This window comes from Coregonus clupeaformis, unplaced genomic scaffold (genome assembly GCF_020615455.1).
Source record: "Coregonus clupeaformis isolate EN_2021a unplaced genomic scaffold, ASM2061545v1 scaf0342, whole genome shotgun sequence".
Taxonomy (NCBI): domain Eukaryota; kingdom Metazoa; phylum Chordata; class Actinopteri; order Salmoniformes; family Salmonidae; genus Coregonus; species Coregonus clupeaformis.
In genome coordinates this window covers 349522-421610 of record NW_025533797.1, presented here as the reverse complement: position 1 = coordinate 421610, position 72089 = coordinate 349522, and the positions used below count along the sequence as shown (strand labels likewise).

General features: G+C 42.7%; 1 protein-coding gene across 6 annotated transcripts; it reads right to left on the bottom strand.

Annotated features, from left to right (window-relative positions):
- Positions 1-41365: 41365 nt before the first annotated feature.
- LOC121555913 (endoplasmic reticulum junction formation protein lunapark-B-like) lies at positions 41366-71874 on the bottom strand. Of its 6 annotated transcripts, none has more exons than XM_045214942.1 (14): positions 71768-71874; positions 71086-71180; positions 70184-70225; positions 69381-69568; positions 68587-68645; positions 64931-64971; positions 60983-61066; positions 60826-60880; positions 58383-58619; positions 52735-52840; positions 52386-52456; positions 48919-49086; positions 42861-43001; positions 41366-42156 (listed from the first exon to the last, which is right to left on the bottom strand). In XM_045214942.1, exons 2-14 carry the CDS (start codon positions 71110-71112, stop codon positions 41975-41977), a joined length of 1401 nt encoding a protein of 466 aa, XP_045070877.1. In that variant the 5' UTR covers positions 71113-71180; positions 71768-71874; the 3' UTR covers positions 41366-41974. The 6 variants fall into 6 exon arrangements, with proteins under 6 accessions (XP_045070877.1, XP_045070880.1, XP_045070879.1 ...); XM_045214945.1 differs by having other exon boundaries at positions 42882-43001; XM_045214944.1 differs by having other exon boundaries at positions 52735-52825.
- Positions 71875-72089: the final 215 nt, after the last annotated feature.

The following is a 72089-nucleotide window of genomic DNA, read 5'->3' as shown; positions in this document are numbered from 1 at the left end:
GTTTTCCATTTGTTTTGTCTTGTTTGTACACACCTGGTTCCATTGTATGATGATTATTTCCCTATTTAACCCTCTGGTTCCCACATGGTTTTGTGCGTGTTTGTTCATTGTGTTGTGTCATACGCTTTTGTTAGCTGGTGTGTTTTCCCTGCGTGGAAATTAGTGTTTGTTTTTTCAGAGTAAAGTACGTTGTGTACTCAGTTCTGTGTCCTGCGCCTGACTCTGTCCTACCGCTGCACATTTGACACTATGATGATTTTAGGTTTTGATAAATCACTAATTTCATTTTGTACATTAATGGAAATGAGGTTGCATGGTTTTGACACCTGTATTATACAGTGGGGGAAAAAAAGTATTTAGTCAGCCACCAATTGTGCAGGTTCTCCCACTTAAAAAGATGAGAGAGGCCTGTAATTTTCATCATAGGTACAAGTCAACTATGACAGACAAAATGAGAAAAAAAATTCCTGAAAATCACATTGTAGGATTTTTAATGAATTTATTTGCAAATTATGGTGGAAAATAAGTATTTGGTCAATAACAAAAGTTTCTCAATACTTTGTTATATACCCTTTGTTGGCAATGACACAGGTCAAACGTTTTCTGTAAGTCTTCACAAGCTTTTCACACACTGTTGCTGGTATTTTGGCCCATTCCTCCATGCAGATCTCCTCTAGAGCAGTGATGTTTTGGGGCTGTCGCTGGGCAACACGGACTTTCAACTCCCTCCAAAGATTTTCTATGGGGTTGAGATCTGGAGACTGGCTAGGCCACTCCAGGACCTTGAAATGCTTCTTATGAAGCCACTCCTTCATTGCCCTGGCGGTGTGTTTGGGATCATTGTCATGCTGAAAATAGGTAATAGGTAATTGTAGGTTAGTATCGAAGCACGAGGCTAGCTAGCTAGCGGGTAGCTACTGGTAACGATTAGCAACGCTGGAGAGCTGGTTCCAATGTTAATGTAGTGCTAGCCAACGTTAAATTTTTTTGCTTAACCATGTATTAGATCGTAGGTAGGTAGTTAGCCGTAGTTAGGTATTGTATTTATTATAGGTTAGCAATGTTGTTATTGTAGGTTTCCGTAGGTAATTGTAGGTTAGTATCGAAGCACGAGGCTAGCTAGCTAGCTAGCGGGTAGCTACTGGTAACGATTAGCAACGCTGGAGAGCTGGTTCCAATGTTAATGTGCTGCTAGCCAACGTTTAATTTTTTGCTGCGTTATGCGTTATGAAAGGAACTAGACACGGACTTGAATTATCTGTTTAGTGTGCTAACACACTCTTGGCAGTTTGTTGTAACCAAGTATTGATGCTAAATTGTGTGTTAATGGATGCTAGCTTGCAAGTTAGCTACGGCGTCATAGCTAGGCATCGTGGGTTGTTGTGTGTAGTTACTGTGTCTTGGCAGTGCCGGCTGTAGCACGAAGCGAGCTACCTAGCCGTTTTTTCGAACAGAGTCAGAGTCAACACAATAGCCATTGTGTGCCGGGTGTAGCACGAAGCTAGCTAGCTAGCCGTTCTTCAAACAAAGTCAACACAGTGGCCATTGCTAGCTACCCAACACGACCAGCTAACTGTACGGTAGTAGCTAAATACAATATACTTGTCCTAGCTAGCCAACGTCTAATCATTGCTGCGTCATGAAAGGAACTTGACACAGACACGAATGATCTGTTTAGTGTGTTATCACACTATTGGTGGTTTGTTGTGACCAAGTGTTGGTGCTAAACGGTGTGTTATTGTTATTGGATGCTAGCTTGCTAGTTAGCTATGGTGTCATAGTTGGCTAGCTGAATAAAGTGGGTTGAGTCTATTCCTTTAAACATTGAACCGCTGTGGTTCACAACAATTCTGATTTCTAAAGGCGGAAGTTGGGAGAGTTTTTGTTCGGGTGGTTCAGTGAAACAATTTTAGTTTCTGAGGTAGAAGTTTTTGGTGAGGGAGGCCCTGCTCTCTCCGCTCCCAGATGCTTAGCTCATTTCATTCCGATCTCCTCTGCATTTTTGTAGCCATTTGCTACAGCCTGTCAACTATGCCTCTGCCTATCCCTGTTCTCTCCTCTCTGCACAGGCTACACAAACGCACCACACCGCGTGGCTGCTGCCTCTCTAACCTGGTGGTCCCTGCACGCACCACCCACGTGGAGTTCCAGGTCGCAGGCAGCCTCTGGAACTGCCGTTCTGCTGCCAACAAAGCTGACTTCATCCCAGCCTATGCCAACCTCCAGTCCCTCGACTTCCTGGCGCTGACGGAAACATGGATCACCACTGAAAACACTGCTACTCCTACTGCTCTCTCCTCGTCTGACCATGTGTTCTCGCATACCCCGAGAGCATCTGGTCAGAGGGGTGGTGGTACAGGAATCCTCATCTCTCCCAAGTGGACATTCTCAATTTTTCCCCTAACCCATCTGTCTATCTCCTCATTTGAATTCCATGCTGTCACAGTCACTAGCCCATTTAAGCTTAATATCCTTGTCATCTATCGCCCTCCAGGTTCCCTTGGAGAGTTCATCAATGAGCTTGACGCCTTGATAAGTTCCTTCCCTGAGGATGGCTCACCCCTCACAGTTTTGGGGGATTTCAACCTCCCTATGTCCACATTTGACTCATTTCTCTCTGCCTCCTTCTTTCCACTCCTCTCCTCTTTTGACCTCACCCTCTCACCGTCCCCCCTACTCACAAGGCAGGCAATACGCTTGACCTCATCTTCACTAGATGCTGCTCCTCTACTAATCTCACTGCAACTCCCCTCCATGTCTCCGACCACTACTTTGTTTCCTTTTCTCTCTCGCTCTCCTCCCACACTACTCACTCTGCCCCTACACAGATGGTAATGCGCCGCCGCAACCTTCGCTCTCTCTCTCCCACTACTCTCTCCTCTTCCATCCTATCATCTCTTCCCTCTGCTCAATCCTTCTCCCTCCAATCTCCTGATTCTGCCTCCTCAACCCTCCTCTCCTCCCTTTCTGCATCCTTTGACTCTCTGTGTCCCCTATCCTCCCGGCCGGCTCGGTCCTCCCCTCCAGCTCCGTGGCTTGATGACTCATTGCGAGCTCACAGAACAGAGCTCCGGGCAGCGGAGCGAAATGGAAGAAAACTAAACTCCCTGCCGACCTGGCATCTTTTCACTCCCTCCTCTCTACATTTTCTTCATCTGTTTCTGCTGCTAAGGCCACCTTCTACCACTCTAAATTCCAAGCATCTGCCTCTAACCCTAGGAAGCTCTTTGCCACATTTTCCTCCCTCCTGAATCCCCCCCCTCCTCTCTCTGTGGATGACTTCGTCAACCACTTTGAAAAGAAGGTTGACGACATCCGATCCTCGTTTGTTAAGTCTAATGACACTGCTGGTCCTGCTCACACTGCCCTACCCTATGCTTTGACTTCTTTCTCCCCTCTCTCTCCAGATAAAATCCTGCGACTTGTGACTGCAGGCCGCCCAACAACCTGCCCGCTTGACCCCATCCCCTCCTCCCTTCTCCAGACCATCTCCGGTGACCTTCTCCCCTACCTCACCTCGCTGATCAACTCATCCTTGACCGCTGGCCATGTCCCTTCCGTCTTCAAGAGAGCGAGAGTTGCTCCCCTTCTCAAAAAACCAACACTCGACCCCACTGATGTCAACAACTACAGACCAGTATCCCTTCTTTCTTTTCTTTCCAAAACTATTGAGCGTGCCGTCTTTAGCCAACTCTCTTGCTATCTCTCTCAGAATGACCTTCTTGATCCAAACCAATCAGGTTTCAGGACTGGTCATTCAACTGAGACTGCTCTTCTCTGTGTCACGGAGACTCTCCGCACTGCTAAAGCTAACTCTCTCTCTTCTGCTCTTGTCCTTCTAGACCTGTCTGCTGCCTTTGATACTGTGAACCATCAGATCCTCCTCTCCACCCTCTCCGAGCTGGGCATCTCCGGCGCGGCTCACTCCTGGATTGCGTCCTACCTGACCGGTCGCTCCTACCAAGTGGCGTGGCGAGAAGCTGTCTCCGCACCACGTGCTCTCACCACTGGTGTCCCCCAGGGCTCAGTTCTAGGCCCTCTCCTTTTCTCCCTATACACCAAGTCACTTGGCTCTGTCATATCCTCACATGGCCTTTCCTATCATTGGTACGCTGACGATACACAACTAATCTTCTCCTTTCCCCCCTTCTGATAACCAGGTGGCGAATCGCATCTCTGCATGTCTGGCAGACATATCAGTATGGATGACGGATCACCACCTCAAGCTGAACCCTGGCAAGACGGAGCTGCTCTTCCTCCCGGGAAGGACTGCCCGTTCCATGATCTCGCCATCACGGTTGACAACTCCGCTGTGTCCTCCTCCCAGAGTGCGAAGAGCCTAGGCGTGACCCTGGACAACACCCTGTCGTTCTCCGCCAACATCAAGGCGGTGACCCGCTCCTGCAGGTTCATGCTCTACAACATTCGGAGAGTACGACCCTGCCTTACACAGGAAGCGGCACAGGTCCTAATCCAGGCACTTGTCATCTCCCGTCTGGACTACTGCAACTCGCTGTTGGCTGGCCTCCCCTGCCTGTGCCATTAAACCCCTACAACTCATCCAGAATGCCGCAGCCCGTCTGGTGTTCAACCTTCCCAAGTTCTCTCACGTCACCCCCCTCCTCCGCACACTCCACTGGCTTCCAGTTGAAGCTCGCATCCGCTACAAGACCATGGTGCTTGCCTATGGAGCAGTGAGGGGAACGGCACCTCTGTACCTTCAGGCTCTGATCAGTCCCTACACCCAAACGAGGGCATTGCGTTCATCCACCTCTGGCCTGCTGGCTCCCCTTCCTCTGCGGAAGCATAGCTCCCGCTCAGCCCAGTCAAAACTGTTCGCTGCTCTGGCACCCCAATGGTGGAACAAGCTCCCTCACGACGCCAGGACAGCGGAGTCACTCACCACCTTCCGGAGACATTTGAAACCCCACCTCTTTAAGGAATACCTGGGATAGGATAAAGTATTCCTTCTAACCCCCCCCCCCCCAAATTGTAAAGTGGTTATCCCACTGGCTATAGGGTGAACGCACCAATTTGTGAGTCGCTCTGGCTAAGAGCGTCTGCTAAATGACGTTAATGTGCCCTTGAGCAAGGCACTTAACCCTAATTGCTCCTGTAAGTCGCTCTGGATAAGAGCGTCTGCTAAATGACTAAAATGTAAAATGTAAATGAAAGACCCAGCCACGTTTCATCTTCAATGCCCTTGCTGATGGAAGGAGGTTTTCACTCAAAATCTCACGATACATGGCCCCATTCATTCTTTCCTTTACACGGATCAGTCATCCTGGTCCCTTTGCAGAAAGACAGCCCCAAAGCATGATGTTTCCACCCCCATGCTTCACAGTAGGTATGGTGTTCTTTGGATGCAACTCAGCATTCTTTGTCCTCCAAACACGACGAGTTGAGTTTTTACCAAAAAGTTATATTTTGGTTTCATCTGACCATATGACATTCTCCCAATCCTCTTCTGGATCATCCAAATGCACTCTAGCAAACTTCAGACTGCCTGGACATGTACTGGCTTAAGCAGGGGGACACGTCTTGCACTGCAGGATTTGAGTCCCTGGCGGCGTAGTGTGTTACTGATGGTAGGCTTTGTTACTTTGGTCCCAGCTCTCTGCAGGTCATTCACTAGGTCCCCCCGTGTGGTTCTGGGATTTTTGCTCACTGTTCTTTTGATCATTTTGACCCCACGGGGTGAGATCTTGCGTGGAGCCCCAGATCGAGGGAGATTATCAGTGGTCTTGTATGTCTTCCATTTCCTAATAATTGCTCCCACAGTTGATTTCTTCAAACCAAGCTGCTTACCTATTGCAGATTCAGTCTTCCCAGCCTGGTGCAGGTCTACAATTTTGTTTCTGGTGTCCTTTGACAGCTCTTTGGTCTTGGCCATAGTGGAGTTTGGAGTGTGACTGTTTGAGGTTGTGGACAGGTGTCTTTTATACTGATAACAAGTTCAAACAGGTGCCATTAATACAGGTAATGAGTGGAGGACAGAGGAGCCTCTTAAAGCAGAAGTTACAGGTCTGTGAGAGCCAGAAATCTTGCTTGTTTGTAGGTGACCAAATACTTATTTTCCACCATAATTTGCAAATAAATTCATTAAAAAAATTTCTGGAGAAAAAAAATCTCAATTTGTCTGTCATAGTTGACGTGTACCTATGATGAAAATTACAGGCCTCTCATCTTTTTAAGTGGGAGAACTTGCACAATTGGTGGCTGACTAAATACTTTTTTCCCCTACTGTACGCATGTGTATTTCCCACCGTAAAGCATGGAGGAGGAGGTGTTATGGTGTGGGGTGCTTTGCTGGTGACACTGTCTGATTTATTTAGAATTCAAGGCACACTTAACCAGCATGGCTATCACAGTATTCTGCAGTGATATGCCATCCCATCTGGTTTGGGCTTAGTGGGACTATCAATGACCCAACACACCTCCAGGCTGCGTAAGGGCTATTTTACCAAGAAAGAGAGTGATGGAGTGCTGCATCAGATGACCTGGCCTCCACAATCCCCCGACCTCAACCAAATTGAGATGTTTTGGGATGAGTCGGACTGCAGAGTGAAGGAAATGCAGCCAACAAGTAGATTGGATAGTGATAATTTAGGCTATTAATAAGTGCGTAGTGGCTTAGATTTATAGGCTATATCAGATACGTTTCTTTCCTTTGCACTGGAAAAATGTGGCCTTTGATAAACATTTAATGCAATTATACTACATTTTATATGACTGGAGACATTAGCAGAATCTTCTTTAATACGATGGTAGCCTACTGACACTGACAACAAATCAATAAAAAAACAACCTTGTCTTGAATGTAACCATGTAATCTAGGCCTATGAAAAGGGGTCCTGGCTAAAAGGGATCCAGCTTTTATCAAATTAATATAAAACGTTATTTTCTTGCATTTTAGCTGACACTTACCCTTTTCCTAACCTTAACCTAATTATCCTAACCTGCTGTTTAAATTCTCCTAATCTGCTACAAAATGTCAATATGACGTTAATTTTACAAAAGCTGGATCTGTGACCATGAAAAGGGAAGATGCAACTTGTACAATATGATGTCCATATAGCCTGGAGGACATTATTGTCCAAAACAACATATATTCATATGATAACACAATGATAGTTTGTTGAGAACTTTATTCATAAGAGGAGGGAAAATCACCAACAAACTCACCAAAACAGTTGTGAAGAGGGCACGACAAAGCCTATTACCCCTCAGGAGACCGAAAAGATTTGGCATGGGTCCCCAGATCCTCAAAAAGTTATACAGCTGCACCATCGAGAGCGTCCTGACTGGTTGCATCACCGCCTGGAATGGCAACTGCTCGGCCTCCGACCACATGACACTAGAGGGTAACGCGTACGGGCCCAGTACATCACTGGGGCCACGCTTCCGCCATCCAGGACCTCTATACCAGGCTGTGTTAGAGACTCCAGCCACCCTCATCATAGACTGTTCTCTCTGCTACCGCATGGCAAGTGGTACCGGAGTGCCAAGTCTAGGTCCAAAAGACTTCTCAACAGCTTCTACCCCCAAGCCATAAGACTTCTGAACAGCTAATCATGGCTACCCAGACTATTTGCACTGCCCCCCACCCCCACCCCATCTTTTTACGCTGCTGCTACTCTGTTAATTATTAATGCATAGTCACTTTAACTCTACCCACATGTACATATTACTTCAACTACCTCAACTAGCCGGTGCCCCGGCACATTGACTCTGCACCGGTACCCCCCCCTGTATATATAGCATCCCTACTATTATTTATTTTACCTCTGCTCTTTTTTTTCTCAACACTTTTTTTTCCTCATTTTGTCTGTCATAGTCATAGTTGACGTGTACCTATGATGAAAATTACAGGCCTCTCTCATCTTTTTAAGTGGGAGAACTTGCACAATTGGTGGCTGACTAAATACTTTTTTTCCCCACTGTATATGTATATACTTAACTGTATTCTTGATAAACTATGTTGGGAATTAATGTTGAGCATCCAACATTTCGTTTACAGCTTTCAGATCTGCTGTCATGAAATGGTTAAGGGGAATGGAATGAATTGGAACTTATCTGACATAATGTGTGTGTGTGTGTTAGCAGTACACTCTTTTTAAGGATACAGATTGATGACCATACCTCCATGTCTGTGTGGCATTAACCCCGGTACCCATTTTACACTTACCTGAGTTCTCTTCATGTTTCTAGTGCTGCCACATTCCATCAACCCGGCGGGAAGTATTCTCCTCACTAAAGAGCTCAACACTGGGAATCGACACAATGTTACAATTGCAACATCAACTATGTAGTGACCTGACTAACTCACTTTTTTTATGTAGCTGTCATTAGTACTGTAGCCAGCACATCTTCCTTTTTTTCACAGCTGTCACTAATCCTGTTTTGTCCCAGAAACATTGATTTTGTTAAATTCTATTTGCTTCCATTTAGTTTGAAAATGTGTGTTTTTTGTTTTGTTATTATTATTATAACGTATATTTTTTATATCTGGACATGGTCCAATTTGTACAACTCAGAGCAGTTTATCTTGCTGCCAAAATAAATAAAAATCATTAGTACTGTACATCCCCTTTGCCCATGTTTCTTGGAGATCCTTTGAATGGTTAAGTGTTGTGATACTATCAACTCATCCTGTGATATAAGCACATTCATAACTGTTTTATAACATCTCAAATGAATGTCACTTTATTTAAGGTGTCTGTGCACACTAGAAGGGCATATGACATGGTTATGACGCCCATCATCCCATTCAATGTAATAATGTGCAAGTTTGGTAAATTAAATAATACCCTGTTATAACATCTTGCATGTAGACTTATGTAGCATGTAATAACATTACAAAAGTACTCATACAGACTTTGTAATAGCAGTTGTTATTAACAGCTGACATTAGAGCATATGACAACAGTATGAACAGTCATCTAGAAGACCAATTATAACTAGTTTTATAACATCGTATGGGGTTACTAAGTCATGACAACTTATACCAAATGTGATAGTGTTATATAGCTATTACAAAGGCATTATGAATGCATGCATAAGGACACCTACAGTAAAGTATTACTGTAGGTGTGGTCCTCTGTAGCTCAATTGGTAGAGCACGGCGCTTGTAACGCCAGGGTAGTGGGTTCGATCCCCACGACCACCCATACGTTAAAAAAATGCCACTTAGCAGACGCTTTTATCCAAAGCGACTTACAGTCATGCGTGCATAAATGTTTTGTGTGTGGGTGGTCCCGGGGATCGAACCCACTACCCTGGCGTTACAAGCGCCGTGCTCTACCAGCTGAGCTACAGAGGACCACACTGGAAACGGTTGAGCGTGAAAAACCCAGCAACATTGCAGTTCATGACACAAACCGATGCGCCTGGCACCTACAACCATACCATAATCCGTTCAAAGGCACTTCAAACTTTTGTCTTGCCCATTCACCCCCTGAATGGCACACAGACACAATCCATGTCTCAAGGCTTAAAAATCAGTCTTTAACCTGTCTCCTCCCCTTCATCTACACTGATTGAAGTGGATTTAATAAGTGACATCAATACGGGATCATAGCTTTCACCTGGATTCACCTGGTCAGTCTATGTAATGTTTTGTACACTCAGTGTATATGGTTCAGCTAGTAACTAGCTAAAGTTAGCATTCCGCTAACTAGTGGATAATGATCTACCCTTACAAAAATGTAGCATGGTACTACTATGGTACTTTCATTCATACCATGGCACTACTATGGTACTTTCACTTATACCATGGTATAGTCTGAATCATGGTATTTTTCAACAGTTGACTGATCATTTTCCAAGTTGACTTTATATTATTTAAGGATTCTTGGAATTTGTTAGTAAAATCTATTTTGAGATTGTCACGCCCTGGCTCTGGGGACACTGTTAAGTTGAGCCAGGGTGTGTAGATCTATGTATTCCATTTCTATGTTGGCCAGTGTGGTTCTCAATCAGAGGCAACGAGTGTCAGCTGTGGCTGGTTGTCTCTGATTGGGAACCACATTTAAACAGGCTGTTTGCCCACAGTGGTTGTGGGATCTTGTTCGTGTTTGACCATTGACTGTCATGTTATCGTTTTTTGATCGTGTATCATAAATAAAGAGTATGTTTGTCTGCAACGCTGCGCCTTGGTCCTCATCTCTTACCGGCGATCGTGACAGAGATATTCAAAGTAGGTGAGTAAATTGTTTATTGTACTTTTTGTAATTTGCAGAATTCAGGGGAGAGGAATTTGTGAGAAACTTTTTATACAACTTTTCTTTTTTAAACTGAGGATTTTTGGAGACTGGTTGTAAACCAAGGTTTCCAGAAGCCATCTGCTGCTCTCTTATGTGGTTTAACTAAGGGAAAGCAGTGGTGAAATACAGAATTCACCACTGCTTTCTGGACAGCAGACTCCACATCGGCCTGATTATCTAAATTTTCCCATTAAATATCATCAATCAACATTTTAAAGCGCTCACAATGACTTTGCTACTAATCATTCCCATCTGTTCATTTCCAGCTGCCAAAGAGAAGTGGAAAATTGGAAAGTGGTCAGAAATGTCAGTATACCTGTATTAGCCACATTATTCAAAGAATTTGTACAAATATTATCAATAAGGGTGGCAGATGAACTGGTCACTCTTGTGGGCTTATAGATGAGGGGATACAGATAGCTGGAGTATAAAGTATTCAAAAAGTCTGATGTCAGTGAATGGTTCTCACTTTATATAAGTTTGTTGTAATCACCCAATAGAAAACACATTTTATATTCATTATTAATCAAATCCAAGGTTGATACAAGGATATCAATGGCCGATAGATGCATCCAATTACCACTTTTTAACCAATAAAAAAATGAACAAAAAATATCCTCTCACAAAGAATTGAAAAATGTTTATGAACAAAAATGGACACTCATCCTCCCACTCTTGAGGTTCTACAGTGGTGAATAGTGTTATAAAGAGACAATGAAAGGGAAACAATGGAAGGGAAACAATGGAAAATTCATGATTGAGAGAAGACAGATAATGAACAAGGTGGTCATGATTTTTAGGAACACTGCAAACGTTCAAATGAAATGTTGAAAATGATCTTGTCTTGGAATTAGAAACTGCTATACAGGTTGTTAAATGGCTTAACATTCTAGTAATCACAAGTGGTAGACTCATCTCTTGTAAATCTCAGGAAATTTGAATCAACAGTCATATTTATTGTTCGCTTCATTAATATCTAATGGGTTAAAAACCATGTTATCAGGGTTGATATCCTGCCCAACTAAGAGAGATACGCAGTCGTAATCATCCAGAGAATGGAACGGAAACACAGAAGTGCATGCCTCACATGTCCAATACAACCATACATGTGTGTTAGTTTTATCAATAGGGGTGCACTTCCTATGGAATGCACACTGACACTGTCCACATAACACCACTGAAGACTTCAGCGGGTTATGACATTTATGCAATGTTGCCTTTCTTTCATTATTTACTTAGTTCCTTTCTTTTGAGGCATACCTTTTTGGAGAAGTCTTCATTGATGAAGATTTTGGTTGCCTTCAGGCACTTGGCTCTCCTGATAATCTCCTCCCTTGTCTTTGAACCTGAGCAGTTTCACCACTATAGATCTGGGCCGTCCATCGGGGAACAAAGTGCCATTCCTGTGCGCCCTCTCCATCTCGAGGAGTTTAGTGTCCAGTTTGAGTTGATCTGCCAGGAGTTTCTTGCCTTGACTTCTGTGTTATGCCAAGATTCAGTTTTTACGTCTTCAATACCATCGATTAAAATGTTATTGCGCCTCGAATGGTTTTCGAGGTAGTCTCCTTTGGAAGAGTGCTTGTCAAGTATTGTTTGGAAAATGTATAAATCCTCAGACATGGTTTTGAATGTAGTCTGGCTTTTGACATTCACACCCCTTAGCTCCTCCACCTCCGACTGCGTAAATTCCAAACTGTGTTTAAATTCCATTACATCCTTAAACAGATCAACCCTTTTGTTGGTAGAATCCCTAAAGAGTTGCAGGAAGGAGTTTAAGTTATTTTCCTGCAGATATATTAGATCTTTATATAACTTTTTGTTGATCGAGTAGTTCATGGAGTGTAATGCTTGATATGCATTCCTCTTCCGCATTGAGCTTTGCAGCGTTTTTCTTTCTAGTATTCGCCATGCTACAAGGTTGTTGTGAGCTAAAATGAGTCTGCAAACACAACCCACACCCCGCCTCCCAAAAACAAGCTCCGCCAGTGAAATGGCAAACACACACAAGCAACACACACTTCATCACACATGCACCAGTACGATGAAAGCAGAAAACTTGTTCACTGTATGGATCCTGGCTGCACTTTACTAAACGAGCGGGAGATTACCAACTAGCAAGTTAGTGCTATGGATACAAGCAATATGCGGGGCAGTAAGCCAAAACACCGGTCAAAGATGCTTGGGCAAGACAGTGGTAGGAGCATTCGCTTAACCACGGAACGGGCAGCGTGAACGAGCAGCCAATGAGGCCCTTTATCTACTTCCCCAGTCAGATGAACTCGTGGATAACATTTTTATGTCTCTGTGTCCCATATGAAGGAAGTTAGAGGTAGTTTCGCGAGCCAATGCTAACTACATTTAGTGCAATGACTGGAAGTCTATGCCAACAGATACCCATAGACTTCCAGTCATTGTGCTAATGCTTGTTAGCAATTACGCTAGCGCTAGTTACCATAAAAATGGTATCCATGACTTCATCTGATTCTGGGGAAGTAGATATTTCCAAAACACCGAAGTATCCCTTTACATTTCTATCGGGAATCATGGAAGCTTTACAGATTAAATAGAGCCCTAAAGCTAGACCTTACCTAGCAGGCCTCTGGTGGCACTCATAAATATTCACTGCACATGCATGGGTGACCAGAAGGAGCTGGAACCTTTTAGATGCTTCCAGAATATATATATATACTGACATGCAAATCACTATACAGTATTGAGGCTATAAACATTGCAGCGATAGCATGCAAAAATACACATTGGTAATACAATCAGGAGTAGGCCTAGTGGTATTCTATAAACACATGTAGCAATGGTAACCACACTGATAGAAAATAGCATGTAAGAGGTACATACAAACTTTCCTCTCTAATCCAAACAAGTAGTAGAGCTGTAGGCTAGCAAACAACACTGTAACTTATCTTAACCCTACATACCTAACGCAGGACAGCCATAAACACACCGAATATCAACCCGATAATATTCCCACACTTACATGCCAAATAGAAGCACAATATCTCAAGTAGAAAGGCAGCATGTACAAAGTCCGTCAGCACAACATTAATTCTCCCAAATGCTTCTTCTTCAGTGAGGTTTATCGGAGGTTGGCATCCAACGTTATGGTGCATTACCGCCACCTACTGTACTGGAGTGTGGGCCAGAGACAGGGAGAAACTAAATCCTACCTGCCAGCTCCGTTACAAAATATCTAATGACGTTCTACTCAATATACTCTTTAAACTAATTTCCTGTATCTCCTTCTCCCGCATACTAGATCTCATCCTCTCTCTTTCCCTCTGATACTGCCCACACTGTCGCAATACACGCTCTACGGTCTCTGTTTCTTGACAATAATCACACTTTCCTGTTGGATGCTTTCCTATCACATTTCATGTCTTATTCAACTGGCTGTGTCCCACCCTTAATCTTGTAAAAATAGCCTCCTCTCTTCTGCCCCTTCCTGCCGTCCTCCCCTCCCTGACTTTCCTCTGTACTTGAAATAAATGCCTTCCCTTATCTCTTTTCCGCTGCTTCTGCCATCTCTGCACCATCACTGTATATATCAGTCTTTTTGCCTCTGCCTTGCTCATTGACACATCAACATCCCCACTACTAAAAGCTTGTTTAGCCTCGTTCCCCTCCACCCCCACATGGACGGGGACCCAAGTAAATCTTATCTGTATACCCATCTGTTTAATCCTGCCATGGGTTTGTAGCACCTTGTCTGCCAGGGTCTTGTCTGCCACATGCGCTAAAGGACTGGAGACTCATTAACACTGCACATGAATCAGAGCAAATAACTACTCTGTCTTGTTTGACTTCCTCCACCCACTGCAAGGCCAACAGTATGGCCATCAGCTCCACCGTATATACAGCCAGATGATCTGTAATACGTTTCCTGACTTCCACCCCACATTCCTGCTGACCCAGTACGTCCTGTCCTTGGATCTTATGAACCATCTGTGTAAATGGCCACAAAATCCTGATACGCAGTATCCAGACGTCTCTTAAACAAATCAGATGGATCAACACCATCCCTATCTTTCTGTAGTCTCTTCAACACTTTCTAGATCAACTACTGGAGGCGGGAGTAGCCATGATGGATTTACAGGAATAACTACCGTTGGACTAAACTCCCTTCCATACAGTCCCATCTCCTTTGCCTGGTTATTACCCACCCACCCAAAGCTTGTGTTCTGTCTTCGGTCATATTCCCAGCATGCCTGTAAAATCCCTTTCGCAGGATGAGACACCCCATGTCCTTGTAGGTTGACCCAATAAGTAATTGCCAGCTGCTGTCTCCTAATCTGCAATGGCATTTCCCTATCTCCACCTGTTATGCAGCCACTGGGGACGTCCGAAACGCCCCACTACATATTCTGAGTCCTTGCCCCTGTATGACATCTAGCCTTTCCAGTGAGGTCCGGGCTGCCGAACCATATGCTATACTGCCATAGTCTCACAGATCGGATCAATGCAACATACAGTGGGGAGAACAAGTATTTGATACACTGCCGATTTTGCAGGTTTTCCTACTTACAAAGCATGTAGAGGTCTGTAATTTTTATCATGGGTACACTTCAACTGTGAGCGACGGAATCTAAAACAAAAATCGAGAATCACATTGTATGATTTTTAAGTAATTAATTTGCATTTTATTGCATGACATAAGTATTTGATACATCAGAAAAGCAGAACTTAATATTTGGTACAGAAACCTTTGTTTGCAATTACAGAGATCATACGTTTCCTGTAGGTCTTGACCAGGTTTACACACTGCAGCAGGGATTTTGGCCCACTCCTCCATACAGACCTTCTCCAGATCCTTCAGGTTTCGGGGCTGTCGCTGGGCAATACGGACTTTCAGCTCCCTCCAAAGATTTTCTATTGGGTTCAGTTCTGGAGACTGGCTAGGCCACTCCAGGACCTTGAGATGCTTCTTACGGACCCACTCCTTAGTTGCCCTGGCTGTGTGTTTCGGGTCGTTGTCATGCTGGAAGACCCAGCCACGACCCATTTTCAATGCTCTTACTGAGGGAAGGAGGTTGTTGGCCAAGATCTCGCGATACATGGCCCCATCCATCCTCCCCTCAATACGGTGCAGTCGTCCTGTCCCCTTTGCAGAAAAGCATCCCCAAAGAATGATGTTTCCACCTCCATGCTTCACGGTTGGGATGGTGTTCTTGGGGTTGTACTCATCCTTCTTCCTCCAAACACGGCGAGTGGAGTTTAGACCAAAAAGCTCTATTTTTGTCTCATCAAACCACATGACGTTCTCCCATTCCTCCTCTGGATCATCCAGATGGTCATTGGCAAACTTCAGATGGGCCTGGACATGCGCTGGCTTGAGCAGGGGGACCTTGCGTGTGCTGCAGGATTTTAATCCATGACGGCGTAGTGTGTTACTAATGGTTTTCTTTGAGACTGTGGTCCCAGCTCTCTTCAGGTCATTGACCAGGTCCTGCCGTGTAGTTCTGGGCTGATCCCTCACCTTCCTCATGATCATTGATGCCCCACGAGGTGAGATCTTGCATGGAGCCCCAGACCGAGGGTGATTGACCGTCATCTTGAACTTCTTCCATTTTCTAATAATTGTGCCAACAGTTGTTGCCTTCTCACCAAGCTGCTTGCCTATTGTCCTGTAGCCCATCCCAGCCTAGTGCAGGTCTACAATTTTATCCCTGATGTCTTTACACAGCTCTCTGGTCTTGGCCATTGTGGAGAGGTTGGAGTCTGTTTGAGTGTGTGGACAGGTGTCTTTTATACAGGTAATGAGTTCAAAAAGGTGCAGTTAATACAGGTAATGAGTGGAGAACAGGAGGGCTTCTTAAAGAAAAACTAACAGGTCTGTGAGAGACAGAATTCTTACTGGTTGGAAGATGATCAAATACTTATGTCATGCAATAAAATGCAAAATAATTACTTAATCATACACTGTGATTTTCTGGATTTTTGTTTTAGATTCCGTCTCTCACAGTTGAAGTGTACCTATGATAAACATTACAGACCTCTACATGCTTGGTAAGTAGGAAAACCTGCAAATTCGGCAGTGTATCAAATACTTGTTCTCCCCACTGTACATGGTCTTTAGTGAGGATAACCCGGCCCCCCACTCCTTCCCCGACAGCACATCACATCACATTTAGCACCTTCTTACACTTTCCGTCAGTCTAGTGTCAAAGTATACCCCAAGGAACCTGAAGTCCCCCACCCTCTCCAAGTTTCTCCCATATAACCTCAAGCATACCTCATCTCCCACTTTCCTGCTGGTAAAGAACACTGTTTGAGTTCTCTACAGAGAACCTGAATCCCCACATTAATGCCCACCGCTCTACCTCATCATTTGCTTCCTGGTGTCCCAAAGGCATGTAAGCACACTCTGCTTGAGGTGTAGGAGGCAGGGCCCTGGAGTGCGTCTGAGCGTCCTGATTGGGTGGCATCGGCGGGTGATTGACGGGCCTGAAGGCCAATCAGATTGAGACTGCCTGCCTTTTTTTACATTTATTTTTTACACATGATAATAACACAAAAACAATCTATGGCATTAGCTAACTAATGCAACTATCCAGCTAACCTTTGTAGCTAGCCAGCAAAGCTAGCTAGCAAAACTAAAAGGATTGCATATATAACTCTAGCCAAACAAAATAAATGTTTTTCCAAACATTAGCTACAGTGAGGGAAAAAAGTATTTGATCCCCTGCTGATTTTGTAAATTTGCCCACTGACAAAGAAATGATCAGTCTCTAATTTTAATGGTAGGTTTATTTGAACAGTGAGAGACAGAATAACAACAAAAGCATCCAGAAAAACGCATGTCAAAAATGTTATAAATTGATTAGCATTTTAATGAGGGAAATAAGTATTTGACCCCTCTGCAAAACATGACAATCACAGAGGTCAGATGTTTCTTGTAGTTGGCCACCAGGTTTACACACATCTCAGGAGGGACTTTGTCCCATTCCTCTTTGCAGATCTTCTCCAAGTCATTAAGGTTTCGAGGCTGTTGTTTGGCAACTCGAACCTACAGCTCCCTCCACAGATTTTCTATGGGATTAAGGTCTGGAGACTGGCTAGGCCACTCCAGGACCTTAATATGCTGCTTCTTGAGCCACTCCTTTGTTGCCTTGGCCGTGTGTTTTGGGTCATTGTCATGCTGGAATACCCATCCATGACCCATTTTCAATGCCCTGGCTGAGGGAAGGAGGTTCTCACCCAAGATTTGACGGTACATGGCCCCGTCCATCGTCCCTTTGATGCGGTGAAGTTGTCCTGTCACCTTAGCAGAAAAACACCCCGAAAGCATAATTTTCCACCTCCATGTTTGACAGTGGTGATTGTGTTCTTGGGGTCATAGGCAGCATTCCTCCTCCTCCAAACACGGCGAGTTGAGATGATGCCAAAGAGCTCAAATTTGGTCTCATCTGACCACAACCCAGGTCTCCTGACTCATTCAGATGTTAATTGGCAAACTTCAGACGAGCATGTATATGTGCTTTCTTGAGCAGGGGGACCTTGCGGGTGCTGCAGTATTTCTGTCCTTCACGGCGGAGTGTGTTACCAATTTTTTTCTTGGTGACTATGGTCCCAGCTGCCATGAGATCATTGACAAGATCCTCCCGTGTAGTTCTGGGCTGATTCCTCACCGTTCTCATGATCATTGCAACTCCACAAGGTGAGATCTTGCATGGAGCCTCAGGCCGAGGGAGATTGACAGGTCTTTTGTGTTTCTTCCATTTGCGAATAATCGCACCAACTGTTGTCACCTTCTCACCAAGCTGCTTGGCGATGGTCTTGTAGGTCTACAATCTTGTCCCTGACATCCTTGGAGAGCTCTTTGGTCTTGGCCATGGTGGAGAGTTTGGAATCTGATTGATTGATTGCTTCTGTGGACAGGTATGTTTTATACAGGTAAGATTATGAGCACTCCCTTTAAGACTGTGATCCTAATCTCAGCTCGTTACCTGTATAAACAACACCTGGGAGCCAGAAATCTTTCTGATTGAGAGGGGGTCAAATACTTATTTCCCTCATTAAAATGCAAATCAATTTATGACATTACCATTACAATTATAGACAGATCATTTCTTTGTCAGTGGGCAAACGTACAAAATCAGCAGGGGTTCAAATACTTTTTTCCCCCACTGTAGCTGTCTAGCATTAATGAGGCCAGAAAAAACTTTCCTCACACGCTAGGAAGGTATTTCCTCCAACTTAATAATGATAAGGTGCCTCTCTTTCCCAAAACACAAGTTTTCTGGAGACTAGTGGGCGGAATGCTGATAATGTTGGCCACTGTACTGTATGTGCTTTTGGTAGCCTGATTGTTTCCAGACTGAGGAGAAAGACAGGAGAAATCCGCAAAATATTCTGAAATTGAGGCCACAAATGCTCAAATCTAAGGTCATCCATCCTTTAATCATATCACTGTAGTAAATTATTTTTAATAATTTTGCTCACAATGTTATGTCCCTTCATTTAAATTGACTAAAACCATGTGATACTTTGGATTTAGACACACCAAATTATCAATGGAATCTTCAAATGTATGACATACTAAAAGGGTGTGATTAGCTAATAACCTTCTTTAATATAGACCCCTCCCCGATAAGTTTTCCACTGGGGAGAATGCTCAAGGTCCTTGTATGTCTTTGCAATCAGTGATTTTCAAGGTGGTAATACCAATGACATAGAAACAATGAGAACAGAAGGGATCAGAACATTTGTGAAACATCACAGTACAGTTGAAAAATATATGGCAAATAGAAATCCAATATGGATGGTGTTAAGAGATAGATAGGTGTTAAATGAAGCTGAAGGATGGGACTAATAACAACTAACAACAACTAATAACAAGAGAACTAATGTACAGCATGGGCTCCCGAGTGGCGCAGTGGTCTAAGGCACTGCATCTCATTGCTTGAGGCTTCACTACAGACCCCCTGGTTTGATTCCAGGCTGTATCACAACCGACCGTGATTGGGAGTCCCATAGGGCGGCGCACAATTGGCCCAGCGTCGTCCGGGTTTGGCCGGTTTAGGCCGTCATTGTAAATAAGAATTTGTTCTTAACTGACTTGCCTGGTAAAAATAAAATAATGTGTCCATAATAAGTATATAGGTTGAGAGCTTTTGTGAAAGAGCACAGTTAGAAAGATATGGCATATAGAAGCAAACCGAACGGACATCATGAAAATGATCGGAGAGGTTGAGGGTAGAGGAATTTCAGGAGTAAAAACAAACAAAATAGAATTATTGTAAAATTGACTGTCCATAAAATGTATATAGTATGTATAAGCTGGAAGTAGAGGCCTAAGCGTTGTTGTTCACTAGTTTACTCCAATTAGGGAAGGGGTGGTGGGGTTGGAAAGTAATAAAGAAAAAACAATAAATAAAAACACCAATGACATAAAACTGTTTTGTATTTTAATAGCCTTAGTTTTTATTGATCTATACCATAAATACTTCAATCACCTAACCAAACCTTCATGTCAATATTACCTCAATCACCCCAACTACCTCGTACACTGACTCGGTACCGGTACGATATTATAACCGTGATTGATAATAGACAGTACTGTGCAGCCGTCTTCATCGACCTGGCCAAGGCTTTCGACTCTGTCAACCACCGCATTCTTATTGGCAGACTAAATAGCCTTGGTTTCTCAAATGACTGCCTCGCCTGGTTCACCAACTACTTCTCAGATAGAGTTCAATGTGTCAAATCGGAGGGCCTGTTGTCTGGACCTATGGCAGTCTCTATGGGGGTGCCACAGGGTTCAATTCTTGGGCCGACACTTTTCTCCGTGTATATCAATGATGTCGCTCTTGCTGCTGGTGACTCTCAGATCCACCTCTACGCAGACGACACCATTTTGTATACATCTGGCCCTTCATTGGACACTGTGTTAACAAACCTCCAAACGAGCTTCAATGCCATACAACAATCCTTCAGTAGCCTTCAACTGCTCTTAAACACTAGTAAAACTAAATGCATGCTTTTCAATCGAACGCTGCTAGCACCCGCCCACCCGACTAGAATCACCACTCTCGACGGGTCTGACCTTTTTCTGACCTTTTTCTCTAGCAGGAGGTAAGCAGGAGGTAAGCTTCTCATATGGTGTTGAGTAAAGCTTAACCATGTATTAGATCGTAGGTAGGTAGTTAGTTGTAGTTAGTTATTGTAGGTTAGTATTGTTGTTGTTATTGTAGGTTTCCGTAGGTAATTGTAGGTTAGTATCGAAGCACGAGGCTAGCTAGCTAGCGGGTAGCTACTGGTAACGTTTAGCAACGGTGGAGAGCTGTTTCCAATGTTAATATGCTGCTAGCCAACGTTTAATTTTTGCTGCGTTATGCGTTATGAAAGGAACTAGACACGGACATGAATTATCTGTTTAGTGTGCTAACACACTCTTGGCAGTTTGTTGTAACCAAGTATTGGTGCTAAACTGTGTGTTAATGGATGCTAGCATGCTAGTTAGCTATGGCGTCATAGCTAGGCATCGTGGGTTGTTGTGGGTAGTTACTGTAGGTTGGCAGTGTCTTCGGCCGTGCCGGCTGTAGCACGAAGCGAGCTAACTAGCCGTTTTTCGAACAGAGTCAACAGTGGCCATTGCTAGCTACCCAACACGACCAGCTAACTGTACTGTAGTAGCTAAATACAATATACTTGTCCTAGCTAGCCAACGTTTAATCATTGCTGCGTCATGAAAGGAACTTGACACAGACACGAATGATCTGTTTAGTGTGTTATCACACTATTGGTGGTTTGTTGTGACCAAGTGTTGGTGCTAAACTGTGTGTTACTGGATGCTAGCATGCTAGTTAGCTAGTTAACACACTATTGGTGGTTTGTTGTGACCAAGTGTTGGTGCTAAACTGTGTGTTATTGTTATTGGATGCTAGCATGCTAGTTAGCTATGGTGTCATAGTTAGCTAGCTGAATAAAGTGGGTTGAGTCTATTCCTTTAAACATTGAACCGCTGTGGTTCACAACAATTCTGATTTCTAAAGGTGGAAGTTGGGAGAGTTTTTGTTCGGGTGGTTCAGTGAAACAATTTTAGTTTCTGAGGTAGAAGTTTTTGGTGAGGGAGGCCCTGCTCTCTCCTCTCCCAGATGCTTAGCTCATTTCATTCCGATCTCCTCTGCATTTTTGTAGCCATTTGCTACAGCCTGTCAACTATGCCTCTGCCTATCCCTGTTCTCTCCTCTCTGCACAGGCTACACAAACGCACCACACCGCGTGGCTGCTGCCTCTCTAACCTGGCGGTCCCTGCACGCACCCCACACCTGGAGTTCCAGGTCGCAGGCAGCCTCTGGAACTGCCGTTCTGCTGCCAACAAAGCTGACTTCATCCCAGCCTATGCCAACCTCCAGTCCCTCGACTTCCTGGCGCTGACGGAAACATGGATCACCACTGAAAACACTGCTACTCCTACTGCTCTCTCCTCGTCTGACCATGGGTTCTCGCATACCCCGAGAGCATCTGGTCAGAGGGGTGGTGGTACAGGAATCCTCATCTCTCCCAAGTGGACATTCTCAATTTTTCCCCTAACCCATCTGTCTATCTCCTCATTTGAATTCCATGCTGTCACAGTCACTAGCCCATTTAAGCTTAATATCCTTGTCATCTATCGCCCTCCAGGTTCCCTTGGAGAGTTCATCAATGAGCTTGACGCCTTGATAAGTTCCGTTCCTGAGGATGGCTCACCCCTCACAGTTTTGGGGGATTTCAACCTCCCTATGTCCACATTTGACTCATTTCTCTCTGCCTCCTTCTTTCCACTCCTCTCCTCTTTTGACCTCACCCTCTCACCATCCCCCCCTACTCACAAGGCAGGCAATACGCTTGACCTCATCTTCACTAGATGCTGCTCCTCTACTAATCTCACTGCAACTCCCCTCCATGTCTCCGACCACTACTTTGTTTCCTTTTCTCTCTCGCTCTCCTCCCACACTACTCACTCTGCCCCTACACAGATGGTAATGCGCCGCCGCAACCTTCGCTCTCTCTCTCCCACTACTCTCTCCTCTTCTATCCTATCATCTCTTCCCTCTGCTCAATCCTTCTCCCTCCAATCTCCTGATTCTGCCTCCTCAACCCTCCTCTCCTCCCCTTTCTGCATCCTTTGACTCTCTGTGTCCCCTATCCTCCCGGCCGGCTCGGTCCTCCCCTCCAGCTCCGTGGCTTGATGACTCATTGCGAGCTCACAGAACAGAGCTCCGGGCAGCGGAGCGGAAATGGAAGAAAAGTAAACTCCCTGCCGACCTGGCATCTTTTCACTCCCTCCTCTCTACATTTTCTTCATCTGTTTCTGCTGCTAAGGCCACCTTCTACCACTCTAAATTCCAAGCATCTGCCTCTAACCCTAGGAAGCTCTTTGCCACCTTCTCCTCCCTCCTGAATCCTCCCCCCCCTCCTCTTTCTCTGTGGATGACTTCGTCAACCACTTTGAAAAGAAGGTTGACGACATCCGATCCTCGTTTGTTAAGTCTAATGACACTGCTGGTCCTGCTCACACTGCCCTACCCTATGCTTTGACTTCTTTCTCCCCTCTCTCTCCAGATAAAATCCTGCGACTTGTGACTGCAGGCCGCCCAACAACCTGCCCGCTTGACCCCATCCCCTCCTCCCTTCTCCAGACCATCTCCGGTGACCTTCTCTCCTACCTCACCTCGCTGATCAACTCATCCTTGACCGCTGGCCATGTCCCTTCCGTCTTCAAGAGAGCGAGAGTTGCTCCCCTTCTCAAAAAACCAACACTCGACCCCACTGATGTCAACAACTACAGACCAGTATCCCTTCTTTACTTTCTTTCCAAAACTATTGAGCGTGCCGTCTTTAGCCAACTCTCTTGCTATCTCTCTCAGAATGACCTTCTTGATCCAAACCAATCAGGTTTCAGGACTGGTCATTCAACTGAGACTGCTCTTCTCTGTGTCACGGATACTCTCCGCACTGCTAAAGCTAACTCTCTCTCCTCTGCTCTTGTCCTTCTAGACCTGTCTGCTGCCTTTGATACTGTGAACCATCAGATCCTCCTCTCCACCCTCTCCGAGCTGGGCATCTCCGGCGCGGCTCACTCCTGGATTACGTCCTACCTGACCGGTCGCTCCCTACCAAGTGGCGTGGCGAGAAGCTGTCTCCGCACCACGTGCTCTCACCACTGGTGTCCCCCAGGGCTCAGTTCTAGGCCCTCTCCTTTTCTCCCTATACACCAAGTCACTTGGCTCTGTCATATCCTCACACAGCCTCTCCTATCATTGCTACGCTGACGATACACAACTAATCTTCTCCTTTCCCCCTTCTGATAACCAGGTGGCGAATCGCATCTCTGCATGTCTGGCAGACATATCAGTATGGATGACGGATCACCACCTCAAGCTGAACCCTGGCAAGACGGAGCTGCTCTTCCTCCCGGGGAAGGACTGCCCGTTCCATGATCTCGCCATCACGGTTGACAACTCCGTTGTGTCCTCCTCCCAGAGTGCGAAGAGCCTTGGCGTGACCCTGGACAACACCCTGTCGTTCTCCGCTAACATCAAGGCGGTGACCCGCTCCTGCAGGTTCATGCTCTACAACATTCGGAGAGTACGACCCTGCCTTACACAGGAAGCGGCACAGGTCCTAATCCAGGCACTTGTCATCTCCCCGTCTGGATTACTGCAACTCGCTGTTGGCTGGCCTCCCTGCATGTGCCATTAAACCCCTACAACTCATCCAGAATGCCGCAGCCCGTCTGGTGTTCAACCTTCCCAAGTTCTCTCACGTCACCCCCCCTCCTCCGCACACTCCACTGGCTTCCAGTTGAAGCTCGCATCCGTTACAAGACCATGGTGCTTGCCTTTGGAGCAGCGAGGGGAACGGCACCTCTGTACCTTCGGGCTCTGATCAGTCCCTACACCCAAACGAGGGCATTGCGTTCATCCACCTCTGGCCTGCTGGCTCCCCTTCCTCTGCGGAAGCATAGTTCCCGCTCAGCCCAGTCAAAACTGTTCGCTGCTCTGGCACCCCAATGGTGGAACAAGCTCCCTCACGACGCCAGGACAGCGGAGTCACTCACCACCTTCCGGAGACATTTGAAACCCCACCTCTTTAAGGAATACCTGGGATAGGATAAAGTAATCCTTCTACCCCCCAAAAAAAAAATTTGTAAAGTGGTTATCCCACTGGCTATAGGGTGAATGCATCAATTTGTGAGTCGCTCTGGACTAGAGCGTCTGCTAAATGACGTAAATGTGCCCTTGAGCAAGGCACTTAACCCTAATTGCTCCTGTAAGTCGCTCTGGATAAGAGTGTCTGCTAAATGACTAAACTGTAAATATCTAGGTGTCTGGTTAGACTGTAAACTCAACTTCCAGACTCACATAAAGAATCTCCAATCCAAAGTTAAATCTAGAATCGGCTTCCTATTTCGCAACAAAGCCTCCTTCACTCATGCTGCCAAACATGCCCTCGTAAAACTGACTATCCTACCGATCCTTGACTTCGGCGATGTCATTTACAAAATAGCCTCCAACACTCTACTCAGACTACATCCAATTTGCTATCACAGTGCCATCCGTTTTGTCTCCAAAGCCCCATACACTACCCACCACTGTGACCTGTACGCTCTTGTTGGCTGGTCCTCACTACATGTCCGTCGTCAAACCCACTGGCTCCAGGCCATCTATAAATCACTGCTAGGCAAATCCCCGCCTTATCTTAGCTCATTGGTCACCATAGCAGCACCCACCCGTAGTCTGCGCACCAGCAGGTATATCTCACTGGTCATTCCCAAAGCCAACACCTCCTTTGGCCGCCATTCCTTCCAGTTCTCTGCTGCCAATGACTGGAACGAATTGCAAAAATCTCTGAAGCTGGAGACTCTTATCTCCCTCACTAACTTTAAGCATCAGTTGTCAGAGCACCTTACCGATCACTGCACCTGTACACAGCCCATCTGAAATTAGCCCACCCAACTACCTCATCCCTATATTGTTATTTATTTTGCTCTTTTGCACCCCAGTATCTCTATTTGCACATAATCTCTTGCACATCTAGCATTCCAGTGTTAATACTATTGTAATTATTCTGCACTATAGCCTATTTATTGCCTTACCTCCATAACTTGCTACATTTGCACACACTGTATATATATTTTCTGTTGTATTTCTGACTTTGTTTTTTTTTTACCCCATATGTAACTCTGTGTTGTTTTTATTGCACTACTTTGCTTTATCTTGGCCAGGTCGCAGTTGTAAATGAGAACCTGTTCTCAACTGGCTTACCTGGTTAAATAAAGGTGAAATAAATAAATAAACTCCTTGTATATAGCCTCATTGTTATTTTATTGTGTTACTATTTTATTTTTATCTATTTGTTAATTTTGTTACTTTTTAACTCCATTGTTGGGAAAGGGCTCGTAAGTAAGCATTTCACAGTAAAGTCTACACTTGTTGTATTCGGTGCATGTGACAAATACAATTTGATTTTTATTTGATAGCAGTGTATAGGCTGGTGTTGACTGAAACTAATGAAGGATTGTGGCTTTAAACAATTTGTTAGAATGCCTTTTTATCAAAAACTATTCACTTTTGGGTATGATAAGGTATGTACAGTATTTCTGCCAACAGAAAATACATCTACTAATTGAACATCCTGGAATTTGCTGGTGCAGACATCCTGCAGCCCCCAGGACCTCCGTCAGTGTGACTTTATTGCTCCCCTCTGAGTCAGACTTAGGGCGTAGCTGCAGACTAAACCAGTAAAAGCATCCGATTCCAATCACTGTCACGAGCCAAATACAGTGGGGGAAAAAAAGTATTTAGTCAGCCACCATTTGTGCAAGTTCTCCCACTTAAAAAGATGAGAGAGGCCTGTAATTTTCATCATAGGTACACGTCAACTATGAAAGACAAATTGAGGAAAAAAAATCCAGAAAATCACATTGTAGGATTTTTAATGAATTTATTTGCAAATTATGGTGGAAAATAAATATTTGGTCACCTACAAACAAGCAAGATTTCTGGCTCTCACAGACCTGTAACTTCTTATTTAAGAGGCTCCTCTGTCCTCCACTCGTTACCTGTATTAATGGCACCTGTTTGAACTTGTTATCAGTATAAAAGACACCAAGACCAAAGAGCTGTCAAAGGACACCAGAAACAAAATTGTAGACCTGCACCAGGCTGGGAAGACTGAATCTGCAATAGGTAAGCAGCTTGGTTTGAAGAAATCAACTGTGGGAGCAATTATTAGGAAATGGAAGACATACAAGACCACTGATAATCTCCCTCGATCTGGGGCTCCACGCAAGATCTCACCCCGTGGGGTCAAAATGATCACAAGAACGGTGAGCAAAAATCCCAGAACCACACGGGGGACCTAGTGAATGACCTGCAGAGAGCTGGGACCAAAGTAACAAAGCCTACCATCAGTAACACACTACGCCGCCAGGCACTCAAATCCTGCAGTGCCAGACGTGTCCCCCTGCTTAAGCCAGTACATGTCCATGCCCGTCTGAAGTTTGCTAGAGTGCATTTGGATGATCCAGAAGAGGATTGGGAGAATGTCATATGGTCAGATGAAACCAAAATATAACTTTTTGGTAAAAACTAAACTCGTCGTGTTTGGAGGACAAAGAATGCTGAGTTGCATCCAAAGAACACCATACCTACTGTGAAGCATGGGGGTGGAAACATCATGCTTTGGGGCTGTTTTTCTGCAAAGGGACCAGGACGACTGATCCGTGTAAAGGAAAGAATGAATGGGGCCATGTATCGTGAGATTTTGAGTGAAAACCTCCTTCCATCAGCAAGGGCATTGAAGATGAAATGTGGTTGGGTCTTTCAGCATGACAATGATCCCAAACAAAACGCCCGGACAATGAAGGAGTGGCTTCGTAAGAAGCATTTCAAGGTCCTGGAGTGGCCTAGCCAGTCTCCAGATCTCAACCCCATAAATCTTTGGAGGGAGTTGAAAGTCCGTGTTGCCCAGCGACAGCCCCAAAACATCACTGCTCTAGAGGAGATCTGCATAGAGGAATGGGCCAAAATACAAGCAACAGTGTGTGAAAACCTTGTGAAGACTTACAGAAAACGTTTGACCTGTGTCATTGCCAACAAAGGGTATATAACAAAGTATTGAGAAACTTTTGTTATTGACCAAATACTTATTTTCCACCATAATTTGCAAATAAATTCATTAAAAATCCTACAATGTGATTTTCTGGATTTTTCTTTCTCATTTTGTCTGTCATAGTTGACGTGTACCTATGATGAAAATTACAGGCCTCTCTCATCTTTTTAAGTGGGAGAACTTGCACAATTGGTGGCTGACTAAATACTTTTTTCCCCCACTGTATATCATCCATTCACCCACACCGCGTCTCACAAAGACACAGCGGTTGGAACCAAAAATCTACAATTTGGACTCCAGACCAAAGGACACATTTCAACCGGTCTAATGTCCATTGCTCGTGTTTCTTGGCCCAAGTAAGTATCTTATTATTGGTGTCCTTTAGTAGTGGTTTATTTGCAGCACACTGTTGCTTGTATTTTGGCCCATTCCTCTATGCAGATCTCCTCTAGAGCAGTGATGTTTTGGGGCTGTCGCTGGGCAACACGGACTTTCAACTCCCTCCAAAGATTTATGGGGTTGAGATCTGGAGACTGGCTAGGCCACTCCAGGACCTTGAAATGCTTCTTACGAAGCCACTCCTTCATTGTCCGGGCGGTGTGTTTGGGATCATTGTCATGCTGAAAGACCCAACCACAATTCATCTTCAATGCCCTTGCTGATGGAAGGAGGTTTTCACTCAAAATCTCACGATACATGGCCCCATTCATTCTTTCCTTTACACGGATCAGTTCATGTTGAGATGTGTCTGTTACTTGAACTCTGTGAAGCATTTATTTGGGCTGCAATTTGTGAGGCTGGTAACTCTAATATCCACTCCTGTGGTGGTCCTCATGAGAGCCAGTTTCATCATAGCGCTTGATGGTTTTTGCGACTGCACTTAAAGAAACGTTCAAAGTTCTTGATGTTCCGTATTGACTGACCTTCATTTCTTAAAGTAATGATGGACTGTCGTTTCTCTTTGCTTATTTGAGCTGTTCTTGCCATAATATGGACTAATAGGGCTATCTTCTGTATACCCCCCCTAATTGTCACAACACAACTGATTGGCTCAAACGCATTAAGAAGGAAAGAAATGCTACAAATTAATTTTTAAGAATGCACACCTGTTAATTGAAATGCATTCCAGGTGACTACCTCATGAAGCTGGTTGAGAGAATGCCAAGAGTTTTCAAAGCTGTCATCAAAGCAAACGGTGGCTATTTGAAGAATCTCAATAAAATATTTTTTTATTTGTTTAACACTTTTTGGGTTACTACATGATTCCATATGTGTTATTTCGTAGTTTTGATGTCTTCACTAATATTATACAATGTAGAAAATAGTAAAAATAAAAAATAAACCTTGAATGAGTAGGTGTTCTAAAACTTTTGACCGGTAGTGTACGTGTGTGTAGCGTGTGTGTGCTAGCACTTGTATGTGTGTGTCTGTACCTTTGTGTGTCTCTTAAGTCCCCGCTGTTCCATAAGGTGTATAACTAGCTAGCTAATTTTGTCTAACTTAGTGTTGTTGTTAACACCTGGTTAGCATAACAACTAAACTCTAAATCGATCAGACTTGATTTACCAGGGATGATCGTAGCAGATCCTGTACTGACAGCTGTCTGGGTTCAGGTCTTGATGGGCTAAAATGTTTCTTCGCCTTTATGACAGTTCTTGAGTCTCATCTCATTGGTGTAAATCTGTAAATATGTTTTTCCCGTTGTCTTTCCTGCCTTGTTAGAACAGCCAAAAACACCACCGAAAATTACCGTGGTGATGAATGAACTAGTTTTAGGCACTGTTATCATGCAGTTCTGGGTAGCCACTCGGCTGTTGTCGTCGGAAGAATTAATGCGGTGGTCTTCCAAAATGGCTGCCAGGAGGCATCGTACGTCAACTGCAAGCCCTCTATTACTTATTATAATTGTTGATACACTATAATATTTTTATTGTAAGAGAAACAAATGTTACGTTATATTCCATTATATTCTTAGTGTAAAATATACAGGATGTGTGTTGACTGAATATGCGTGAGTGATGTCTGCTAAAGGAACAAGTTGATGGAGAAGCCATATAGCCTCGGCTACTAAGCACAGATAAGTACAACTCAAAATAAGTTATTCTGTTCCTTTGAAATATTTTGTCTTAGTATCATGTTTTTTATGACCTTCCTAAAAAAAAAAGCCTCTTATGAAGCAGACAATGCAGCCTTGATGAGGGGCGCAGATAAATAAATAAAGGCAATTAAATTGCTGTAGGCCGAATGTAGATTCTATCTCTACCATTTTTATTTTTTTAAATCAATTTCCCAACTGTGGATATTCTAGTAGGTCTATAGGCCTTAACCAATGTTCTCTGTAGATACACAGAGGCACAAGCAGTTGGGTGGTGATTCTTCACACATACAGTTGAAGTCGGAAGTTTACATACACCTTAGCCAAATACATTTAAACTCCGTTTTTCACAATTCCTGACATTTAATCCTAGTAAACATTCCCTGTCTTAGGTCAGTTAGGTTCACCTCTTTATTTAAAAAATGTGAAATGTCAGAATAATAGAGTGATTTATTTAAGCTTTTATTTATTTCATCCCATTCCCAGTGGGTCAGAAGTTTACATACACTCAATTAGTATTTGGTAGCATTGCCTTTAAATTGTTTAACTTGGGTCAAACGTTTCGGGTAGCCTTCCACAAGCTTCCCACAATAAGTTGGGTGAATTTTGGCCCATTCCTCCTGACAGAGCTGGTGTAACTGAGTCAGGTTTGTAGGCCTCCTTACTTGCAACACTTTTTCAGTTCTGCCCACAAATTTTCTATAGGATTGAGGTCAGGGCTTTGTGATGGCCACTCCAATACCTTGACTTTGTTGTTCTTAAGCCATTTTGCCACAACTTTGGAAGTATGCTTGGGGTCATTGTCCATTTGGAAGACCCATTTGCGACCAAGCTTTAACTCCCTGACTGATGTCTTGAGATGTTTCTTCAATATAGCCACATAATTTTCCTTCCTCATGATGCCATCTATGTTGTGAAGTGCACCAGTCCCTCCTGCAGCAAAGCACCCCCACAGCATGATGCTGCCACCCCCGTGCTTCACGGTTGGGATGGTGTTTTTCGGCTTGCAAGTACCACCTTTTTCCTCCAAACATAACGATGGTCATTATGGCCAAACGGGTCTATTTTTGTTTCATCAGACCAGAGGACATTTCTCCAGAAAGTACAATCTATGTCCCCATGTGCAGTTGCAAACCGTAGTCTGGCTTTTTTATGGTGGTTTTGGAGCAGTGGCTTCTTCCTTGCTGAGCGGCCTTTCAGGTTATGTTGATATATGACTTCTTTTACTGTGGATATATAGTGAGGAGAACAAGTATTTGATACACTGCCGATTTTGCAGGTTTTCCTACTTACAAAGCATGTAGAGGTCTGTAATTTTTATCATAGGTACACTTCAACTGTGAGAGACGGAATCTAAAAAAAAAAAACAGAAAATCACATGTGTGATTTTTAAGTAATTAATTAGCATTTTATTGCATGACATAAGTATTTGATCACCTACCAACCAGTAAGAATTCCGGCTCTCACAGACCTGTTAGTTTTTCTTTAAGAAGCCCTCCTGTTCTCCACTCATTACCTGTATTAACTGCACCTGTTTGAACTCGTTACCTGTATAAAAGACACCTGTCCACACACTCAATCAAACAGACTCCAACCTCTCCACAATGGCCAAGACCAGAGAGCTGTGTAAGGACATCAGGGATAAAATTGTAGACCTGCACAAGGCTGGGATGGGCTACAGGACAATAGGCAAGCAGTTTGGTGAGAAGGCAACAACTGTTGCCGCAATTATTAGAAAATGGAAGAAGTTCAAGATGATGTCAATCACCCTCGGTCTGGGGCTCCATGCAAGATCTCACCTCGTGAGGCATCAATGATCATGAGGAAGGTGAGGGATCAGCCCAGAACTACACGGCAGGACCTGGTCAATGACCTGAAGAGAGCTGGCACCACAGTCTCAAAGAAAACCATTAGTAACACATTACTCCGTCATGGATTAAAATCCTGCAGCGCACGAAAGGTCCCCCTGCTCAAGCCAGCGCATGTCCAGGCCCGTCTGAAGTTTGCCAATGACCATCTGGATGATCCAGAGGAGGAATGGGAGAAGGTCATGTGGTCTGATGAGACAAAAATAGAGCTTTTTGGTCTAAACTCCACTCGCTGTGTTTGGAGGAAGAAGAAGGATGAGTACAACCCCCAAGAACACCATCCCAACCATGAAGCATGGAGGTGGAAACATCATACTTTGGGGATGCTTTTCTGCAAAGGGGACAGGACGACTGCACCGTATTGAGGGGAGGATGGATGGGGCCATATCGTGAGATTTTGGCCAACAACCTCCTTCTCTCAGTAAGAGCATTGAAGATGGGTCGTGGCTGGGTCTTCCAGCATGACAACGACACAAAACACACAGCCAGGGCAACTAAGGAGTGGCTCCGTAAGAAGCATCTCAAGGTCCTGGAGTGGCCTAGCCAGTCTCCAGACCTGAACCCAATAGAAAATCTTTGGAGGGAGCAGAAAGTCCGTATTGCCCAGCGACAGCCCCAAAACCTGAAGGATCTGGAGAAGGTCTGTATGGAGGAGTGGGCCAAAATCCATGCTGCAGTGTGTGCAAACCTGGTCAAGACCTTCAGGAAACGTATGATCTCTGTAATTGCAAACAAAGGTTTCTGTACCAAATATTAAGTTCTGCTTTTCTGATGTATTAAATAATTATGTCATGCAATATAATGCAAGTGAATTACTTTGAAATCATACAATGTGATTTTCCGTCTCTCACAGTTGAAGTGTACCTATGATAAAAATTACAGACCTCTACATGCTTTGTAAGTAGGAAAACCTGCAAAATCGGCAGTGTATCAAATACTTGTTCTCCCCACTGTAGATAATTTTGTACCTCCAGCATCTTCACAAGGTCCTTTGCTGTTGTTCTGGGATTGATTTGCATTTTTCGCACCAAAGTATGTTCATCTCTAGGAGACAGAACGCATCTCCTTCCTGAGCGGTATGACGGCTGCGTGGTCCCATGGTGTTTATACTTGTGTACTATTGTTTGTACAGATGAACGTGGTACCTTCAGGCGTTTGTAAATTGCTCCCAAGGATGAACCAGATTTGTGGAGGTCTACAATGTTTTTTCTGAGGTCTTGGCTAATTTCTTTAGATTTTCCCATGATGTCAAGCAAAGAGGCACTGAGTTTGAAGGTAGGCCTTGAAATACATCCACAGGTACACCTCCAATTGACTCAAATGATGTTAATTAGCATATCAGATGCTTCTAAATCCATGACATCATGTTCTGGAATTTTCCAAGCTTTTTAAAGACATAGTCAACTTAGTGTATGTAAAATTCTGACCCACTGGAATTGTGATACAGTGAATTATAAGTGAAATAATCTGTCTGTAAACAATTGTTGAAAAATGTACTTGTCATGCACAAAGTAGATGTCCTAACCGACTTGCCAAAACTATAGTTTGTTAACAAGAAATGTGTAGAGTGGCAATGTATTCGAACATAAAGTCTTTTAAAGTTTTATATTTCGAATTCAATATCACAGACCAGATTTGCCGTAATGAAAAATGCATCAACCCAGAACAAATGTCAATTTATTATAATCTAATAAAAAGCATGACCTGGCACACACCCAGAGAACATCACTTAGTGTAGAGGTGCTGACCAATGGAGAGTAAACTGTAAGCTATATAAACAAATAAAGAGAGTCTCACTGTCACGATCGTCGGTAAGAGAGGAGGACCAAGGCGCAGCGTTGCAGGCAAACATACTCTTTATTTAGCGAAATACGACAAAATAAACAAAACGATAACGTGACAGTCTAACACAAACCAACTCGAAACAAGATCCCACAACTAATGTGGGAAAACAGCCTCTATAAGTATGGCTCCCAATCAGAGACAACCAGCCACAGCTGACACTCGTTGCCTCTGATTGGGAACCACTCTGGCCAACACAGAAATACCATACCTAGACTCCCGACATAGAAAAACAACACATAGATCTACACACCCTGGCTCAACATAACAGTGTCCCCAGAGCCAGGGCGTGACACTCACACTCCATGTATAAACTCCCAGCAATTTATTGGGTAAGAAACCACCAACGTTTCGGCATCATTGTGCCTTCTTCAGGGTAATGTCATGAATGCTTGAACCTGGTTATGTAGACAAACAGTAGTGCAACCAATGACAATAGTGAGGGGTGTGTCATAATTGCTAGGTTAATCAGAATGAATTAAGCGAAACTGTTAAAAGACAATAGCCCACAACATGTTGAATATATTATGCCATTGTTATCATTTGTATCAACATACATTGTTTCATTTAATTTCACATCTATATTTAAATATTTCCAATTTAATTAAATGTTTTTGTTACATGTAATCTTTTGGTTCAACCATAATGCATAATAAGCATCATCAACAGGGTGAACATATTGGGTGTACGCTGATAAGCTGTAGAAAGAATGCATTCATTTTCAAGACCTGTTCACGAAAAATATAATTGGTCATAAGAAGGGCCTGAGATCAAAGTCAATATTCAGACCACTTGGGGTCAATGTTTTAAAGTAGGATATCCAGTAGGCCTCCTCTGTAGTAGTAGGGTCTCGATGTTACCTCTTCTCCTTGGTAGAGCAACATGCTCAATGCCTGTTTATTTGAGGGAGGAGATGGGATGGTTAGCTTCAACAAAGTGAGCTGCTACTACCACCCCACGATACCTACCAATTGAGATCCAGGACGGGCCCCCAGTCCAACAGGAGCTAAATGTATTCAACTTATCAAGTAAGACCCTGACACCAGCCCACCTTAGTGTTCTCTTTTGTACCTACTACATACATTAATGACTTTGACGTCCAGATAGATCTATTCAAGTTTTTCCGTAATCTGAGATTGCGTGAGTTCTTTGATAAGAGTGAAATTTACATGACCACTTGAAATGTCATCCTCAGTGAAATATACAGTCGTGGTCAAACGTTTTGAGAATGACACAAATATTAATTTTCACAAAGTCTGCTGCCTCAGGTTTTATAATGGCAATTTGCATATACTCCAGAATGTTATGAAGAGTGATCAGATGAATTGCAATTAATTGCAAAGTCCCTCTTTGCAATGAAAATGAACTTAATCTCAAAAAAACATTTCTAATGTATTTCAGCCCTGCCACAAAAGGACCAGCTGACATCATGTCAGTGATTCTCTCGTTAACACAGGTGAGAGTGTTGACGAGGCCAAGGCTGGAGATCACTCTGTCATGCTGATTGAGTTAGAATAACAGACTGGAAGCTTTAAAAGGAGGGTGGTGCTTGAAATCATTGTGCTTCCTCTGTTAACCATGGTTACCTGCAAGGAAACACGTGCCATCATCATTGCTTTGCACTAAAAGGGCTTCACAGACAAGGATATCGCTGCTAGTAAGATTGCACCTAAATCAACCATTTATCAGATCATCAAGAACTTCAAGGAGAGAGGTTCAATTGTTGTGAAGAAGGCATCAGCGCGCCCAAGAAAGTCCAGCAAGCGCCAGGACCGTCTCCTAAAGTTGATTCAGCTGCGGGATCGGGGCACCACCAGTACAGAGCTTGCTCAGGAATGGCAGCAGGCAGGTGTGAGTGCATCTGCACGCACAGTGAGGCAAAGACTTTTGGAGGATGGCCTGGTGTCAAGAAGGGCAGCGAGGAAGCCACTTCTCTCCAGGAAAAACATCAGGGACAGACTGATATTATGCAAAAGGTACAGGGATGGGACTGCTGAGGACTGGGGTAAAGTCATTTTCTCTGATGAATCCCCTTTCCCATTGTTTGGGGCATCCGGAAAAAACTTGTCCGGAGAAGACAAGGTGAGCACTACCATCAGTCCTGTGTCATGCCAACAGTAAGCATCCTGAGACCATTCATGTGTGGGGTTGCTTCTCAAGGGAGTGGGCTCACTCACAATTTTGCCTAAGAACACAGCCATGAATAAAGAATGGTACCAACACATCCTCCTAGAGCAACTTCTCCCAACCATCCAAGAAGAGTTTGGTGACGAACAATGCCTTTTCCAGCATGATGGAGCACCTTGCCATAAGGCAAAAGTGATTACTAAGTGGCTCGGGGAACAAAACATTTACATTTTGGGTCCATGGCCAGGAAACTCCCCAGACCTTAATCCCATTGAGAACTTGTGGTCAATCCTCAAGAGGCGAGTGGACAAACAAAAACCCACAAATTCTGACAAACTCCAAGCATTGATTATGCAAGAATGGGCTGCCATCAGTCAGGATGTGGCCCAGAAGTTAATTGACAGCATGCCAGGGCGGATTGCAGAGGTCTTGAAAAAGAAGGGTCAACACTGCAAATATTGACTCTTTGCATAAACTTAATGTAATTGTCAATAAAAGCCTTTGACACTTATGGAATGCTTGTAATTATACTTCAGTATACCATAGTAACATCTGACAAAAATATCTAAAAACACTGAAGCAGCAAACTTTGTGAAGACAAATACCTGTGTCATTCTCAAAACTGTACACATAGGTCCACCACGTTAATCTATAGACTTACCTGCCCTACCATGAGTCAAGCAGCAGATGGAGCCATCAACCAAGCTGAGGTACCTGAGAACTCTGAGAGAACCACATTTAGAGCAAAAGGTTCATTCGTACCGCCACCCAAATGCAATGCATCCATAGAAACCTTCTGCAGGATTGTTGAAAATAATTTAGGTGACCTACTGAAAGACAAACAGAAACACAAATCCTATGATAACCTGTGTATAGACGAGAGAACGGCTCTTAAGGACTTACAATCAGATCCTTCGATTATCATTAAAAAAATGTGACAAAGGAGGAGGATTTGTATACAAACCAAATGTGACTATGTGAATGAATGTCGCTGACAACTATCTAAAGGTGACTTCTACAAACTGAATCATGAGAATTCCAACATAATATCACATCCACAGTGGAAAGCTATTTGGAATCAGGACAAATCACCCCCAAAAAAATTGAATTGCTATGTATGAAATCCCCTAAGAAATGTCCTTTTTATACATTCGCTAAATTACATAAACAAGGGAGGAGGATGAATGCAGCAACTGACTCTATGACGTCCAACATTTCTAAGATTGTGGACCACCACAATAAACCAATTGTTGAGAATATCCCATCTTATGTCTAAGACACTAGTCACATGATCTCATTGATAGAGAATGATAAACAATACTCAAAATGCAGATGTTTATTTCAACTAAATTTCAACTATATTTTAGTTGCACTTCCCCCCTGCTCCACGACCACGGGTCGTTGCTGAGATGATCTATGTAGTTGTTGCAATGGCCTTCACAAGTTAATGTTTGCTTGTAGGCTTGGCAGAGTTACGGATGAATGTTTTCAGTTGATGCCAAACAAGTTTGATCAGGTTCAAATCAGGAGATCTACATGTAGAGTTGAAGAAAAGAAAACAGTTAGACATGCTGTAGGCCTACAGTAGGCATGATGAGTCTCACTACTGTAGAAGTGTTGAGTCATGTGTTGTGAAAAAGTTTTGTAGGTCTACTTAATCTGCTGGCGTCTTGACCCAGTTTATGCCCTCTTTTACAATGCAAACCCGGGCCGCAGTATGTTTTGGGTCATTGTCTGCATTTGGTGAAAAAAAGACATTAGCCTAATAGCCAACATTAGGTAAAATAATAGATATAAGCATACTGTACATGTAAATAGGCCTAAACATAACAAATTAAACATGGCTAGTAGCCTACCTTGAAAGAAACAATGTGGTCCCAGAAAACAATCCCATCTCAAGCCTGAATAAGGAAGCAACAGTGAATTATTGTGGAACACATTGCAGTCCGTGAGGTGTAGGCTACAATATTTTATGTAGCCTTTGTTTGGTAAAGAGCTAAACTTAAAATAAAAAATCAGATATGGGCCTGGTCCCTGGCGAGAAATTGCTTTCCACACATCGAGATTGAGGGGCTCCTTGGGACTCGGCTTCTTTGATCTTCCTCGTTTTATTTCTCGCATGGAATAGCCATCATTTCTCAGAACAAGAATAGACTGACAAGTTTCAAAATAAAGTTATTTGTTTCTGGACATTTTGAGCCTGTAATCGAACCCACAATTGCTGACGCTCCAGATACTCAACTAGTCTCAAGAAGGCCAGTTTTATTTCTTCTTTAATCAGCACAACAGTTTTCAGCTGTGCTAACATAATTGCGAAAGGGTTTTCTAATGATCAATTAGCCTTTTAAAATGATAAACTTGGATTAGCAAACACATCGTGCCATTGGAACACAGGACTGATGGTTGCTGATAATGGGCCTCTGTAGGCCTATGTAGATATTCTATAAAAAATCAGCCGTTTCCAGCTACATTAGCCATTTACAACATTAACAATGTCTACACTGTATTTCTGATCAATTTGATGTTATTTTAATGGACAAAAAAATTGCTTTTCTTTTAAAAAAAATGACATTTTTAAGTGACCCCAAACTTTTGAACAGTAGTGTACCTGTTATCAAAGTCCCCAGAGTCTGCAGCACCACTAAGCAAGGGGCACCACCAAGCAAGCGGCACAACGAAGACCAAGGAGCTCTCCAAACAGGTCAGGGACAAAGTTGTGGAAAAGTACAGATCAGGGTTGGGTTATAAAAAAATATCAGAAACTGAACATCCCACGGAGCACCATTAAATCCATTATTAAAAAATTGAAAGAATATGGCACCACAACAAACTTGCCAAGAGAGGGCCGCCCACCAAAACTCACGGATCAGGCAAGGAGGGCATTCATCAGAGAGGCAACAAAGAGACCAAAGATAACCCTGAAGGAGCTGCAAAGCTCCACAGCGGAGATTGGAATATCTGTCCATAGGACCACTTTAAGCCGTACACTCCACAAAGCTGGGCTTTACGGAAGAGTGGCCAGAAAAAAGCCATTGCTTAATGAAAAAAATAAGCAAACACGTTTGGTGTTCGCCAAAAGGCATGTGGGAGACTCCCCAAACATGTGGAAGAAGGTACTCTGGTCAGATGAGACTAAAATTGACCTTTTTGGCCATCAAGGAAAACACTATGTCTGGTGCAAACACAACACCTCTCATCACCCCAAGAACACCATCCATGGTGGTGGCAGCATCATGCTGTGGGGATGTTTTTCATCGGCAGGGACTGAGAAACTGGTCAGAATTGAAGGAATGATGGATGGCGCGGAATACAGGGAAATTCTTGAGGGAAACCTGTTTCAGTCTTCCAGAGATTTGAGACTGGGACGGAGGTTCACCATCCAGCAGGACAATGACCCTAAGCATACTGCTAAAGCAACACTTGAGTGGTTTAAGGGGAAACATTTAAATGTCTTGGAATAGCCTAGTCAAAGCCCAGACATCAATCCAATTGAGAATCTGTGGTATAACTTAAAGATTGCTGTACACTAACGGAACCCATCCAACTTGAAGGAGCTGGAGCAGTTTTGCCTTGAAGAATGGGTAAAAATCCCAGTGGCTAGATATGCCAAGCTTATAGAGACGTGCAGCTGTATTGCTGCAAAAGGTGGCTCTACAAAGTTATGCATGCTCAAGTTTTCAGTTTTTTTGTCTTATTTCTTCTTTGTTTCACAATAAAACATATTTTGCATCTTCAAAGTGGTAGGCATGTTGTGTAAATCAAATGATACAAACACCCAAAAAATCCATTGTAAGGCAACAAAATAGGAAAAATGCCAAGGGGGGTGAATACTTTCGCAAGCCACTGTATGTTTGGTCACTGTGGGGACGACGTCATCTATGCACTTATTGATGAAGCCAGTGACTGATGTTGTGTACTCCTCAATGCCATCGGAAGAATCCCAGAACATATTCCAGTCTGTGCTAGCAAAACAGTCCTGTAGCTTAGCATCAGCGTCATCTGACCACTTCTGTATTGAGCGAGTCACTGGTACTTCCTGCTTTAGTTTTTGCTTGTAAGCAGGAATCAGGAGGCTAGAATTATGGTCAGATTTGCCAAATGGAGGGCGAGGGAGAGCTTTGTACGCGTCTCTGTGTGTGGAGTAAATGTGGTCAAAAGTTTTTTTTCCTCTGGTTGCACATTTAACATGCTTGTTAGAAATGAGGTAAAACGGATGTAAGTTTCCCTGCATTAAAGTCCCCGGCCACTAGGAGCGCCGCCTCTAGATGAGCATTTTCTTGTTTGCTTATGGCCTTATACAGCTCGTTGAGTGTGGTCTTAGTGCCAGCATCGGTTTGTGGTTGTAAATAGACAGCTACAAAAAATATAGATGAAAACTCTGGTGATGACGAATGCCGAAGCCTGCCCGAACAAGGAGGGGAGGCAGCTTCGGAGGAAGTCGTGACAAGGAGTCAATACATGTTAGTCACCTTGGGCAGCAATAACAGCTGTGAGTCTTTCTGGATAAGTCTATAAAAGCTTTGTACACCTGGATTGTCCAATATTTGCACATTATTATTTTTCAAATTTCTTAAAGCTCTGTTAAATTGATTGTTGATCATTGCTAGACAGCCATTTTCAAGTCTTGCCATAGATTTTCAAGCCGATTTTAAGTCAAAACTGTAACTAGGCCACTCAGGAACATTCAATGTTGTCTTGGTAAGCAACTCCAGTGTATATTTGGCCTTGTGTTTTAGGTTATTGTCCTGCTGAAAGGTGAATTTGTCTCCCAGTTTCTGTTGCAAACTGAACCAGGTTTTCCTCTAGGATTTTGCCTGTGCTTAGCTCTATTCCAATTGTTTTTATTTATTTTACTCCCTAGTCCTTGCAGATGACAAGCATACCCATATCATGATTATAATATAATAATATATAATAAGCCATTTAGCAGACGCTTTTATCCAAAGCGACTTACAGTCATGCGTGCATACATTTTTTGTGTATGGGTGGTCCCAAGGATCGAACCCACTACCTTGGCGTTACAAGCACCATGCTCTACCAGCTGAGCTACAGAGGACCACCATGATGGTGGCTATGATTCATCCACCACTATGATTAAAAATATGAAGAGTAGTACTCTGGATTGGATTTGCCCCAAACATAACGTTTTGTATTCAGGGTCATTTCTTTGCCACATTTTCTGCAGTTTTACTTTAGTGCCTTATTGCAAACAGGATGAATGTTTTGGAATATTTTATTCTGTACAGGCTTCCTTCTTTTCACTCTGTCAGTTAGGTTAGTATTTTGGAGTAACTACAATGTTGTTGATCCATCCTCACTGTTTTAAAGTCACCATTGGCCTCATGGTGAAATCCCTGAGCGGTTACCTTCCTCTCCGGCAACTGAGTTAGGAAAAACACCTGTATCTTCGTAGTGACTGGGTGTATTTATACACCATCCAAAGTGTAATTAATAACTTCACCATGCTCAAAGGTGCTGTTTTTTTTACCAGTGGGTGCCCTTCTTTGCGAGGAATTGGAAAACCTCCCTGGTCTTTGTGGTTGAATCTGTGTTTGAAATTCACTGCCCGGCTGAGGAACCTTAAATGTAATTGTATGTATGTGCTACAGGGATGAGGTAGTCATTCAAAAACCATGTTAAACACTATTATTGCACACAGTCGATGCAACTTATCTGACTTGTTAAGCACAATTTTACTCATCGTTGTAGTGTCTTAAGGCCTGGGTAAGGCCAAAATGTCAAAAATTCAAAAAACCTGAATTATGTATACGTCAAAACATATTCAGCCAGCTCTAGAATAAAGTTTGTTGGTGGGTATTTGTTAGTATCTCGGTCTCTCAAATAGTGAGCTAGGGCTGCCAGCATGGGGAATGCTGGTATATTTACTCCCGACATCTAATGTGCCAAAATACCGTCTTCAGTTAATCCCATTATTGGTGAGATCTTATTTATGAAGTCTATAGTATTTCACATATGATGGCAATGCTTGCACATGAGATTTAATAAGAGTCTACAAAGTTCGACAATGTGCCGAAAACCTGACATACAAATTAAGCTCCAACACAAAATGACATTTTTATTTATTTCTTAGCCAGAATAAATAGTATCTTCAAATTAATTATATTCTCACTCTGTAGGCAAAACTTTTGTTTACAAACTAGGCTTATGAGCGGACACATTTCAATATTTACATAGCAAGGCACAACAGAACTGCTGTAAGCAAATTAAAAACATGTCTTAACTATTTATTGTCTAGCCTAATAAATAACACATTCAGTGCAAATCAGGAACGAGACAGGACCAGTGCATTTGGCAAATTTATATTTTCAAAAAAAAAAGGTGGATTTGCCAAATCAGTAATTTTGATAATCAAAGTCAATGTAAGAAAGGCTCTCTACACACCCGCAAAGTTATGGTTTAAGTGAGAGAGAAAAAAGTGGTCAATTCTTGCTCTATATGGGTTTGAATGCAACTTGACTGGAAAGGTATATAATATGTAAACTCCAAGCAAAATAGATTATTATTTCACTACCAAACAACATCTACATAAAACATTGTGCATTACAAGCAGCTTATGTAAATCCAGGAGCTGGGTACCACATGATTTTAAACACTGCACCATGTCAGTTGATATACATGGACGGGAGGGTGGGATTCAATGTTTTCTACTCTGTTTCCAACTGGGGGACTTCTTGCTTTTCTCCTGGTCTCTCAGGCTCCTCTTCTGTGTGTACGGTCTCTGCGGCCTCTGGTTTCTCTACATTGGGGTCTGGGGTCTCCTCTGTAGACTGGGCCTTTTCAACTTGGGGCTCCACTTCATCAGAAGGGGCCTCCAGCTCCTTCTCATCTGCAACCAGAAGACAGACATTAACAATACAATCTACCACTTGTTTGTTTCTGATAACAGGACTCTCTCTCTGCCTCTGAGCCACTATGTACAAATCACACATTCATAAGCCACTATAATATATTTACTGTATAATATTACTGTCAAACTGTCAGAGCAGCCTATCAAACATTACTAGAATATCAGAGAAAGAAGTGGGGGGGGTGAATGAGTTAAATAATTTTAACAGTCAAAACATTAAATCACTACAACTTTGTGTAATTACACAACAATAATAATTTGCAGCATGCACAGCCTGTTAATATTATACCCAATGACCCGATCTGCAAACGCTGAAGCTTTACATTACTCCAGAATTAAGTTAATTATCAACAACTCTCAGGGTTAAAAGAGTGGAATCAGTATAATGGTCAATTGATGGTCATTTTAATGGTCCAACATGAAATAATGCAGCAACATCATTGTGATGCCATGCCATGTGTAGCTGTGATATCAGACAGAAGGGTAAAACTGGAATTTCAGTTAATTTCCTGAATTAAAAATAAATTGACCCCAACTCTGGTTGTTAGTTGCTTGATCATATTAAGATTGTGATACGATTATGGGGCCAGATGCCACAAGAAGCCACATCATTTAAATAGCCTTTAATTAGGGTAAGTGATTGGTAGGACTAAAATCATTATTTGTAAGGGAATGCAAAGCACCAGGCTGTGGTAAGATGGGACCTTTGTGGTGATGGTGGACAATGGCGAAACTGTGCACTGAACTCCATGAAGCAGTTGCTAAAGACACAGTGGGCACCCTGGTAGCCACATGACTGGGACCACAGTCTTCACTTTGATCAGCTATTCAAAGACAATGTATAAAGCAATGGTAAATATTATAAAACAAACATGCACAAAAATGGTTAATTGATCATTGAGTTTATAGCAAAACACTATGCTACATTTACCATGTAATTCTAATGACCTGAAGATTATGAATTCATGACTAACCAAGTTGGTCACTCTGTCATTTAGGTTAGTATTGTGGAGTAACTACAATGTTGTTGATCCATCCTCAAGTTCTCTCCCATCACAGCCATTAAACTCTGTAACTGTCTTAAAGTCACCTTTGGACTCATTGTGAAATCCCTGACCAGTTTCGTTCCTCTCCGGCAAATTAGTTAGGAAGGATGCCTATATCTTTGTAGTAACTGGGTATATTGATACAGCATCCAAAATGCAATTAATAACTTCACCATGCTCAAAGGGATATTCAATGCTTTTTTTTTGTTTACCCATCTACCGATAGGTGCCCTTCTTTGCGAGGCATGGTCTTTGCGGTTGAATCTGTGTTTGAAATTCACTGCTCGACAGAGGGACCTTACAGATAATTGTACAGTGGGGAAAAAAAGTATTTCGTCAGCCACCAATTGTGCAAGTTCTCCCACTTAAAAAGATGAGAGAGGCCTGTAATTTTCATCATAGGTACACGTCAACTATGACAGACAAAATGAGAAAAAAAATCCAGAAAATCACATTGTAGGATTTTTTATGAATTTATTTGCAAATGAAGGTGGAAAATAAGTATTTGGTCAAAGTTTCTCAATACTTTGTTATATACCCTTTTTTGGCAATGACACAGGTCAAACGTTTTCTGTAAGTCTTCACAAGGTTTTCACACACTGTTGCTGGTATTTTGGCCCATTCCTCCATGCAGATCTCCTCTAGAGCAGTGATGTTTTGGGGCTGTCGCTGGGCAACACGGACTTTCAACTCCCTCCAAAGATTTTCTATGGGGTTGAGATCTGGAGACTATAACATTTTCCGTCTAGATAGAACTGCCAAAGGGGGTGGAGTTGCAATCTACTGTAGAGATAGAGCTCTGCAGTCTATCATACTATCCAGGTCTGTGCCCAAACAGTTTGAGCTTCTAGTTCTAAAAATCCACCTTTCCAGAAATAAGTCTCTCACTGTTGCCGCTTGCTACAGACCCCCCTCAGCCCTGGACACCATATGTGAATTGATTGCCCCCCATTTATCCTCAGAGTTTGTACTGCTTGGTGACCTAAATTGGGATATGCTTAATACCCCAGCCATCCTACAATCCAAGCTAGATGCCCTCAACCTCATGCAAATTATCAACGAACCTACCAGGTACAACCCTAAATCCGTAAACATGGGTACCCTCATAGATATCATCCTGACTAACATACCCTCTAAATACACCTCAGCTGTCTTCAACCAGGATCTCAGCGATCACTGCCTTATTGCCTGCGTCCGTAACGGGTCCGCGGTCAAACGACCACCCCTCATCACTGTCAAACGCTCCCTAAAACACTTTAGCGAGGAGGCCTTCCTAATTGACCTGGCCCAGGTATCCTGGATGGATATAGATCTCATTCCGTCAGTAGAGGATGCCTGGTTGTTCCTTAAAAGTAATTTCCTCTCAATCTTAAATAAACATGCCCCATTCAAAAATACAGAACTAAGAACCGATATAGCCCCTGGTTCTCCTCAGACTTGACTGCCCTTGACCAGCACAAAAACATCCTGTGGCGTACAGCATTAGCATCAAATAGCCCCGTGATATGCAACTTTTCAGGGAAGTTAGGAACCAATATACACAAGCAGTCAGGAAAGCAAAGGCTAACTTTTTCAAACAGAAATTTGCATCCTGTAGCACTAACTCCAAAAAGTTTTGGGACACTGTAAAGTCCATGGAGAATAAGAGCACTTCCTCACAGCTGCCCACTGCACTGAGGCTAGGAAACACTATCACCACCGATAAATCTACAATAATCAAAGAATTTCAACAAGCATTTTGCTACAGCTGGCCATGCTTTCCATCTGGCTACCACTAACCCGGCCACCAACTCTGCACCCTCTGCTGCAACTTGCCCATGCCCCCCCGCTTCTCCTTCACACAAATTCAGACAGCTGATGTTTTGAAAGCGCTGCAAAATCTGGACCCCTACAAATCAGCTGGGCTAGACAATCTGGACCCTTTCTTTCTAAAACTAGCCGCAAATTGTCGCAACCCCTATTACTAGTCTGTTCAACCTCTCTTTCATAACGCCTGAGATCCCCAGAGATTGGAAAGCTGCCGCGGTCATCCCCCCTCTTCAAAGGGGTGACACTCTAGATCCAAACTGCTACAGACCTATATCCATCCTGCCCTGCCTTTCGAAAGTATTCGAAAGCCAAGTTAACAAACAGATCATCGACCATTTCGAATACCACCGTACCTTCTCCGCTATGCAATCCGGTTTCCGAGCTGGTCACGGGTGCACTTCAGCCACGCTCAAGGTCCTAAACGATATTATAACCGCGATTGATAATAGACAGTACTGTGCAGCCGTCTTCATCGACCTGGCCAAGGCTTTCGACTCTGTCAACCACCGCATTCTTATTGGCAGACTAAATAGCCTTGGTTTCTCAAATGACTGCCTCGCCTGGTTCACCAACTACTTCTCAGATAGAGTTCAGTGTGTCAAATCGGAGGGCCTGTTGTCTGGACCTATGGCAGTCTCTATGGGGGTGCCACAGGGTTCAATTCTTGGGCCGACACTTTTCTCCGTGTATATCAATGATGTCGCTCTTGCTGCTGGTGACTCTCAGATCCACCTCTACGCAGACGACACCATTTTGTATACATCTGGCCCTTCATTGGACACTGTGTTAACAAACCTCCAAACGAGCTTCAATGCCATACAACAATCCTTCAGTAGCCTTCAACTGCTCTTAAACACTAGTAAAACTAAATGCATGCTTTTCAATCGAACGCTGCTAGCACCCGCCCACCCGACTAGAATCACCACTCTCGACGGGTCTGACCTAGAGTATGTGGACAACTACAAATATATAGGTGTCTGGTTAGACTGTAAACTCAACTTCCAGACTCACACAAAGAATCTCCAATCCAAAGTTAAATCTAGAATCGGCTTCCTATTTCGCAACAAAGCCTCCTTCACTCATGCTGCCAAACATGCCCTCGTAAAACTGACTATCCTACCGATCCTTGACTTCGGCGATGTCATTTACAAAATAGCCTCCAAAACTCTACTCAGCAAATTGGATGTAGTCTATCACAGTGCCATCCGTTTTGTCTCCAAAGCCCCATACACTACCCACCACTGTGACCTGTACGCTCTTGTTGGCTGGTCCTCACTACATGTTCGTCGTCAAACCCACTGGCTCCAGGCCATCTATAAATCACTGCTAGGCAAATCCCTGCCTTATCTTAGCTCATTGGTCAACATAGCAGCACCCACCCGTAGTCTGCGCTCCAGCAGGTTTATCTCACTGGTCATTCCCAAAGCCAACACCTCCTTTGGCCGCCATTCCTTCCAGTTCTCTGCTGCCAATGACTGGAACGAATTGCAAAAATCTCTGAAGCTGGAGACTCTTATCTCCCTCAATAACTTTAAGCATCAGTTGTCAGAGCACCTTACCGATCAGTGCACCTGTACACAGCCCATCTGAAATTAGCCCACCCAACTACCTCATCCCTATATTATTTATTTTGCTCTTTTGCACCCCAGTATCTCTATTTGCACATAATCTCTTGCACATCTAGCATTCCAGTGTTAATACTATTGTAATTATTCTGCACTATAGCCTATTTATTGCCTTACCTCCATAACTTGCTACATTTGCACACACTGTATATATATTTTCTGTTGTATTTCTGACTTTATGTTTTTTTTACCCCATATGTAACTCTGTGTTGTTTTTATTGCACTACTTTGCTTTATCTTGGCCAGGTCGCAGTTGTAAATGAAAACCTGTTCTCAACTGGCTTACCTGGTTAAATAAAGGTGAAAAAAATAAATAAAAAAATCTTCAATGCCCTTGCTGATGGAAGGAGGTTTTCACTCAAAATCTCACAATACATGGCCCCATTCATTCTTTCCTGTACACGGATCAGTCGTCCTGGTCCCTTTGCAGAAAAACTGCCCCAAAGCATGATGTTTCCACCCCCATGCTTCACAGTAGGTATGGTGTTCTTTGGATGCAACTCAGCATTCTTTGTCCTCCAAACACGACGAGTTGAGTTTTTACCAAAAAGTTATATTTTGGTTTCATCTGACCATATGACATTCTCCCAATCCTCTTCTGGATCATCCAAATGCACTCTAGCAAACTTCAGACGGGCCTGGACATGTACTGGCTTAAGCAGGGGGACACGTCTGGCACTGCAGGATTTGAGTCCCTGGCGGCGTAGTGTGTTACTGATGGTAGGCTTTGTTACTTTGGTCCCAGCTCTCTGCAGGTCATTCACTAAGTCCCCCCGTGTGGTTCTGGGATTTTTGCTCACCGTTCTTGTGATCATTTTGACCCCACGGGGTGAGATCTTGCGTGGAGCCCCAGATCGAGGGAGATTATCAGTGGTCTTGTATGTCTTCCATTTCCTAATAATTGCTCCCACAGTTGATTTCTTCAAACCAAGCTGCTTACCTATTGCAGATTCAGTCTTCCCAGCCTGGTGCAGGTCTACAATTTTGTTTCTGGTGTCCTTTGACAGCTCTTTGGTCTTGGCCATAGTGGAGTTTGGAGTGTGACTGTTTGAGGTTGTGGACAGGTGTCTTTTATACTGATAACAAGTTCAAACAGGTGCCATTAATACAGGTAACGAGTGGAGGACAGAGGAGCCTCTTAAAGAAGAAGTTACAGGTCTGTGAGAGCAAGAAATCTTGCTTGTTTGTAGGTGACCAAATACTTATTTTCCACCATAATTTGCAAATAAATTCATAAAAAAATCCTACAATGTGATTTTCTGGGGAAAAAAATCTCAATTTGTCTGTCATAGTTGACGTGTACCTATGATGAAAATTACAGGCCTCTCTCATCTTTTTAAGTGGAAGAACTTGCACAATTGGTGGCTGACTAAATACTTTTTCCCCCCTCTGTATGTGTGGGTACAGAGATGAGGTAGTCATTCAAAAATCATGTTAAAACACTATTATTGCACACAGAGAGTCCATGCAACTTATCATGTGGTTTATTAAGCACCTTTTTACTCCTGAACATATCTAGGTTTGTCATAACAAAGGGGTTGAATACTTAAGACTCAATACATTTCAGCTTTTTTTGTTTTTTATTTAATTAGTTAACATTTCTAAAAACATAATTATATTTTTACATTATGGGGTATTGTATGTAGGCCAGTGACACAAAATATCAATTGAATCTATTTAAAATTCAGGCTATAATATAACAAAATGTGGAAATAGTCAAGGGGTGTGAATACTTTCTGAAGGCACTGTATGTGGTTGTCCCACCTAGATATCTTAAGATTAATGGACTAAGTCACTCTGGATGAGCGTCTGATAAATGAAAAATGTTTTACAGAAATGTAAAAACAGGAAAATTGTGCTATTACATAATATTCCACAAATGACTAAATTCAATGACAGGTATTTCTATCAATATTTTAACTTTTTATAATAAACATGTATTTACAGGGTTACATATGAGTTTCTAGGGCACAACATGTGCTTCAGAAGTAGCTAGAATTCATATAGGATATACCTCAATCGATTTTTTTTATCGTATTTTCTGGCGCTCCTAAATTTAAACTAACTTTTTAAAGTTGGGAGCACCAGTGCTGTTAATTTAGAACCTGTTAATTTAGAGCCCTGAATCAAATAAATACAACTTTAATGTCAACACTGATATATTTGGGTCCGCTTAACTCCTCTGATCTTTTGACCCTTGGATTTGGCCAAGTGCTACATATGATTAGTTCATTTCCAAAAGGTAACTCTAGTTACTATACCTCCAGAGGGGGTTGCGCTCTCATCAGTGGCCTCTGATGCCGCTGATTTTTCTGGGGTGGGTGATTCCGAGCGCATTCTCCGCTCAAAGCTAAATTCTGGGAGTCTTGGTGCTTGAGGTCGGGTCTTCCTTGCAGGGTTCAGGACGTAACAGTAAGCACACCTGAAAGCTAAAGGGTCATAATGTAAGTAAAATGATTTTAAAGGGAAGGTGCCATGTGCTTCAACAATTGACCCACAATTTTTTAAAGACCTGTTGAAGATGCATAATCTGCTCAATGGATTACCCTTATTTCAATGTCATAGCTTGAGCTACTTTGGTTACAAAAAGTTGGTTGCACCAGCATATGTGAAAAACTTATGCCAAGGACATTCAACAAGCACAGCACTTACACAAAGGACTGATGATTGGCTGAGAAAAATTAATGATAAAAAGTTTGTGGGAGCTGTTTTGTTAGACTTCAGTGCGGCTTTTGACATTATCAATCATAGTCTGCTGCTGGAAACACGTACAGTGGGGAGAACAAGTATTTGATACACTGCCGATTTTGCAGGTTTTCCTACTTACAAAGCATGTCGAGGTCTGTAATTTTTATCATAGGTACACTTCAACTGTGAGAGACGGAATCTAAAACAAAAATCCAGAAAATCACATTGTATGATTTTTAAGTAATTAATTTGCATTTTATTGCATGACATAAGTATTTGATACATCAGAAAAGCAGAACTTAATATTTGGTACAGAAACCTGTTTGCAATTACAGAGATCATACGTTGACCAGGTTTGCACACACTGCAGCAGGGATTTTAGCCCACTCCTCCATACAAACCTTCTCCAGATCCTTCAGGTTTTGGGGCTGTCGCTGGGCAATACGGACTTTCAGCTCCCTCCAAAGATTTTATATTGGGTTCAGGTCTGGAGACTGGCTAGGCCACTCCAGGACCTTGAGATGCTTCTTACGGAGCCACTCCTTAGTTGCCCTGGCTGTGTGTTTCGGGTCGTTGTCATGCTGGAAGACCCAGCCACGACCCATCTTCAATGCTCTTACTGAGGGAAGGAGGTTGTTGGCCAAGATCTCGCGATACATGGCCCCATCCATCCTCCCCTCAATACGGTGCAGCCGTCCTGTCCCCTTTGCAGAAAAGCATCCCCAAAGAATGATGTTTTCACCTCCATGCTTCACGGTTGGGATGGTGTTCTTGGGGTTGTACTCATCCTTCTTCTTCCTCCAAACACGGCGAGTGGAGTTTAGACCAAAAAGCTCTATTTTTGTCTCATCAGACCACATTACCTTCTCCCATTCCTCCTCTGGATCATCCAGATGGTCATTGGCAAACTTCAGACGGGCCTGGACATGCGCTGGCTTGAGCAGGGGGACCTTGCGTGCGCTGCAGGATTTTAATCCATGACGGCGTAGTGTGTTACTAATGGTTTTCTTTGAGATTGTGGTCCCAGCTCTCTTCAGGTCATTGACCAGGTCCTACCGTGTAGTTCTGGGCTGATCCCTCACCTTCTTCATGATCATTGATGCCCCACAAGGTGAGATCTTGCATGGAGCCCCAGACCGAGGGTGATTGACCGTCATCTTGAATTTCTTCCATTTTCTAATAATTGCGCCAACAGTTGTTGCCTTCTCACCAAGCTGCTTGCCTATTGTTCTGTAGCCCATCCCAGCCTTGTGCAGGTCTACAATTTTAGCCCTGATGTCCTTACACAGCTCTCTGGTCTTGGCCATTGTGGAGAGGTTGGAGTCTGTTTGATTGAGTGTGTGGACAGGTGTCTTTTATACAGGTAACGAGTTCAAACAGGTGCAGTTAATACAGGTAATGAGTGGAGAACAGGAGGGCTTCTTAAAGAAAAACTACCAGGTCTGTGAGAGCCGGAATTCTTACTGGTTGGTAGGTGATCAAATACTTATGTCATGCAATAAAATGCAAATTAATTACTTAAAAATCAAACAATGTGATTTTCTGGATTTTGTTTTAGATTCCGTCTCTCACAGTTGAAGTGTACCTATGATAAAAATTACAGACCTCTACAAGCTTTGTAAGTAGGAAAACCTGCAAAATCGGCAGTGTATCAAATACTTGTTCTCCCCACTGTATGTGTTATGGCTATATTGTGGATAAAGAGTTACCTGTCTAACAGAACACTGAGGGTGTTCTTTAATGGAAGCCTCTCCAACAAAATCCAGGTAGAATCAGGAATTCCCAGGGCAGCTGTCTAGGCCCCTTACTTTTTTCAATCTTTACTAACGACATGCCACTGGCTTTGAGTAAAGCCAGTGTGTCTATGTATGCGGATGACTCAACACTATACACGTCAGCTACTACAGCGACCGAAATGACTGCAACACTTAACAAAGAGCTGCAGTTAGTTTCATAATGGGTGGGAAGGAATAAGTTAGTCCTAAATATTTCAACAACTAAAAGCATTGTATTTGGGACAAATCATTCACTAAACCTTAAACCTCAACTAAATCTTGTAATAAATAATGTGGAAATTGAGCAAGTTGAGGTGACTAAGCTGCTTGGAGTAACCCTGGATTGTAAACTGTCATGGTCAAAACATATTGATACAACAATAGCTAAAATGGGGAGAAGTCTGTCCATAAAAAAGTGCTACTCTACCTTGTTAACAGCACTATCAACAAGGCAGGTCCTACAGGCCCTAGTTTTGTCGCACCTGGACTACTGTTCAGTCGTGTCGTCAGGTGCCACAAAGAGGGACTTGGGAAAATTGCAATTGGCTCAGAACAGGGCAGCACGGCTGGCCCTTGGATGTACACAGAGAGCTAATATTAATAATATGCATGTCAACCTCAAAGTGGAGGAGAGATGGACTTCATCACTACTAGTATTTGTGAGAGGTATTGACCTGTTGAAAGCACCGAGCGGTCTGTTTAAACGACTAGCACACAGCTCAGACACCCATGCATACCCCACAAGACATGCCACCAGAGGTCTCTTCACAGTCCCCAAGTCCAGAACAGACTATGGGAGGCGCACAGTACTACATAGAGCCATGACTACATGGAACTCTATTCCTATTCCACATCAGGTAACTGATGCAGGTGGTAGAATCTGATTTAAAAAATCTGATATGAATGTATTGTAATGTTTTTAATTGTATAACTGCCTTAATTTTGCAAGACCCCAGGAAGAGCTAATCGGGATCCATAATAAGCGGGCGGCAGGTGGCTTAGTGGTTAAGAGCGTTGTGCCAGTAACCGAAAGGTTGCTGGTTCTAATCCCCGAGCCGACTAGGTGAAAAATCTGTATGTGCCCTTGAGCAAGGCACTTAACCCTAATTGCTTCTGTAAGTCGCTCTGGATAAGAGCGTCTGCTAAATGACTAAAATGTAATGTAAATGTAAATAAGTACAAAGCTGGCTGCCAAGCACCGACGGGCAAAGTTAATGCAGTGTTTGAAGGGTAGTGACAGGAAGCAGTGTTTCTCAAAATCTTACCAATATATTCAAATTCCTCTTTTAATGCCATGCCATTATGGGAGAAGCACTGCTGGCATATAAGGGCATATCTGGGGATAAAAGAGCATAAATATCATTGAGAAGAGATGAACCTTGAAGTTGCCTAGATGCAAAACTGTTAAAAGGAGAACTCTAGTAAAGGTCTGCCATTTAAAACTGTATGTTACAGTAACCGTCACAACTGATGAGCACAAAATAGTGAGGCCAACCAGAGAGAATACGATCATCTGCTCACTGTAGGCATAGTACTCTACGAAGCACATCAGTAAAGAGGTAATTGGAAATGCTTATTTAAGAACAGGGAGCCTCTCTGGACGGAAGTACAGACCTGTTCTGAGGGCCATCTCCCACAAGGTATTCGATGACTCTGTCCACAGCACCTCTGTCTCGAGGTAAGACGGGTCTGGCCAGGGGTGGGCCTGGGGGGTGCATACCTAACATTAAATTATAGCACATCATTCAATGACATCATAGGAACACAGTGACAATTAGTGCTTAGTTTAGTTTCTACACATTTTAATACAACAGCCTTTAAAAAACTACACAGGCTGGTTTTTAACAGGTTATTCTTGAAATAAGGTAAGAATATAAATCACACTTGTTTAGTGCATAATATGGCATTTAGATTTTGGTTACATAATAAAGTATTGGCTATGGAAAATAAGATCAACTATTTTAATAATCTACACAGGAAACCATTAACAACCAATAAGCAGCTTGGAGGGCTACATACAGCGCCTAGTGAAAGTCTACACACCCCTTGCAGTTTTTAAATTTTGCTGCCTTCAAATTAAAATCCCAAAAAGTAATTTACATTTGTGTTTTCCCCCCATAATGAGCCACACAACCTACTCCAAATTTTGAAAGTGAAATAAATTATAGAACCTTTTCTAAATTAATAAAAAATGAAGATGTCAGAGTTAATATATTAAATATTATATTAATACTTGGTGTAAGCACCTTTAGCAGCAATTATAGCTGTGAATCATTTTGAATAATTCTATAAACTTTGCACAACTCTTAGGGTAACAAAACCATTATTTTTGTCAAAATTGCTAAAACTGGTTTGATTGGGAACCATCGATGGACAGCGATTTCCAAACCTTGTCTCTGATTATCAAGCAGATTTAAATCAGGACTGAGACTGGACCACTCAGGAACACTCAACACCTCTTGGAAACCCATTCTGGTGTGTCTGTGGCATTACAATTTTTGCAATTGTCCCACTGAAAAATAAAACTCTATCCCAGGGTAAGGTATTCAGAGGACTGAGGCAGGTTTTCCACTAACTTTTTACCTGGGCTTTGCTACTTTAATATTTCATTTGATACTGACAAACTAAGTCCCTGCCACTGACAAGCATATCCATAACATGATTATTCCACCACAATACTGGAAAATACAGAGGGTTTCACTCAGTGATGTTGTATTGGATTTGACCCAAACCTGAAGTTGTTAATATAGGCCAAAAAGTTAATTTGAGTAATACTGCAAGACAACATGGCAAACAGTCTTGCAGTACTACTTAACGGCGTTGTTGCAATTATTTCTCAACCTATGCTGGTCTGAAAATGTATCCCAGACATGCTTTAAAAGCTAATTGGCGGCTCTGAGGTTGAATCATTGTTTGACATTCACTTTCAAATTGAGTGACCTTGCAGAGACAGGGGAATTTATTTATTTATTTTTGTCATTTAGCATACGCTCTTATCCAGAGCGACTTACAGGAGCAATTAGGGTTAAGTGCCTTGCTTAAGGGCACCGACAGATTTTTCACCTAATCGGCTCGGAGATTTGAACCACCAACCTTTTCGGTTACTGGCCCAACGTTCTTAACCGTTTGGCTACCTAGCGGTTAAGTTGTTCTTAAATCATGAGCACCACTACTTTTGCAAACAAATGGACCTCATCCCCCAAAATTGTTGATTTTGTATGAAAATATTACATCCCAAACTTATTTAGATGTGCCAGTGCCACAGCAAGGGGTGTAAAGACCTTCGCAATCAAGACTTCTTTGTGGTTTAATTTTAATTAATTTCATACATTTACATTTTATCATTTAGCCAACGCTCTTATCCAGAGCGACTTACAGTTAGGGCATTCATCTTAAGATAGCTTAGTGGGACTAGGGCTGTTACGGTGACTGTATTACTGCCACACCAGCAGTCAAGAGTCATGACGGCAGTCAAATTCCATGTGACCGTTTAGTTATGGTAATTAGGCTTCTTTAAGCTCTGATGCTGCAGATAATCATTAGTAGCCTACCAAACTTGCAAACTGCCTGGTACTCAGCACTCTATTGTCCCTCTAAATCCCTCTGACATCAATGCAAATGTATTGGAAATCTAATCGAACACTTCATGAGAACCCATGAGCTCATGTTGCACAACATTTCTATAGGCTATGCAATTGCTTGAGAAAACAGAGTTGATGGCCTCTATTAAAAAGAAGAGGATCCCAGATTGACTGACCTACATGTCTTCAAGTAATGATCGACTGTAATAATAATAATAATAATATAATAAATAATATAATAATAACCAGACTGTCATTTATCTTTGCTTATTTGAGCTGTTCTTGCCATAATATGGACTTGGTCTTTTACCAAATAAGGCTATCTTCTGTATACCACCCCTACCTTGTCACAACACAACTGATTGGCTCAAATGCATTAAGAAGGAAAGAAATTCCACAAATTAACTTTTAAGGCGGCACACCAGTTAATTGAAATGCATTCCAGGTGACTACCTTATGAAGTTGGTTGAGAGAATGCCAAGAGTGTGCAAAGCTGTCATCAAGGCAAAGGGTGGCTATTTGAAGAATCTCAAATATAAAATATATTTATTTATATATATATATATATATATATATATATATATATATATATATATATATATATATATATATTTGTTTAACACTTTTTGGTTACTACATGATTCCATCTGTGTTATTTCATAGTTTTGATGTCTTCACTATTATTCTACAATGTAGACAATAGTAAAAATGAAGAAAAACCCTTGAATGAGTAGGTGTGTCCAAACTTTTGACTGGTACTGTAAGTAATCAGACCCTTTACTCAGTACTTTGTTGAAGCACCTTCGGCAGCGATTACAGCCTCAAGTCTTCTTGGGGATTACGCTGCAAGCTTGGCACACCTGTATTAGGGGAGTTTCTCCAATTCTACTCTGCAGATCAGGCTGGATGGGGAGTGTCACTGCACAGCTATTTTCAGGTCTCTCCAAAAATGTTAGATCGGGTTCAAGTCCGGGCTCTGGCTGGGCCACTCAAGGACATTCAGAGACTTGTCCTGTGTTGTCTTGGCTGTGTGCTTAGGGTCGTTGTCCTGTTGGAAGGTGAACCTTTGCCACAGTCTCGAGGTCCTGAGCGCTCTGGAGCAGGTTTTCATCAAGGATCTCTCTGTACTTTGCTCCGTTCATCTTTCCCTTGATCCTGACTAGTCTCTCTGTCCCTGCCGCTGAAAAACATCCCCACAGCATGATGCTGCCACCACCATGCTTCACCGTAGGGATGGTATTGGCCAGGTGATGAGCGGTGACTAATTTCCTCCAGACGTGACGCTTGGCGTTCAGGCCAAAGAGTTCAATCTTGGTTTCATCAGACCAGAGAATCTTGTTTCTCATGGTCTGAGAGTCCTTTAGGAGCCTTTTGGCAAACTCCAAGCGGGGTGTCATGTGCGTTTTACTGAGGAGTGGCTTCCGTCTGGCCACTCTACCATAAAGGCCTGATTGATGGATTGCTGCAGAGAGGAACTCAGGAGCTCTGTCAGAGTAACCATTGGGTTCTTCCATAAATATAGGTGTTCCAAGCTTGTAGCGTCATACCCAAGAAGACTCGAGGCTGTAATCGTTGCCAAAGGTGCTTCAACAAAGTACTGAGTAAAGGGTCTGAATACTTATTTAAATGTGATCGTTTTTTATTTTTAATAAATTTGCAAAAATTTCTAAAATCCTGTTTTTGCTTTGTCATTATGGGGTATTGTGTGTAGATTGACGTGACGCTTGGCGTTCAGGCCAAAGAGTTCAATCTTGGTTTCATCAGACCAGAGAATCTTGTTTTTCATGGTCTGAGAGTCCTTTAGGAGCCTTTTGAATACTTATTTAAAATGTGATCGTTTTTTTATTTAGAATAAATTTGCAAACATTTCTAAAATCCCGTTTTTGCTTTGTCATTATGGGGCATTGTGTGTAGATTGACGTGACGAATTTTTAAAAAAACATTTAATCCATGTTAGAAAAAAGGCTGTAAAGTAACACAATGTGGAAAAAGTGAAGGGGGTTGAATACTTTCCAAATGCACTGTATGTTCAATTGTATTCTTCATACTATAAAATAATACCACGGAATTCTAAGCAAATGTTGTCTGCTAAATGAACTACTGTAGCCCACAGCCATATGGCATAGCTAGATCAGGACCTAACATAAGGACAACTCAGAGTATGCTATTCTGTTCTAGACAACATTTTCTTCATATCATGTTTCTTTAGACCTGTCTAAAATAAATAATGGATTTATTGTGATGGTGTAGGATTTGGTGTACATGGATTTATTACACTTTTTTAAATGTAGATGTTCCAAAGGTCTGCATCAGTGGCTTGTAGGCTATGCGTGGAAGCCAGGAGATGCTAAATGTGTTTATGTTAATTAACGGTCAATTACTGTGAGACCAGCAGTTATTTGCTTGACAATCACCAGCTGACAAAATATAGTGAGTGGGACCAGTGGACTCAATAGGCTTAGCGAATGAGGAGCGGATGTCGTCAACCTTCTTGTCAAAGTGGCAGGCAAAGTCATCCACAGAGAGGGAGGAGAGAGAGGGAGGAGGGAGAGGAAGGAGGTGGAGGATTAAGGAGGGAGTAAAAGGTGGAAAATAGTTTCCTAGGGTTAGAGGCAGAAGCTTGAAATGTAGAGTGATAGAAAGTGGCTAAAGCAGCGGATACAGAGGAAGAGAAGTTAGAGAGGAGGAAGTGAAAGGATGATAGGTCCTCCGGAAGTTTAGTTTTCCTCCATTGTCGCTCAGCTGCCCGCAGCCCTATTCTGTAAGCTCACAATGAGTCACTCAGCCACGGAGCAGGAGGAGGGCCGAGCAGGCTGGGAGGAAAGGAGACAGTGCGAGTCATAGGATGCGGAAAGGGAGGAAAGTAGGGTCGAAGAGGCAGAATCAGGAAACCGGAGGGAGAAGGATTTAGCAGAAGAGAGAGATAATAAGATCGAAGAAGAGAGAGTAGCGGGAGAAAGAGTGAAGATTGCGACGTCGCATGACCATCTGGGTAGGGGCTGAGTGGCTAGGGTTGGAGGAGAGGGAGACAGAAAATGAAACAAAGTAGTGATCAGAGACCTGGAGGGGATTGCAGTGAGATTAGTGGGCAAACAGCCTCTAGTAAAGATGAGGTCAAGCGTATTGCCTGCTTTGTGAGTGGGAGGGGACTGGGAAAGGGTGAGGTCGAAAGAGGCAAGGAGGGGAAAGAAACAGTTGGAAAGAAATTAATCGAAGGCAGACGTCGGGAGGTTGACGTCACCCAGTACAAAGAGCAGTGAGCCATCAGGAAATTAGTTTCACTTGGAAAATGTTGAGTAGGTTGTGTAGATCAGTTTAATCCCTTTTTAGATTGAAATTTAAGGCACCAAAATGTGAAAACTGTACAAGGCAGTGTAGACAAATCTATTCAAGCAATGATAGTTATTTTCTACACATAAGATCATACACAATTATTGCCTGATGATCTTCCCTGATTTAAATACTGTCTAGAAATACTGTCAGACTGAACTTGCTATTGATTACATAGCTTTTTTCCCATGGTGGGGTCACCTAGAAGTTTCTGATATCAAAATAGGGTCGTGGGCCACAAAAGTTTGGTAAGCCCTGATATAGGTGGACCTGAAAGCGCTATAGAACGTTTGTACAATTCTGGCCAAAGCAGCCTACAGTTGACTAACTATCTATTAGAGCTTTACTCACCCATTCCTGGGATAGGGGTACAGGGGGTCATAGGGGGTCTCCTCATCATGGTCTGCTGGGCGACCGCAGCAGACAGGCCTCTATCCGGGGGTCCTCCTGGGGGCCCACCTGGGGCCGAGTGAGGAAGGGGACCAGTAGGTGTGGCTACAGCGCCCATGGGGGGGCAGACACCAGGAGGGGGGGTCATGGGAGTTCCCATGACAGGGGGCCTTATGGCTATGTTGCGTTGACGGAGTTCTGAAGAAGAGGGACATGTAGAAAAGGTATTCTTTCTCAAATGAGGGACACTACACAACTGGTTCTCAGAGTTCTTGCCGTGCTCAACGGCAGGAGATGGCATCTAGGATTTGACACCAGCAACACCTGGTTGCCGGCTCACATTATGCCTGATTTGTCCTGTCTGATTAGGGATTCAAAACGGCAACATTCCGATTGCTAGCCCATCTCTCTAACGGCACATTTCCATACAAGATTTACCCCAGTGTTATACCCAAAAGGCTCAGGCTTTTTTGTTTCCATCTACGTGGACCCGGCACCCGTGTCTCACTGGGCCATGGCTCCGGTGGACCTGCTCTCACTTGGGGCCAAAGCCAGGCCACTGGTACTTTTCAGCTTGCATTTGCATAACACTGGCTATCTGTGAACTTTTACACCTTCTCACAAAGCAACTGTTTTGATTATGCAGAGGTTGTTGATTCTGCACTTCACAAGTCCTCACTGTCAGCTCTAGCTATGGAAACACAATTTCCCAGTATAACATAAGGGTATATACACTAGTGCAGGGGTGGGCAACTTTTTTGCTCGAGGGCCACATCGGGATTTCGATAAAATCAACAGAGGGCCACGCAGATTATTTTGTTGTTGACCGATTTGTTTGTCAATTTATTTCTGGGCCAGAAAAAGGGCAGTAATTTCGTAGTTTGCCCAACCCTGCAGCATAAATCAAATCAAATCAAATTTTATTGGTCACATGCGCCGAATACAACAGGTGCAGACATTACAGTGAAATGCTTACTTACAGCCCTTAACCAACAGTGCATTTATTTTAAACAAAAAAGTAAGAATAAAACAACAACAAAAAAGTGTTGAGAAAAAAAGAGCAGAAGTAAAATAAAGTGACAGTAGGGAGGCTATATATACAGTAAAATAAAGTGACAGTAGGGAGGCTATATATACAGGGGGGTACCGTTGCATAGTCAATGTGCGGGGGCACCGGCTAGTTGAGGTAGTTGAGGTAATATGTACATGTGGGTAGAGTTAAAGTGACTATGCATAAATACTTAACAGAGTAGCAGCAGCGTAAAAAGGATGGGGTGGGGGGCAGTGCAAATAGTCCGGGTAGCCATGATTAGCTGTTCAGGAGTCTTATGGCTTGGGGGTAGAAGCTGTTGAGAAGTCTTTTGAACCTAGACTTGGCACTCCGGTACCGCTTGCCGTGCGGTAGCAGAGAGAACAGTCTATGACTAGGGTGGCTGGAGTCTTTGACAATTTTGAGGGCCTTCCTCTGACACCGCCTGGTATAGAGGTCCTGGATGGCAGGGAGCTTTGCCCCAGTGATGTACTGGGCCGTACGCACTACCCTCTGTAGTGCCTTGCGGTCAGAGGCCAAGCAGTTGCCATACCAGGCGGTGATGCAACCAGTCAGGATGCTCTCGATGGTGCAGCTGTAGAATTTTTTGAGGATCTGAGGACCCATGCCAAATCTTTTTAGTCTCCTGAGGGGGAATAGGCTTTGTCGTGCCCTCTTCACGACTGTCTTGGTGTGTTTGGACCATGATAGTTCGTTGGTGATGTGGACACCAAGGAACTTGAAGCTCTCAACCTGTTCCACTACAGCCCCGTCGATGAATTGTGCGAATAACATCAAGAATACCTGCCGACCCCATTGACTGAACTGAAGTCCTCAAGGGGCATTGAATAAACAACTTTTCCCACAAGTGTTCACTCCATTATGGTAAATGTATTTGTTCATAGACTAAAAGGTAGAGAAAGGGAAGTTTGCGACTGCTCTCCTGAAGTGGCGCAGCGGTCTAAGGCACTGCATCTCAGTGCTTGAGGCGTCACTACAGACCCCCTGGTTCGATTCCAGGCAGTATCACAACCGACCGTGATTGGGAGTCCCATAGGGCGGCGCACAATTGGCCCAGCGTCGTCCAGGTTTGGCCGGTGTAGGCCGTCATTGTAAATAAGAATTTGTTCTTAACTGACTTGCCTAGTTAAATAAAGTTTTTTTTTAAAACCATTAAAATGTTTTACAATTCTACAGGACTGTTGGCTCAGGCTCACACCGTGAGCACATGAACAGATACATTCTATGTAACCTAGTCAACCACAGGAATTATGTGGTAGCAATCAAAAGGAAAGTAAGACATTTATAGTTTCTCAATCTCTGGTTTTATGCTTCGATACAGAAACACAACTAATGTAGAGAGGATGCCTTTACCTTGGCCCGTTCTAGGAGTCATCTGACCTGGCCTGACTGGTGTGTATTCCATTTCCTTTAAAAATTAAATAACAATCTCAGATCAATTCATAATTAAAAGAAATAGCAGAAGAAGTAATTGATTCATATTTTTTTTTAAAACAGACACTGTACTTGCCACTTTTTTATTTGCTTCAGGATCAAACCTCTCAAGAATTAACTTGGCATTTTTGTAGGTTTCAGTCTCCATCACCTCTTCCAACTGTAGAAAAAAAGTACCAAAAATAAATTGGTTAAGGAACTCTATCTGCACAGCATTGGGTTGCAAAGGGAGGGTATATTACCATTAAACTACAAGGATTTTAGTAGATTTCAAGTTAAAATATATATATACACACACTACCAGTCAAAACTTTGGACACACCTACTCAAGGGTTTTTCTTTATTTTTACATTGTAGAATAATAGTGAAGACATTAAAACTATGAAATAACATATGGAATCATGTACAGTGGGGAAAAAAAGTATTTAGTCAGCCACCAATTGTGCAAGTTCTCCCACTTAAAAAGATGAGAGAGGCCTGTAATTTTCATCATAGGTACACGTCAACTATGACAGACAAATTGAGGAAAAAAAATCCAGAAAATCACATTGTAGGATTTTTATTGAATTTATTTGCAAATTATGGTGGAAAATAAGTATTTGGTCACCTACAAACAAGCAAGATTTCTGGCTCTCACAGACCTGTAACTTCTTCTTTAAGAGGCTCCTCTGTCCTCCACTCGTTACCTGTATTAATGGCACCTGTTTGAACTTGTTATCAGTATAAAAGACACCTATCCACAACCTCAAACAGTCACACTCCCAACTCCACTATGGCCAAGACCAAAGAGCTGTCAAAGGACACCAGAAACAAAATTGTAGACCTGCACCAGGCTGGGAAGACTGAATCTGCAATAGGTAAGCAGCTTGGTTTGAAGAAATCAACTGTGGGAGCCATTATTAGGAAATGGAAGACATACAAGACCACTGATAATCTCCCTCGATCTGGGGCTCCACGCAAGATCTCACCCTGTGGGGTCAAAATGATCACAAGAACGGTGAGCAAAAATCCCAGAACCCCACGGGGGACCCTAGTGAATAATGCAAATTAATTACTTAAAAATCATACAATGTGATTTTCTGAATTTTTGTTTTAGATTCCATCTCTCAGTTGAAGTGTACCTATGATAAAAATTACAGACCTCTACATGCTTTGTAAGTAGGAAAACCTGAAAAATCGGCAGTGTATCAAATACTTGTTCTCCCCACTGTTTACATACATACTGAACAAAAATAAAAACGCAACATTTAAAGTGTTTGTCCAATGTTTCATGAGCTGAAATAAAACATCCCAGAAATGTTCTATACACACAAAATGTTTATTTCTCTCAAATGTTGTGCAGAAATTTGTTTACATCCCTGTTGGTGAGCATTTCTCCTTTGCCAAGATAATCCATCCACCTGACAGGTGTGGCATATCAAGAAGCTCATTAAACAGTATGATCATTACACAAGTGCACCTTGTGCGGGGGACAATAAAAGGCCACTCTAAAATGTGCAGTTTTGACGGAGCGTACAACTGGAGTGCTGATTGCAGAAATTTCCACCAGACCTGTTGCCAGAGAATTGAATATTCATTTATCTACCATTAGCCGCCTCCAACGTCATTTTAGAGTATTTGGTAGTAAGTCCAACCAGCCTCACAACCGCAGACCACATGTAACCATGCCAGCCAAGGACCTCCTCATCTGGCTTCTTCACCTGCGGGATTGTCTGAGACCAGCCACCTGGACAGCTGATGAAACTGTGGGTTTGCACAACCGAATAATTTCTGCACCAACTGTCAGAAGCCTTCTAAGGGAAGCTCATCTGCGTGCTCGTCGTCCTCACCAGGGTCTTGACCTGACTGCAGTTCGGCATTGTAACTGACTTCATAGGCCAAATGCTCACCTTTGACAGCCACTGGCATGCTGAAGAAGTGTGCTCTTCACAGATGAATCCCGGTTTCAACTGTACTGGGCATACGGCAGACAGCGTGTATGGCGTCGTGTGGGCGAGCGGTTTGCTGATGTCAACGTTGTGAACAGAGTGCCCCATGGTGGCGGTGGGGTTATGGTATGGGCAGACAACGTATACAACTGCATTTTATCAATGGCAAATTGAATGCACAGATACCGTGACGAGATCCTGAGGCCCATTGTCGTACCATTCATCCGCCGCCATCCCCTCATGTTTCAGCATGATAATGCACAGCACTGTGTCACAAGGATCTGTACACAATTCCTGGAAGCTGAAAATGTCCCAGTTCTTCCATGGCCTACTCACCAGACATACCACCCATTGAGCATGTTTGGGATGCTCTGGATCGACGTGTACAACAGCGCGTTCCAGTTCCTGCCAATATCCAGCAACTTCGCACAGTCATTGAAGAGGAGTGGGACAACATTCCACAGGCCTCAATCAATAGCCTGATCAACTGTAGGCGAAGGAGATGTCGCGCTGCATGAGGCAAATGGTGGTTACATCAGATACTGACTGGTTTTCTGATCCATGCCCCTATTTAAAAAAAAAAAAGTTATGTGCCCAACAGATGCATATCTGTATTCCCAGTCATGTGAAATACATAGATTAGGGCATAATGCATTTATTTTAATTGACCGGTTTCCTTAGTAACTTTAACTCAGTAAAATCTTTCAAATTATTGCATGTTGTGTTTATATTTTTGTTAAGTGTATATCAGAAAACATCTAGTGGCTTTTTGGGGTACTTCAGATTATCACAGGTGTCTATCTCTGGCCCTCTGTGTGGCCTTTGCACAAAATATATACAATAATTGAATGACAAATATGTAAAACATTATCCTAAATATAAACCATCAACTAAGTGAATACCGTTTGTTTACTATGAGGGTTTCAGCATTGATATATTTGTTAATATACCTTTATTTTACTATGTCTTTGTTGTAAATGTTGTGAGAAAAGTCAATAGTTGGAAGAGTTGCAGAGTTAATTGAAAATAATGTCATTGTAGATGCTTTTTTCATTAATTAGGCAATTTTCTCTTGAACCATATGGTATATCCACTAGAAACTCAAGGACAATATGGACACAGATATACAAAAATGCATACAAGTACAAATTACCAAAGTCACCATTGCTTGCCATAGATTACCTGTTAATTACCTAAATTACAGAAGACTCCGGTAATTTTGGTAAATTTCCGGTAGCTTTGCAACCCTAGCAGAGCAAATATTTTTGATGACCTTTTTTAAATACACAAAAGCTACAATAACATGATAAACACTAATAGTAAAGCATAGGGGAAATACCTTACAACAGGATTTAAAAATAATTTTACGCTTATACCATTATCCTAGTGGTTTCATTTGTTGTAACCGAAAATGTGTACTCTGTGGCAGAAAAAACTCTGTTCGTGAACACCAAAACTGCCAAGTAAGGAAATTCTGATTTTGCAAGTCAGCAACCATATGGTTTGCAATTCAAATTTGCATCAGGAAAACACCAGTGTGAATTGTTTGCTAGTAGAAGATAAATAATAACACGCAGCAATATCGATAATGGGGTGTGAAAATCCATCAGCCACAATTATTGGAAGTTATTAGACATGACATCCTCTAAATGCTTACTGCTATTAATTTACAAAGGATCGTTAAGGGAGCGCTTTATTGAACACAGTCTCTCTGCCAATTAGCCTGCTGTCTGCATTGATTTTAGATAATTTCTTAGCACTGGGAATTAATGTTTGGGTCACAGGGGTGTATTATGCATAGATAAGCACAAATTACATCATATAATGGGTTTCAAAGGTCAGAGCGCATGAGAGTTGTGCAAGGAGCTCCCGACACGATTAAACATTTAGGACTATTAAAAGGCAATCAGGGAAAGTGTCATTAAGATTTCAGCACTGGATCAATGACAATGACACGTTTACTTCAAAACACTAAGGGCTGGTTTCTCCATTGAGCATGCTTTTTAGTCCAGGACTAGGATTAATTTGTGCCCAGGAAACCAGCCCTGCCCTGAATTATCAAAAAATAATTGGAAGATATAAAAATCTACACTTACGATTTTTCTTTTTTCAACTTTTAAATCTTCTAGTTTGTCATCTGAAACAAAGGTGACGAGGCATGCGTTGTTGAGTATTTGTCATGAAACACACATGCATTTTCAAACATCTGCATTTTAAGAGACATTTACATGAATGTATATACAGTGGGGAGAACAAGGTTTTCCTACTTACAAAGCATGTAGAGGTCTGTCATTTTTTATCATAGGTACACTTCAACTGTGAGAGACGGAATCTAAAACAAAAATCCACAAAATCACATTGTATGATTTTTAGGTAATTCATTTGCATTTTATTGCATGACATAAGTATTTGATCACCTACCAACCAGTAAGAATTCCGTCTCTCACAGACCTGTTAGTTTTTCTTTAAGAAGCCCTCCTGTTCTCCACTCATTACCTGTATTAACTGCACCCGTTTGAACTCGATACCTGTATAAAAGACACCTGTCCACACACACAATCAAACAGACTCCAACCTCCCCACAATGGCCAAGACCAGAGAGCTGTGGAAGGACATCAGGGATAAAATTGTAGACCTGCACAAGGCTGGGATGGGCTACAGGACAATAGGCAAGCAGCTTGGTGAGAAGGCAACAACTGTTGGCGCAATTATTAGAAAATGGAAGAAGTTCAAGATGATGGTCAATCACCCTCGGTCTGGGGCTCCATGCAAGATCTCACCTCGTGGGGCATCAATGATCATGAGGAAGGTGAGGGATCAGCCCAGAACTACACGGCAGGACCTGGTCAATGACCTGAAGAGAGCTGGGACCACAGTCTCAAAGAAAACCATTAGTAACACACTACGCCGTCATGGATTAAAATCCTGCAGTGCACGCAAGGTCCCCCTGCTCAAGCCAGCGCATGTCCAGGCCCGTCTGAAGTTTGCCAATGACCAACTGGATGATCCAGAGGAGGAATGGGAGAAGGTCATGTGGTCTGATGAGACAAAAATATAGCTTTTTGGTCTAAACTCCACTCGCCGTGTTTGGAGGAAGAAGAAGGATGAGTACAACCGCAAGAACACCATCCCAACCATGAAGCATGTAGGTGGAAACATCATTCTTTGGGGATGCTTTTCTGCAAAAGGGACAGGACGACTGCACCGTATTGAGGGGAGGACTTTAAGTCGCTTTGGATAAAAGTGTCTGCTAAATGGCATATTATTATTATTATTATTATTATTAGTAGTAGGATGGATGGGGCCATGTATCGCGAGATCTTGGCCAACAACCTTCCCTCAGTAAGAGCATTGAAGATGGGTCGTGGCTGGGTCTTCCAGCATGACAACGACCCGAAACACACAGCCAGGGCAACTATGGAGTGGCTCCGTAAGAAGCATCTCAAGGTCCTGGAGTGGCCTAGCCAGTCTCCAGACCTGAACCCAATAGAACATCTTTGGAGTGTGCTGAAAGTCCGTATTGCCCAGCGACAGCCCCGAAACCTGAAGGATCTGGAGAAGGTCTGTATGGAGGAGTGGGCCAAAATCCCTGCTGCAGTGTGTGCAAACCTGGTCAAGACCTACAGGAAACGTATGATCTCTGTAATTGCAAACAAAGGTTTCTGTACCAAATATTAAGTTCTGCTTTTCTGATGTATCAAATACTTATGTCATGCAATAAAATGCAAATTAATTACTTAAAAATCATACACTGTGATTTTCTGGATTTTTGTTTTAGATTCCGTCTCTCACAGTTGAAGTGTACCTATGATAAAAATTACAGACCTCTACATGCTTTGTAAGTAGGAATACCTGCAAAATCAGCAGTGTATCAAATACTTGTTCTCCCCACTGTGTGTATATATATATATATATATATATATATACACACAGTACCAGTGAAACATTTGGACACACCTACATTCAAGGGTTTCTTTATTTGTTACTATTTTCTACATTGTGAAGACATCAAAACTATGAAATAACACATATGGAATCATATAGTAACCAAAAAAGTGTTAGTCACCCTTTGCCTTGATTACAGCTTTGCACACTCTTGGCATTCTCTCAAACAGCTTCACCTGGAATGCTTTTCCAACAGTCTTGAAGTTGTTCCCAATTATGCTGAGCACTTGTTGGCTGCTTTTCCTTCACTCTGCGGTCCAACTCATCCTAAACCATCTCAATTGGGTTGAGGTTGGGTGATTGTGGAGGCCAGATCATCTGACGCAGCACTCCATCACTCTCTTTCTTGGTCAAATAGCCCTTACACAGCCTGGAGGTGTGTTGTGTCATTGTCCTGTTGAAAAACAAGTGAAAGTCCCACTAAGCGCAAACCAGATGGGATGGCGTATCGCTGCAGAATGCTGTGGTAGCCATGCTCGTTAAGTGTGCCTTGAATTCTAAATAAATCACAGTGTCAACAGCAAAGCACCCCCACACCATCACACCTCCTCCTCCATGCTTCCCGGTGGGAATCACACATGCGGAGATCATCCGTTCACCTACTCTGCGTCTAACAAAGACATGGCGGTTGGAACCAAATATCTCAGATTTGGACTAATCAGACCAAAGGACAGATTTCCACCGTTCTAATGTCCATTGCTCGTGTTTCTTGGCCCAAGCAAGTATCTTCTTCTTATTGGTGTCCTTTAGTAGTGGTTTCTTTGCAGCAATTCGACCATGAAGGCCTGATTCATGCAGTCTCCTCTGAACAGTAGATGTTGAGATGTGTCTGTTACTTGAACTCTGTGAAGCATTTATTTGGGCTGCAATCTGAGGTGCAGTTAACTCTAATGAACGTATCCTTTGCAGCAGAGGTAACTCTGGGTCTTCCTTTCCTGTGGTGGTACTCATGAGAGCCAGTTTCATCATAGCGCTTGATGGTTTTTGCGACTGCACTTGGAGAAACTTTCAAAGTTCTTGAAATGTTCCGTATTGACTGACCTTCATGTCTTAAAGTAATGCTTATTTGAGCTGTTCTTGCCATAATATGGACTTGGTCTTTTACCAAATAAGGCTATCTTCTGTATACCACCCTTACCTTGTCACAACACAACTGATTGGCTCAAACGTATTAAGGAAAGAAATTCCACAAATTAACTTTTAAGGAGGCACACCTGTTAATTTAAATGCATTACAGGTGACTACCTCATGAAGCTGGTTGAGAGAATGCCAAGAGTGTGCAAAGCTGTCATCAAGACAAAGGGTGGCTACTTTGAAGAATCTCAAATATAAAATATATTTGGATTTGTTGAACACTTTTTGGTTCCTACATGATTCCATATGTGTTACCTGATTAGTCCTGTAGCTCAGTTGGTAGAGCATGGTGCTTGCAACGCCAGGTTTGTGGGTTCATTTCCCACGGGGGGCCAGTATGAAAAATGTATGCACTCACTAACTGTAAGTCGCTCTGGATAAGAGCGTCTGCTAAATGACTAAAATGTAAATGTGTTATTTCATAGTTTTGATGTCTTCACTATTATTCCACAATGTAGAAAATAGTAAAGAAAATAAGGAAAACCCTTGAATGAGTAGGTGTGTCCAAACTTTTGACTGGTACTGTATAAATTATTTTTTTACAATGACTTGCAATTCAAAACAAGACAAGCTAAACGTAATGTAAAGAAGAGAATCCTATGTGTGTAAAAACAAAAATGTGGTGGTGGATGGGCCAATAAAAATATTCAATTTAAAATAAGAGAAGCCTTACTGTTTCTTTCTGTTCGCTTTGAGAAAAGGAATATCAGCAGCTTCCTCATAAACCACACTCTGAAAAGCAATCAGGAATATTAGAATGCAGCAGAAACAGTCTTCCATTGTTGAATAGTTACTCAGAAAAGCAGTTCAGAGAGAGCATCACTTTCTGTGGTAAAGCAATTTGTGATCAATGGAACAATACAGAAGATTCTTCACTTTGAAGATTATGTGGTGGCGTTTTTACTTGGCGGGACATTTTGATGACCTGAAAGAGTAGCATAGGCCTACATATTGAAAAGTAACTTTGGCATTAGATACACAAAACCAGAACAGTTGTGGAATAAGATGAACTATTGATTGAAACAATAAATATAAAACATATATGTCTGTGCTTGGGAGATTTCATGTTAATGAAAAATGTGTGGATGCTCGGCATCTTCTCTGACTTATGTGCCCCGAGGTACTTTTGAACTGCCAACAAACATCTTTACAAAGTAGGCTACATGCACATAATAGTATACATACTTAAAGAGGCAATCTGGAATTAGTGCATACATTTTTTTACTTTTAAATAAAGGACAGCCATTGATTGATTCTTGAAGAATTCAACTTATGAATGCCTTATTTACCATGTTTGTAAACAATGTAATTTCAAACAAACACTGTATAGCTATAAAACATGATTTTGATCAGTGCCGTCTATGAATTTGAGAGTGGGTACATTCCTCCAGTCCCATGGCTCAGCTGTTATCCCAGATTGCCCTTTTAAGGTTGTGTGTGACAGAGGACAGAGTAGGCTATACTTACAATATAGGAAATAAAAATAAGGGCAAAGTCATCACGATGCGTCCTGTCCATTGTTCGGGGAGATACCAGAAGTAAACACTTATGCAAGTAATAAGATAGAGCACAGATGAATACAGAAGTAGTCTTCCCACCCACAACTTCTCCAGTCTCTGATTCTTCGCTCTAAATTCCTCAAGGTCCTTAATATCCTGAAAAGACAACAAAATGCCATGACAAGTATTTAAAAAAAGAAAACAGGTCACTATAGTTTGATTATATTAAATTATGGAATGCTTGGGTAATGCCAGAGTATTAACCCAGCCTTATGCTACACATGAAAAGGGTTTTGTAAAATGTTAAGCTTTGTTTCTTCTAATTCTTCTCAAAAAAGTATAACCTCTTTTCTAGTATCTGACGGCCAATGTGCTGGCCAAAGTCAGAGTTGTAGACATCTGTGCCTATCACTAAAATATCAAAACAGATCACTGCCTGACTGATAATTACAGGGGGATACAAGATGAAGCTCATGGACAGGACTGCGGGAGAAGCTTGCTCCTGCAGATAGCTTAGTGGTTAAGAGCGTAGTGCCAGTAACCGAAAGGTCGCTGGTTCTAATCCCCGAGCCGACTAGGTGAAAAATCTGTCGATGTGCCCTTAAGCAAGGCACTTAACCCTATTTGCTCATGTAAGTTGCTCTGGATAAGAGCATCTGCTAAATGACTAAAATGTAAATGTATATTGACTGTAGAAACTGTTTTTAATACCAGAAGCCTATATAAATGTTGAAAAGTAGGGATTATAGCAACATTTAACCTAATACTTACCTTGTCAATGCCTTCTAGAAGTTCCACCGTCGTTGGTTTAGCCTGTTCGAAGATTAGATACAATTTACTTCTGAATCACAAAACAAATGGCTAGGACCATATGTGTGTGCTGAATGCAATGTTTTTGCTCTCTCTGAATATAAAAGGTAACTAGGCTAATATGTATAAAGGACAACTGTCCCTATAATAGATATTATAAACATCTGTAACTTCAACACATCATGCATGCCCTCAAACAACGCCAAAAACATTGGCTCAATTCCATTCTGAAACTAGCCAGACAGTACAGTATAGTTGACTAGTCAGTGATGTAGGCTACTTGATTGCATTAAACTGAAAGCTTCAAATGATAAGGGAGCATTGGGTTGGTAGCTAGCTAGTTAGGCCGTTGAGTAGACATATTCTCCAGATTTATGTGGCGCAGCGGTCTAACTGGTTCGATTCCAGGCTGTATCACAACCGGCCGTGATTGGGAGTCCCATAGGGCGGCGCACAATTGGCCCAGCGTCGTCTGGGTTTGGCTGGTGTAGGCCGTCATTGTAAATAAGAATGTGTTCTTAACTGACTTGCCTACTTAAATAAAGGTAAAAGTAAACATTTTAATAAGCGCAGATATCGACTCTGCCACATGAGCATGCTGTTGTAGCACAGTCGATGGACTGCTGGGCCAGAAGATTAAGGGTTCCCACATCTGACACCAATGTAATGAAACAGGAGTGCGGCTCTAACCCTCAACCTTCTGGCCCGAAGCCCAGCGAGCCATCGACTGTGCCAAAAAAAGCATGCTCAAGTGGCAGAGTCGATATCCGCGCTTATAAACCAGGGTCGCTAGAATCCTTAGATAGCTAGTGTAGCTATAATAATCCTACTGTTACGGACTTGTTTAACGTGCATATAGTTACCTTCCACCGGGAAACAACAGCACCCATCTCTGTAGAATGTATTGGTGTCCCGCTCCTCGTCTTTGTCCACTCTTTCCTTTATGTTAGCTAACTGCCTAAAAGTGTTGAAAAGTAAAGGTAAGATATAGCTAGCTACCTAAACAATAACTCAGACAGCTAACGTTAGCTAGGTAAGATTACAGAATGGAAAGTGCAAACGATAGCAAGCCCATTCAGATGGTTGTTACTGGCTACAGCGTAGAAATTAATGAAAACAAAAATGTCTGGTCTTAATTTACAGTTAGGGTTAGGCATAAGGTTAGCAGTGTGGTTAATGTTAGGTTTAAAATCTGATTTTAAGAAGATACATTTGAGAAATAGGCAGGGTAAACTTTAGCCATAATTAAGAGCGGAAAGTCAAAGCTAACGCTAAACAGCCCTGACGTCCAGGCATGTCCCATTGAAGCCCCTGCAGGAAAATGCTCACTGTTTGGCTGACCGTGATACGGTTTTGTAATCATGAGTCACTCAACATAATTGTATAGACTAACGTAACACTGTAGATTGATGCTAGTGATAGCTCGCTAGCTGACAATGATATAAACTGGCTAGCAGCATACGCTACGTTACCATGTAACGTTAACCTAACGTTAGTGTGTTAAAAACAGACAGACATTGAAATACATCCAAGTCTGCTACTTACGGTTGCTTGCTAGCTAGCTAACGTTAGATAGCTTATTGTCATGCAAGAAAGAGTCAATAACAACACTGGGGGAATTCGGTTTCTTCTTCTCCTTCTATGCTGTAATGGCGGTCCGCAAACAAACGTTTAGGGTGCACGGCGCCAACTACTCTGCTGGAGAGTGTGGTCATCACGGTTTACTACATACAGTAGTAGCTCTAGCAACATCAGTATAAAATCAAATAAACACAAAAAACCTAAACCCTCCTACCTAATAATGAACTACTAAGGACATAAATAAGAGCCCTACAAACCCTTCTCGATTCCCCAAACCCCCCCCAAC

Bases quoted from the DNA above. Each gene is read 5' to 3' on its own strand.
- LOC121555913 (XM_045214942.1), bottom strand. From the start codon at position 71,112: ATGGGTGCTGTTGTTTCCCGGTGGAAG. The intron at 70,226-71,085 runs GTAACTATATGC...ATCTTCGAACAG, and splicing joins CTGTTGTTTCCCGGTGGAAG to GCTAAACCAACGACGGTGGA. The intron at 42,157-42,860 runs GTGCTTTGCATT...TTCTGGTTGCAG, and splicing joins TCCCATCTTACCACAGCCTG to ATGAGAAGGAGCTGGAGGCC.